The sequence below is a fragment of the Gossypium hirsutum genome, chromosome A10 (genome assembly GCF_007990345.1).
Source record: "Gossypium hirsutum isolate 1008001.06 chromosome A10, Gossypium_hirsutum_v2.1, whole genome shotgun sequence".
NCBI lineage: Eukaryota > Viridiplantae > Streptophyta > Magnoliopsida > Malvales > Malvaceae > Gossypium > Gossypium hirsutum.
The window spans coordinates 111,640,102-111,712,190 of NC_053433.1; the positions used below are offsets into that span (position 1 = coordinate 111,640,102).

Consider the following 72,089-nt stretch of genomic DNA (forward strand, 5'->3'; position numbering starts at 1 on the left):
TATTTGTTGAGGAGATTGAGGTTAGACCGGATTTGAATTTTAAGGTGGAACCGATTTAGATTTTGGATCAAGATATTAAGGTTCTGAGAAAACAGGCTGAAAACGGAGAAAATGGACCCACATGGGAAATCAACACGGCCTGGACTTCCTCACATGGGTAAGCCACACGGCCGTGACCATTTCGCAGGATCGAAGTACGACTTACACGGGTAGACTACACGCCCGTGCCTATTTAACAGCCTTGACCATGGGCTGGAGCAATCGCACACGGGCGTATCCCTATCGAGCCCAAGTATAGCCCTATTCGGAAAAGGCTACTTTTGAGGGCTCTTAGGCATTCTAAAGCCTATTTAAACACCTGAGGAGGCACTTAGAACATACACACAGAGTAGGAGGCAAGGAATTACTCAAGGGAAGCCGGTTGATCCATATCAGAAGCCGGATTCATCATCAAGACTGAAGATCTCCTTTCAATTTCCATTCAGGATTTTTGGGTTTTCTTTATGTTTTGTATTCATTATTCTTCTGAGATGTTTTCTTTTAAAATTATGAACTAAACCCCCTAAATGCCTAAGCGGAATGAAACTTAAGATGGATCTTGTTATTATTATCTGAATTGTATGATAAATATTTGACTTGTTCTTAATTATGTGTTCTTAATTCTTGTTTTAATATTCCAGGATATTGATTCAAGTTAATGCTCTTATTCAGAGGAGGAATAGACCCTGTCTAAGAGTAAATTTGTCATAATTAAGCGGATTCGATTGCATGCTTAGAGATAGGGTGACAAAATTTACCGGATAAGGGTGAAACCTAATAAGGGGATCCATAGATCGAGTTAATGCAACACTAGAGCGTTAAGTAGAAAGAGATTTCAATTAATCAACATAGGGTTAGATGTTATTAGTCTCGAGAGAGATAATAATATAACTTAGGGATTTCTACGGATCAAGTCAAATTAATAAATTGTCTGATTCAGAGTCAAATAACAAGTGAAGTCTAGGTGAATTTTTCCTTGGGTATTGTCTTAATCAATCAAATTTTCCCAAAAGATTTTCCCCAATTTCTCTTTGTGCACTCTTAGTTTAGTTAATTAGTTTAGATAAAAAAAATCTCTTAATTTTTAGGCTAGATAATAAAAAGAAAGTAATTAGTAGTACTCTTGGTTCCTTTGGGTTCGACAATCCGATCTTGCTAAAGCTATACTACTGTTCGATAGGTACACTTGCCTTCATCGTGATAATAGTTAGTTTCAAGAATGATTAATTATAAATTTTTAAAACCTGTCATGAATATCACGTATCAACTGTATGGTTTGAAATTTTGGATTTAAATTTTGTTTTGCTTTCTTTTCTACAACGTTGACAAAAACACTTTATGCAAACAAATGGTTTTAACAAATGGTTTTTTGGAAACACGAGCTTGGTTTCGAAAAAAATGAGTTTCAAACCTCCACTACAAATTCCTGATAACTTAAAATGGCTTCAAATAAGATTATAAACTCAAGTTTTTTCGGATATTAAGACTTCGATTGGTAAACTAATAAAGCGTTACGTTTTAACTTAAAAGATATAATTTAAAACCCTTCTTCGTAACACAGCCAAATTCGGCCATAATGTCTAGGCCAGTTTAGGGGTGTTACACCTATTCATAGGATTGTTGATAATGTAACGCCCCATCCCATCCCCCATCCATGAAAATGATGCAAATTGGTAAGACAAGAATGAAGTAGAGGGAGTAATAGTTTAGTGACAAGTTGTAGACCTTGTTGGAATAATTGGTAGCATAACTTGTACAACAAGTAAAGACATGCCAAAGGGGGAGTGCATTACTATTACTAAGAGGAAATAAATCTCATTATTTTTATTTTTACTATGTAACTTATCTAATTGCATACTGAGACCTTAATATGATATTGCTTGGAAATAACAGAATGTTTATTGCTCTCTTTGCTAGACTAGTTTAATGCATGATAGTTTGATTAAAGCATTACGATAGGAGTATTTATATATTGTAGTAGATAAGGAACTTAAAAGAATTGATGCTACCACAATAACAACCAAATCTGAATAAGGAAATATAGGGAATGTTTTGGTTGTTGAAAATATCATTACTCTAAAGAAAGCCTTCACCTAGTGTATTGCTCCATTTGATTTCTTTTGATAAGGGTGAAAATAGTAGAATAGATGTTCAATGTCTTAAGAGAATATAAATATTATAGTATAATTATGATGGTTAGGGAAATTTTTTGTGGTTCAAAGCTAATTTTTTGTTATTTGAAACTTTGGCATGTAGGGGGTATTATATTATCTTTTAGCCTAAGATAATTGGTTGATTATGCTTCAAGTTAGTTGTTGAGATTTCTTGTTTTTCTTACATGTTCTCTTCGAGGGTAAACTATGGACATTTTAAAATAAGGTTTGTCCTATTTTGGTCATTCTAATTTTTTTCTCAATTTAGTGACTGGGACATATGAACTATAAGTCCCTTAGTCAAATGCGCAAGGCAGGTTTGGTTGAAGAAAAAATCAGTGTTGAAAAGCAAAATGGTATCTATGAAGTCTGTCAACTTGGGAAGCAAGTGAGGTTACCATTCCTAGTGAACAAAGCTTTGCGAGCTCAAGAAAAGCAACAATTGGTGTATTTTGATGTATGTGCACCCATGAAAACACCTTTATTGAATGGGTGTAAATATTTTGTCTTGTTCATTGAAGACTTTAGTAGATATTTCTAGGTTTATTTTTGAAAGTAAAAAAATGATGTAGCTAAAGTGTTTTGGAAATTTAAAGTATAGGTTGCAAACCAGACCAATTGCAAGCTAAAGAAGGTCAGGTCTGATAATGGAATCGAGTACACTTTAGATAAATTCCAAAACTACTGTGAAGCTGTAACACCCCTAACCCATATTTGTCACCAGAATAGGGTTACGAGGCATTACTGAACTTATTCACTAGCATTTATATAAAACCGAGTCATAATTTTTCATTCCAAATCAAAAACTTTTCAAATTGCACCATAAGGTTCCTCATATGGACCTACGGGGCCCATTACATGGTTTAAAAGTGATTTGGAACTAAACCAGTAACTTTAGAAAACTTTAAAAAATTTTCCTTGAAGTTAGGGCACACGCCCGTGTGGCCAGCCCGTGTGGCCAACCCTTGGGCAGTTTTGACTTGCAATTTCTTAAGTATCAGATAGGCACAGGGCCTGGGCACACTCCAATATGACTAGGCCGTGTGGTAAGCTGATTTTTCACCATTTTTAAGCCATTTTCACACGATTTTGACACACGACTGTGCTTGAAACCCATGTCCTTCACACGACCAAGACACATCGCCATTTCTTTTGCCCATGTACTATCCTGACTTCACTTTTAAGGATGTAGGGGACACACGGCCTATCAACATGCCAGTGTGCAAGCCGTGTGTCTCACACGGTTGATCACACGCCCGTGTGACAAGCCGTGTGGACTTAAAATGAACCTTATAGTTCAAGTTTACCAACCCTGCAAACCTTGAATAATAAGTAATTTAAATATAATCTTTAAACCAGTCCAAAACATGATTAAACATATCTAATACACATTTATTATACTAGTATAACAATCCAACATTAGTATATTATCAATCATTAAAAAAAAGCAACTTCAAATTTATACTTAAGAACCATCCAAATTAGTTCAAAATGAACTATGTTATATCATTCACTTTACATCTATGAGCTAGCTATTAACATTCCTCACTAACTTCTCTTATATTCAAAATAACATCAAAGACAACCTAGGCACATGCCATTCCTCAAGATAAGATACATCACCAAGTATTTGAGTTCGAGAGTTGGTTTGGATGCTGAGATGTTAGTCACTTTGTACCTAACCTGCACACAGAAGCAAACCGTACGCTGAGTATACACTCAGTGTTATTTCTATAAACCAATACTTAACATGCATTTAAAACATAACCATAAATTCTAACAATAAGAACTTTATAAATTATCCTTCAATTATCCTTATATCACAGTAACACTTATCAATAAAATCATATTCAATAAGAAAATACAGTAACAACAGTATCTTTCAGTGTTTAGTACAGTAGTTTACCCCTATTAACATAACTCGGACCTGAACGGATACGCAGATCCAACCTACATACCAGGATAGTATACAGTGTTTCATCGGCCGAAGCCGGAATACACCGTAACAGTAACGGTACACAAAGTACCTCATCGGAATGAATCCAGAATAGTAACAGTAGTAGACACTTATAATGCCTCATCGACACAAAGTCAGAATATCCCTGAACACTTCCAATCCTATGGCATGCCAACTATATCCGACTAGCTCGACACTGTTAATAAGGTTTTCATTTCACTTTCCATTTTCATATAACAGTTATTGCATTTCGATATAATAATACTTACCTTTAATTCACTTACCATACATAATAATGTAATACATACAATACTTATTTAAAAGCTCAGTTTATAGAAATACAAACCATAATTCTCGAGTTTATTCGTTATCTTCGCTCACTTTCTCTTTTCTCTTCTTTGATGACGTTTCCTGTGTTACGTTAGCTACGGAAAAATTAACATTTAAAATCATCAATACATATCATTTAATAACACACTCTTCTATTTTTCATATAACTTTTACAAAAATTCCAATTTAGTACTTCCACCATAGCCATTCTTTTTCTTCAAATAAATATCACATTTCCATTTAATACCTACTTTAAACAAGTTTCAGCTCTTCATATTCAATATAAAACATCAATTCTACAATTTAGACAATTTAGTCCCTACTATAACAAAACTTATATCTCTTTTTATAATTCAATCCTTCTCCCACTTCTAACTTGAATTTCAATCAATTTATATCATAATTAATCTATTTATTCACTTAATTAACATCTAAAAATTCACTAACTTCCTAAATTTCAACATAATTTAAGTAGAGCTTGGTTCTAGGATTCCAAAAACATCAAAATTGCAAGAAAATGGACTAAATTGACTTACCAATTAAGCTTCAAACTTTAAAACCCTAATTTTCCCTTTTCTTTTTCTTCCCCTTTCTTTCTTTCCTATTTCGTTTTGTTCTCTGTTATTTTTCTCTATTTTGTTTCTTTGTTTTCTTTTATTTACTTAATATATTATAATATTAATATAAATATAATATAATATTATTTACTTATTATTTAAGTAAATATTTAATAATTATCAATATATGTCTTATACATACTCCACATGTATTTCACTATTACCACACACTTGACACTCATGGTTTAATTACTAATTTAGTCTTTTGACTTTTCTTTATTTTACAATTAAACTTTTGCACTATATTCAATCTAGTCCTTTCACTAAATTAGCTTTAATTCAAGCTAATTTACTTAACCAAAATCTAATTAACCACACTACCAACTTCGTAAATATTTCTAATAAATATTTACGAATTCATTTTACAGAAATTATGACCCGAAAACTTAAATTTTCGATACCTGTAAATTTTGGGTCGTTACAGAAGCAGCTAGGATCCATCATCAGCTCAATAGTATTTACATTCAGTAGCAACATGGAGTATGCGAGAGGAAGAACAAAATAGTGATGGACATGGTGGGGTGTCTATTATTTGCAAACAAGTTGGAAAAAGAGTTTTGGGTCGAAGCTGTAACACCCCCTAACCCTAAATCGTCGCTGAAACAAGGTTACGAGGCATTATCGAATAATTTACGATTAATATTCAAATAATTATCGAACATATTATAATATAATCATAAGTTCATATAAAACTTTTTCTATTTGATTTTTTTAAGGAAAAATTCAATATAACCCCTTTATAAATATTTAACCTTCCTTGCAATTTCAAATTGCAACCAATTCAAAACCAATATCACAATCCATACAATTTCATGTTTAAATACATCTACACATAACTTAACATCAACTTAGTAATTTACTAAGTAAACATTCGCATATAGGGAAAGGATTGTATGAAGCAGTGACGCCACATCATCTGTATCCCTTTCCAATAGTTTTATGCCACATCAGTACTCTTATCCTGAATTTCAGGATTTTATCCTGAAAAAAATCAAATCCAAATTAAAATACTAAAATTCAGGATAAAATCCTGAAATTCAGGATAAGAATACTGATGTGGCATAAAACTATTGGAAAGGGATACAGATGACGTCACTGTTTCATACAATCTTTTCTCTTCGCATATATTGTTTAATTAAATAAACTTCATTCATTCTATTTCAACTTGTTACCAACTAAATCAAATATGTTATGACAATTCTATTTCCATTTCATTAAACCAAGTATCAAAAGATCATGTTAATATTAATTATACCAAATATATCGTATAAATTTTCATACCATTTCATTGTTTAAACACCAAAATATCAAATATCATTCTTTACAACAAAAATCATATAACATTTTAAAGTATTAAAATAACACCTATGTACATACCACTTTTACTAAAAGAAGAATACATCACCGAGTTTGTGCTAGAATCGGTATCGCCTGGATGCTGAACTGAGACTCTGAATACCTATTAACCTGCGCACGGAAACAACCGTACGCTGAGTATTTCATACTCAGTTGCATTACCATAATTCAAATTATAAACATAATAATCATATAAATTAATTCATATAACTTTAATATTTACTAAACCAATTTAAACATAAATTTGTCATTCTCAATATATTCATACAATTTAATTTAGCTATTAGTCAATTAAAATCATATACATTCATGTTAAGCCATTATCTAATTCATGAACCATTGGTTTATGCTTTCCATTCTCATACTCACATTCAAATCACATTTTCAATTCATGTTTCATTTTCACATTTTTTTCAATAGCTCAACCAAATCCTTTTATTCGACTTAACTTTTCTTTTAATTACCCCTTTTAACAGACTTGGACTTAGCGGATACACGGATCTAACCAAACACACCAGTTTGGCACCCAGTGCCTCATCGGATAGTTCAAAGCAAAGTTGACACCCAGTGTCTCATCAGCCTAGCTGAAGTAAAGTGGTACCCACTATCTCATCGAATCTATTCGAAGTAAATTAGTGACACCTAGTGTCTCATCGACTCGAGCTCGAAAAATCCCTGAACTCTTCCAATCCTATGGCATGCCAACTATATCCGACTCAGCCCGACTAGTTAATAGGGTAGTCAATATTATTTTTCAATTTCAATTTCATTCTCAATTTAATTACAACTCAATTCAATATACTTTTCCATTTCAATCCATATACAATTCAATTTCAATACATATTCATCATTCAACTCAATTTCCATTCAATTCAACAATAACACTTACCTTATAATTTACTTACCATATACATAAATAATTTGAATTATAGTAATACAAACCTAGATTTCGCGATTACTCCTCGATAACTTTCTCCTTGCCTTTTTGTGCCAATGCCTAGGGTTATTTGTTAGCTACGAAAATAATAATAATTTACACTATTAATTACAACATTAATTAATAATAATAATTGAATTTCTATCCAATTTATACCCTAATTCTAATTTAATCTTAATTAACTCATTTACTTTTCTAACTTAATTCATACTTTATTTCTATTCAATTTCCTTCCATATTCTACTTAACTATCTAATGTTCATAATAAAACTCTAATTTAAAACTTCTTTCAATTTATTCCATACAACACAAAACTTATAGCCTAATTTACAATTTAATTCTTTAATCAATTCTAACTTAAAATTCATTCAATTAAATCACTAATTCATTATTTTGTTCAACATGAACTACGTTCAAAAACCTAAGAATTTTCAAAACTACAACTTAATTTCAACAAAACTTTGTTCTAAAGCTTCTAAAACATCAAAATTAAGAGAAAATGACTTAATTGACTTACCTTTTAAAGCTTCAAACCTTAAAACTCTAATTTTTCCTTTTTCTTTTCTTTTTCTTTCTTTCCTTCCCCTGTTCGAATGTTTTTTGTTTTGTTTTCTGTTTCTTTTGCGTTGTTTCTTTTTATTTTACTTTTGTTTATTATTTTATTATATTAAATTAATAAATATTATTATTTCTTAAATGATAAGTAAATAAATAAATATATTACAATTGTATGTGTAAGATTTATTACACTTGTATTTTACTATCACCTTACATTTGTCAATTTATTAATTTATTCATTAATATAATAATATAATATCAATTAATTAAATAATAATAAATATAATAAATATCTATTTAATACACAAATACATATATCACAAATGTACACTTATAAATATTTTTACATTTGTGTATATTATCATGACCATCCATTTGTCTTTTTTTTATTTATTTATCATACAAAAATCTTATAATATAATTAATATAAATTATAATTTATTTTAATATCAAGTATAAATACTACAATTGTACACATATATTTTTGTACATTTGTACAATATCAATACCATACAATTGTCATACTTTCAATTTATTTACTAATAAAAATCTCCTAATATAATTATTTAATTAGTAATTATCTTTTACTTAATTTTCAAGTAAATAAATAAATATAATACAAATGTATATATTCACATTATTACAAATGTCACTATCTAATTTGTTCATTACACAAAAAAAAATCTCACAATTTAATTATTTTATCTAATAAATATCTTTTACTTAAATAAAAAGTAATTAAGTATTTAATTTACAATTGTACAAATTATTACACATGTATATTTTATTATCATACAATTGTCTTTATTTTATTTATTTTCTTTAATATAATATCTTAATTTTAATTAATATAATTTATAATGTTTTAATTAAATAATATTTTTATAATATAAATCAAGAAAAATCTAAGATTTTTCCATGTATTACCACTTCATCTTAAGCCATTGCTTATTTACCTATTTAGTCCCTCTTATTTTCTTTTACTTTATAATTAAACTTTTACACATTATTCTATTTAGTCCTTTTTCCTAATTATTCTTAATTAAGTTAATTCACCTAATTTAAACCTAATTAAACACATCACTAGACTCATACATATTTCTAGTAATTATTTTTGAACTCGATTTACTAAGACGGAGGTCGATATTGCACTTTTTCGATACCCGTAAATTTTGGGTCATTACAGAAGTAGTAAACACATCAGTCTATTTACTGAATAGGCACCATCTAAGGCCGTAAAAGAGATGACTCCATTTGAAACATGGTTTTAAAATTAACCCTCTACTTATCACCTAAAAGTTTTTGTCTACGTCTATTTTGTTCATATTCCACAGGTGAAAAGAAGTAAGTTAGAAAGGAGGTCGTAGCTTGGTATCTTTATTGGGTATAGCAACAATAGGAAGGGCTATAGAGCTTATGATCCTTCCTCTAAGAAAATTTTGGCGAACAGAGTTAGAACATGGAATTGGGATGCTACTGAGGCTAAATAAAGGATACATGAATTGCATTCGCAAAATCATTATGATGATGGCGAGGTGGGGTCACAGTTTGGCGATGACAATTACACTCCAGTAAAATGCATGTGATTGATTGGCGAGGTCTATCAGCAAGCTGATGTAGCACTACTTGAACCTACGAGACTTTAAGAAGTTAAAACCATTGAAGGCTGTAAAGAATCCGTGTGAGAGGAGTTGAATATGATTCAAAAGAACCAATCTTAGGAGCTTGTTGACAAAAATGGTTATTGGTGTTAAATGGGTATTCAAAACTAAACTAAATGCTGATGGTTAGTTCAATAACCTGAAGGTGAAGTTTGTTGTGAAAGGGTTTAATCAATAGTGTGGAATTGATTAGTAGGAGACTTTTACACCAGTAGCAAGGTTGGACATGATCAGACTATTATTGGCCTTGGCAGCACAGATAGGTTGCAAAATTCATCAACTGGATGTCAAATTAGCCTTCTTAAATGGCTACTTCCAGGAATAAGTCTATGTGGAGCAACCTACTAGGTTCGCTGTTAAAAGAAAAGAAGAGAAGATATATAGGCTAAAGAACCTTATACGGTTTGAAATAGGCTCCACGAGCTTGGTATGCAATGATAGATTAGCACTTCGCGAGTTTTGGATTTGAAAGGGCACTAGCAAACCTACCTTACATGTAAAAAAGGTTGGCGAAGTCACTTCATTGATCGTTTTTTATATGTTGACGACCTGTTTGTGATTGGGAGTAGCAAAGTCATAGTAAAGGAGTTCAAACAACAAATGGAGAACATGATCGAAATGTTAGACCTCAAAGAAATGAGATACTTCTTTGGGATGGAAATATGACAAGGACAAGAACAGATTTTCAAGAGTCAACAGAGCTACACGCTAAAGATTTTAAAGAGGTTCTGCTATTTTGGGGTGTTGTTTCTATGAAATAAGTGTTCAAACAACATTTTAGGGTCTGATTTTTAGTATAAATATGTTAATCTAGTGAAATATTAGGTAATTTGTGTTTGTTAATCGATGTGTTTTGAATGTTGTATGTAGGATTCGAAGTGTGCTATTGTGTGATTTGTCAGAAAAACCTGACTGGAACTCGGAAAAATCCAAAAACAATGGCTATTTTCAAAATTGGCCAACTTCACACGGTGTGTACACCACACGACCATGTGGAGCACATAGGCGTGTGTGATTACACAGCTTGAACAGGTCCACACGGGTTGGCTTATTGGGCTATGTGGGCCAAACAGGTGTGTTGGCCCTTTTTGGCCAATTTGAAGGCTCGGTTAAGGAACTCTAAATTGACTCTGTGGGAATCTTGTAGGCTTATAAAAGCATAAAATTTGGTATGTTACACATGAAAATGCTTAGAAAGCATGTTAAGTAGGTTTCATTTTTTATAGACTATGTGATATGTTATGCTTTGTAAAAAATATGTGCTTAGGTATGCATGCTATACAAATTATGTGATATGTACGTATGTAATATGATGATGCATGTGCATTGGGGTGGGTTGATATGATGTAGGAAGTGTATTTCTGACAGTTTTACTGCAATTTTGACAGTTAAATGGAAATTTATGTCTGGCAACTTAGCTACACTTATATGAGTGACATATCCCCACATACCGATGTGATTTGATGGATGAACTGCTGTAGCACTAATTGGTGTGATTGGTTGGACGGAGATAGTGTGTGGTGGATGGGGGTAGGATTTGTTTTGATTTGCTATATGTTCTGAAAATATGAAAATTGTAATATGATAATTGCATATGTGAATATTATAAGTGAAAATTTTGTATGTGAGCCAAGTCACACGCTAGGCTTCTAGCTCACTCATTTGTTTTGTTTCATTTCAGGTAATCCTCAGATTTAGTATTGGGAAGGGATTCCAGAGCTCGGTTCAAACATTTTGGTTTTATGTATGTTTTGGGCTTAATTATGGACATTTGGACTTTTAATTTTGTTTTGGGACTTTAATTTTGATTTTGGTATTTACTTTGCAAACGTACTATTCATAATCGGAATTTTTTTATCAGAACGACATAACTGATGAGAGATAATGTTTTTATAAGATAAAAATCTAAAAGGTTTTTCATTGCAAAGTTTTTGGAGATTTGATACGATGTTATACTATACAAGTGGTTAAGCGATTGGGTTTGTTTTAGTAAAATCAATAAAACACGGTTTTCGTCAAGGTGCTCACATAATTTTTAGAATACTTATGTTTTTGATAATTTAATCTATTTTGTTTACCCTTGAATTAAAACGAGTTTTTTTTTACAAAAATTAAGCGACAATGTTTTTATGTAAGTTTCACAATCCGACTGTAATGTTTAGGCTGAGTTTGGGGTGTTACATGCATTTGGAGAAAAATTCAGCGGTAGCAAAGATTTTCAAAAAGTTGATGAGAATAACTATTACAGCCTTGTGGGTTGTTTGTTATACTTAACAACAACATGACCAGATATTATGTTCGTAGTCGGCTTGTTGTCAAGGTTTATGCACTGCTGCAATACCTCTCATCTCAAAGCGGTGAAGAGATGTTGAGATACGTTAAAGGAACTGTTGATTTTGGTGTTTGAGTCACCAAGGCGAACCTGTTGAAGTTAATTGGTTACTCTGACAGTGATTGGCCTGGCTCGGTGGATGATATGCGAAGTACATCTAAATATTTCTTTTCACTTGGATCTGGGGTACTCTCTTGGAGTTCGAAGAAGCAATCGACAGTTGCTCGATCCACAACTAAAGCAGAGTATGTAGCTGCAGCAGCAGCAGTCAACCAAGCAATTTGGCTGAAAAAACTATTGTTTGACTTGAAACTTGTGCAAGTTGAAGCAACACTTTTTTTTTGCGACAACCAGTCCGCCATAATGATTGCAAAGAACCCAGTCTTCCATGTGAAGACAAAGCATTTTGAGATCAAGTGCTACTTTGTGAGAGAAGTCAAACATAGCAAAGAAGTGACTCTGATTCATTGCAATGCTGAAACTCAACTTGTAGACATTTTAACCAAACCACTTGGGAAGATGAGGTTTGAAGAACTGAAAGATAAAACTGGTGTTCGCAGCATGAAGGCCAAGGAAAAGTGTCGTAATATGATCATTCGTGCAATATGCACGATAGGTGAACTCCCCAGACTTGGCATACTCTCTAAATTTGTCGAACTCTTCATGAATAACGAACTAATCAAGATTGGAGAATAGAATATGACAGATAGACCAAATGGCGTACACATCTATAAATCACTTGGCGGATAGTTTTTGGGAGAATTCACAATAATTTGCGAACTCATTATTTTGGCAAATTAGTAGCATCTGGGTTTGAAGAGTTTGCCTACAAGTTATGTCTTATAAGATTGAACATTTATTAGCATAATATATTTGGTATTTATTAATATAAAATCTTTGTTATTTCTTTTTATATTTAGGAGTTTTTCTTCTTATAGATACCCTTAGTACATTTTTCAAATATAGGTGAGTGAAATAAATAAAACTTTAACAGACAATTTTTGTTTCTAAAATTCTCGTTCTTTCTTCTCTGCAATTCTTTCCTTAATATCAAAATTCCAACAGTGCTCTATCGGCCATAGCAACTTTGGTTGTGCAAATAGTATGAAGATTCCATGAAGTCATTAAAGATGAAGATCAACTTATGTGAAGATAAGAGATGGCTCCTTATCGACACTACATTAATCTAGAAGTTATTATTTGCAGCCAATATATGGGGGCTGGTTCATGGGATGTGTACGTGACTAAATTTGCCCGGCCCGTCAAAAAACTCAATAGTGACAACAACCCAAATACAAAACCAAGTCTTGTAGGCCCAAAACTAAAACCTAACACAAAAATACAGCCCAAAACATAAAACAACACAAAAACCCTAATAGCCTAAGGCGCCTCGCCTCCATGTGCGCCCTCGGCACGCACGACTCCCAAGATTCGGCCCCGTTGCACCAAAACGGCCATCTACAATCCTGATGACCCTTGGTGTACCTGCAAAAGAAAGCAAAAAAGGAAACAAAGAAGGACAACAAGAACGAAAGCAGAGAAGCAGAGATAAAAATGCATAAACTTTAATAATAACAGCAAATACACAGTGTTGTAAAGGCTACAAAAGCTAGAATCGACGATGTAAAAGGGACCCTTTTTTTTGTTACACAATTAATCAAAAATTCGAAGCAAAAAGGTGATTTTTCTTTTTCGACTTAACATTTTTGCAACTTTTTCTTGTTTTTTTTCTTTCGCTTTTATTCTTTGGGGACTGTTTACAAAGAAAAAGAAAGGGATAATAGAGAGTGACTCACCTGAGCTTTGAATCGTCGGTATACATCAGAGTTTCTCCTTCGTTAAAACTGAATCTAACAAAAGGGGTGATACTTTCTTTTTGATTCTTTGCGGTTGTAGGTGTTGGATCCTCAAACACAGATCTAAACGGTGTTAAAGAACGAGTAGACCACCCTCCGTCGACCACCGTTTGCTGTGGCTGCATGGCGGCTAGAGTTTGGCTTCTTTAAGGTTCAGATAAATAGGGGGATGGGGCTATGTTTTAGAAACGGAAGCAAAAAATGAAAATAAACAACAGAGATTGGTTTAAATACTGAAACAAAACGGTGCCGTTTTTGCACCAAAGAAATCAGTGTTGAAACCGCGCCGTATTGGACCCGTGACCCGTGACCCGATTCGTCTCCCTTGAGAATCCGCGTGTTTGCGGTGAATGGGATAATTGCGTGATAACCCTTCTGGTCTTGCTGCGCCTCGCAATGTGGCCCTACTTGCTTCTTTTGTTTTTTTTTTTAATTTAGTTGCATATTTTTGCGTTCAGTTCAGATCGGTCCTTTGAAACGATGCGTTTAGAAGGGTGGGAATATTTTCCCAATCCGCCCCTCAATGTGTTAGCGCATTTAAATTGGTCTGCTATTTTGGTTTTATGTCCGAATTTCTCCTTTGATTTTACCTAGATCCCGATTTAGTCCTTTTGTTCTAATTAATAATTAATTAATTAATTTATTTATTTACTTGTTCATATGTTCATTATTCTTTTATCTTATTTGTTTGCTCCTTCGTTTACCTGTTCATATATATATATATATATATATATTATACATTCATATTTTATTATAATCCTTGTGTCCATTTGTTTGTTGTCTTTTCGTTCCTCTTTAAATTTTTGTTTTGTTTTCATTTAATTATTTTATTTATAATTTTGTTATTGTTGCCACTTCAGCATCTATCATTATTACTTCATTGTTATTTATTCCTTTATCCATTTATTATCTTTTTATATATGCATATATATATATATTTAAAAGGAAACTGAATTATTTATACTACCTATTGTTATTATTATTACTCTTATTACAACTATTTATATTTATTTATTTACTTATGTTTTATTACAAATTATACTTTAAATTTCATTTATTGGTTCTTTACTTCCAATATTTTTAAATCATTTCCCTTATATTTATTTATTCATTACCTTATTATTATTCTCCTCACTATTATTTATTTATTCCCTTTTTACTTATTCATATTTATATGTATTATTATTGTTATTTGGTTGTTAATATTACTATGACTATAGTTGTTTTATATTATTGCATTATTATTCCCCATGAACTATGTTTAGATATGATTGCTTATCTTTGTATTATGCTTCAAAATAACTCGTGTCATTTTAAACTTACGTTTGATAAAATTTTTAAGAAACAAAAAAATTTTCGAAGTAAGACAATGTTCTGTATTTAGAAATTCGAGAGATCGTGCCCTAATGTACTGGGTTTCGATTTTCCTTGTTTGATCTAAATGACCGAATAACCTTTTAAAATTAAAATATGTGAGTTTTGAAAATCAAAGGACCAACTTATTCTCGAGGGTCTGAAATGTTGCATTCTAACGTACTGGTTGTGGCATTTTATTACTTCGAGACAAGAAGGTTTTTGGAATCTATTTTGATTTACTCAAGCAAATTTTTCGCATAGATCAACATAAAAAAGGGATCGTATTCTAAATTTTTTTCGAATTTTTAATTTTCAACATTAAGACATTAATTAATCAATTAGGTACCAATTTTGGGTGTTACAAGGATGCTAATCCTTCCTCGTACGTAACCGACTTCCGAACCCATTTTTCTCAAATTTCGTAGACCAAAATCGTTGTTTTAGTAAATCAAAATTTTTTATTAAAATGACCAAATTTCTAGGTGATCCAATAACACCCAAACAAAAGGATTGGTGGCGACTCCCAAAAAAATAGTTTCGACAGGATGCAAACACTGTACTAAGAGCACCCTGTTTAAAGTGAAGAACTTTGTTGAGCACATTTTGTAATTCACCTTTTGAGTGATTTTGTTATTTACGTATGCATTTAATAATGATTTTCTTCTTATTTGGGAGTTCGTTTGATCCATAAACGAATCACCAATAATACGTTATATTATTTAGTTGATGAGATGAGGCGGAAACTTTCAGGATGGAAAGCGAAGACATAGTCGTTGGCTGTTCGTATCACTCTTGCAATGCAGTCGAACTATATTCGTTAAGGGGTTTGTTTTTAAGTAGAAAAAAATAGGCAACTTCATATGGGATCTTCCAATGAGAATAGATGTCTAATCAAATGGGATGAGATCTGTCGAAATCAAGCTAATGATGGTCTAGGCATCAAAAGTTTGGATAAGCAAATAAGGCGTTTTTGATGAAGATTGCTTTTAATCGTCTTCCAGAAAAATCATCTATGCTCGGATACTTCGCACAAAATACAAATGGGTCGGAAATCTTCCTTTGGTTGCTACTAGGTTTTAGAGAGGTGTTTGTGAGGTATGGGAGGAGGTAAGGCAGAATATCATATGGAATGTTGGGGACGGGATGCAAGTAGATTTCTGGAGGGATCAATGGGTGCCAGGCTGCGGTCCCCTATTAAATTACGTCCAGGTCCCTGTACTTTTTCATGAGATGCATGGCACCGTACGTTGCATGGTTAGGAATAGTGGGGAATGGGATTGGGGATTATTCACACATTTAATCCGTTATAACATTGTGCCTCGCGTTGCAGCTATAAAGCCTCCATCGAGTATGGACCAAGATCTGGGGGTTCTTGATGGTCTTGAAGTGGCTTGGTCGATGGGATGCAGGCAACTAGTGTTGGAGGTGGATAACTTAACTGTCGTTAAAGTTCTCAATGCAGAACTGGGGAAGGTGCAACTACTAGTCTTGGAAGAGCTATTCTAAACGTTCTCAGATGTGCATGGAGAGTGGAGGTAGCACATATTTACCGAGAAGCTAACATGGTGGGAGATCTACTGGCGAAGCTAGCAGCTGAGCATGGAGTGGGAGTCCAGATTTTTTCAGAAGCACAGAATGAAACACTGCATCTTCTGCATGAGGACAAGAATGGCAGATCTATAAGCAGGAGTGTTCGTTTGTGATTTTTGGTTGTTCGTTTTTTATCGCATTTAAAAAAAAAAAAACTTCTATGAATAAGGCCTCATAAAAAATAATAATGATTTTTGGTAGTACATATTTCGTCGTACGTGAATTTTATCCCCTTTTTTCTTTTATTTGCGCTTGATATTAATTTAAACTTATTTTCTGGCTGTTTATTCGAATATGTATTTGTGCTGTGATCTCTTAAAATATTTACTATATATTTACAGTTTTAGTTGACAGGATAAATGGATTAATCCCAAAGCAAGTAGAACCATAATTAAACAATAAAGCATCACAAAAGAGAGAATACCTTAATCAACGCGATTTGATTATTATTGTGAAGAATTACAATTACATCAACAATTAGACCATTAAAACACTTAAAACTCAAAACCCAACAAAAACATACAATTTTCTCTAATATCTTACCTGATAAACACTTTTACTATGTATGTAATTCAGGATCAGAATTACAAACTACATATGATGTATGTAAAGTTCTTGCTTTTATTTAGCAGTGGAGGTTAAGGATGGTTTTTAAGGAGCTTTGCAGTAACCAGGAGGAATGGTTCCCGGTGGAACATCACAGCCAAAAGGAGCAGCTTGAGAAGGAGGATCTGGAACAGCTCCAGCAGGCCAAATTTGCATAAAAATCAGGAGTAAAACTACAGTGACGACTTTGCCAATGAGGAACAAATCTTTCATTCTTAAGGATTGTTTAGTGAATTAGTGACAATATATACTTCGCTATACTAGAGCTGATATAAATCTACCAAGGTTGGGGTTTTTGTAGGGTTCTGATATTGTAAAAACTCGCACCATGGCTATGGTTATATAGAAGATGAAGCGGAGTTGATGGCGAATTTACCATGATTTCTTCTTCTTCTTTTTCTTTTTCATTTTATTTAGACCATGTTTACAATTTAGACCGACTATTGCTATGGTTCTAATATCTGGAAATCATAGACTTTGTCAATACCTTATTATAAGAGTAAAATAAAATTTAAAAATTTTTAGAACATAAATTATTTAAAAACTAAGCATATTTTTTAACCATTAATTTTTAACTACAAAATCTTTTTTGAGTTTACTTCCACTTTGTTTCAGTGACTTAAGAAATTTTTGCGAGAATTCTCAGTTTGCGATAGTAAAGCTGATTATGGCAGATTTAAACACAATGAATCAACTAAGATTATATGGTTTTCTAGACGAAAGTTCTAATCCCATGACACCAGAATATAGATAAAAGAGATATAATTTATAGAATAATTGGTGAAACTTTAAGTTTCTATGAACTAATTTATTTATCATGTAAGTGCAGTCTCATTCATCATATTATACTTATAATTTGTTCTTCAACGTGATTGTGAAGTAACGGGTCATGTATGTATATGGATTTTTATGAATGCGCTAGAGATTTTGTTATAAATTTCACAGAAGCAGTGACGAATTTAGGGGTTGGCAAGGGCTCCGACCTCCAAATTTTGTCCAGCCCCTTAAATTTTGTAAAAACATTATTAAGTTCCTTTTAAGTTCTAAATTTTTTATTTATTTTAATATTATAAGTAGTGTTTAAAAAAGACCAATTTTATGTTTGGTCCCAAAATTTTTTTAATTTAATTTCTTTTATAGAATTTATAGTTTTTTATAATAAATTTAATAACATTTTTAGTTTAATTGGATAAACTAATCAAAGTAGTATCTAAGTATTAATTTGGCAAAAGTAAAATTTAATAATTACAACATCTAAGTATAAATTATATCTAAATATTAATTAAGTAAAAATATAAAGTTAAATAATTATAATATCTAATGCAAATTGAACATTTAATGCATTTTATTTTTCGAACCTACTTTAAACTTATATATTTTATAAAAATATCCCGACCTCCTTTATCAACAATTCTAACTTCGTCCCTACATTGAATCAGCCTTACTTCACACTATATAAAAAAATACGTTATTTTAAGAAAAATTAATTATGAAATCGCATTCATGATTAAATATTCTGATATTATATTCAATTATTTATAAAATCGAGATAGAAAACATAAAATATAATATCCGTACACAAATTATTATATCTTCCCCTAAAATTTCTTCATTTGAAAAATCCAAGTCTAAGTAAAAAATGATATTATAAACCGCTGGTTTTGAAATTTCATATAAAATATGTTTCATTATCTAGACCTCTACGAGAGGAAAGGGACAAGATCATTTGTTTATAGTAAGTTCAAGCTTATTTGAACAAATATTAAAGGGGAAACCTAGTAATTTTACGGTAATTTTATTTTATTACTAAGTCCTTATATCATATTCAATAGGCCTATTCAAACATCCACTATACAATAAAAAAATTATAATTTGGATAGTATATATCATCTGTATATATTAATTTTAACTCTAAATTAACTTTTAAAAATGATTAATTAAAATATTTTCTTTTATTTTTTTTTTTGAAAAACTTCACACTAGGCTTTGTATTAAAAAATAAATAAACATACATAGTATAAACCCAAATAGAAACAGAATACCCAATAAACAGCTAAAAAAAGGGCCCAAATCTAAAGTGGCCCAAAAACTAAGTAGAAAAAATAATCAATTTGCCTAATTAATGCTCAGTCAGAAAATACTAAAAATCGTCTTGTCATCTGAATATCATTTCAAATTTTTTCTTTTGACGGTTCAGTTTTTTGGGAAAGTTTGTTCTTTCAAAAAACCGATTCTTCTGCTTTTCTTTACTTTCCTCTCATTTCTCTTCTTCCCCTTCCATTCTCAATCCGGTTCTCGTCTCCAATCCTTCGTTGATTTTCAGCATACCCTGGGACCCTTATTTCCAGGTACATCTCTTCCTTTCTTTTTAGAGTTTTTATTGCCAATATATGCGCAAGGGCGTTTGCAGATCTTAGTATATGTTTGAATATGAAACTTCTAGATCTATTTAATTTCTGTTGAATATCGTATATATATGCTCCAATATGTGAACGATCTTGACTTTTTGTTACACATTTCTTGATTATTCTGAGAGAGCCTCCTTTTATTATAACCTTCGGCCATTCCTATTCCACTCCTACTTGGACCGCTTTCCTACATGTGATTGCTTCAGCTGCAAATGCGAAAGTTACCCCATGATGGATCTCTAAGCAGAAAGTAAGACAACCCATTCTTCGTTTCTGACAACAATCCCTGAGGCAGATTGGTGGTGATTCGCATCATACGCACCATCAAAATTAATTTTTACGAATTCATTAGGTGGATAACTCCATCTTCTTATCTCCTTCCCCTTTACTGGATTTCTCATTTCTAAACCATTTAATTCAGCCATATAGTTGTTGATGAAATCTGCTATTTCCTGACCTGTACTATTTTTCTGCTCATGTATTCTTCTGTTTCTCTCTCCCCAGATAGCCCAAAATTCATAACAGAAGAGGCGGCTCTGGTATGAAGTAAGCTGATCAAAGATCCAGGTAATCCATTGTAAAAAAATCCATGTTAGGATCTAGAATAAAATTTTGAATTTTTAATAGTGTCCAAACTTATATTTGTGACAGGACATTCGCGAAAAATATGGTCGATTGTTTCAGCCATTTCTCCACATCGGGGGCAGCTTGTACTACTAACAAGTTTTCGGTGCTGCATATTAACCCTGTCGGCAAATAGTTCCATGAAATTCTCCATACTGTAACTTTGATTTTATTTGGAAGATTTAGGAGTTAAAGTTTTTTGTAAAAATTCCTGTAATCAATTTGTAAAGCGTAAGCTCTAGGAATTTCATCAAAAGTTTGTAATAGTTTATAGGCACTGCAGACCGAAAACTCGCCTGAATACGCGCCTCTTCAGACAAGTAGATCATTGTGAGGTGTGTATGCTAAAGGTATCCGGAGGATTTTTCCAGCATCTTCCTTTGAAAAGGTATTCTTTATAAGTTCTCTTTTCCATGTTCTCTCATTACTGTTGATCAACTCACTAACCTTGACATCACACATACAATTAACAACTGAAGATAATTTAACATTAACAGCATCTGGAATCCAAGCATTAGCATTGATAGAAATACTTGTACCTGTACCAACCCTCCAACATATTCTTTTTTTCCAAAATACCCTTCACTGCCCATATGCTTTTCCATATATAAGAACTGGTTTTCCCCAATCGAGAATTTAAAAAATATTCATTTGGGAAATATTTTGTTTTAAAAACTCACATAACCAAAGAATCCTGATTAGTAATAATCCTCCACCCTTGCTTAGCTAGTAATGAAATATTGAATTGAGCCAGATTTCTAAAGTCCATTCTCCCTCCTCTTTTGATCGACATATAAATTTCCATTAACACTAGTGTATCCCTTTCCTTCCTTATCCTTTTTGCCACCAGAATTTAGCGAAAATATTTTCTAACTCCTCACATAATAATTTTGGTAGGAGGAAACATATCATAGCATAAGTTGGAATTGCTTGAAGAACAGATTTTATAAAAACCTCATTTTCCCCTTGTGATAGTAACCTTGTACTCCAGCTTTCAATTCTCGACTTAACTTTATCTTTGAGATTCTAAAAAGCTTTCTTCTTTTGTTTGCCTACAACATTAGGGAGTCCTAGATATTTTTCCAAATTTGTGGAGCATCTCATACCTAGTAAACTCAAGATTTCTTCTTTGTCTCTTTCTGCTGTATTTGAGCTATAGAAAATTGTCGATTTGCTAAAATTCACGCATCGACCTGATTGTTCATATTCTTTCAAAATGTCTTTTAAAATTCTTGCCCTTCTATTTGTCGCTTCACCAAATAGTATATAGTCATCTGTAAACAGCAAGTGCGATATTTCTGGTCATTTTCTACTAACCCTCACTCACTTCATCAATCCCTCAGCTATTGCTAATCTTATCAAAGATGAGATTCCCTTACTGCATATTAAAAAAAAAGGGGCTAAGCGGGTCACCCTGACGAAGCCCTCTAGTCGGCTTAAAAACATTTCCTCTTCTCCCATTGATATTCACTGTATAAGAGACTGTAGAGATACATTTCATGATTAATGTCGCCCATTCCATTGTAAATCCCATTTGAAGCATAACTTCCTTTAGAAAAGCCCACTTAACTTATCATAAGCCTTGCTCATATCTAGTTTTACTGCCATAAGCCCTTTTTTCCCAGTCAGTTTTGACGTAGCATATGTAATAGTTTATATGCTATAAGCACATTGTTAGTAATTAATCTTTCGGGAACGAAAGCACTTTGAGCTTTGTCAATACATTTTCCAATGACTTCCTAAAGATGATTTGTAAATGTTTTTGCCATAATTTTGTATAAAACTGTGCATAAGCTGATAGGTCTAAAATTAACAAGACTTGTGGGGTTTGGTACTTTTGGGATAAGTACAATATCTGTAAGGTTTAGAGAGTCAAAATCCCTTCCATCATTCAGAAGTCCCAAGCAAAAAACTTTCAAGAGCTTTACCTACAATGTGCCAAAATCTTTGAAAAAATAAAGCAGGAAATCCATCATAACCTGGTGCTTTAGTGGGCCCTATTCCTTTCAAAGCTGAAAATACCTTTTCTGCCGTAAATGGTACTAGTAAATCTGTATAGATATCAGATGAAATATTAGTATTAATGCCCTTTAGAAGGTGGGATAAATTCCCAATTCCCTTTGACAAAAATAAATTCTAAAAGTAATTTGAAGCGGCCTCATTAATCGCTGATTCATCATAAATTTCCTTCCCTTCATCAGATTCCAGCCTAGTAATAGTGTTAATTTGTCTACGAGCTAAGGCATATTTGTGAAAAAAGGCAAAATTTTTATCTCCTAATTGAAGCCAATTGGCTCGTGCCCTCTATTCCCAAGACATTTCGTCTTTAGCAATCTCCATATTAAGTTGAATTCTAGTATCAATCAGCTTTGCCATTGTGTCATCATCCCTATCGCTTGCCAGTAGATCTTCAAGTTCCTTTGTGAACTTAGTCTTTAACCTATCTCAACCCTGCTTTATTGAGCTTGCCCACCTTATCAAGCTTATCTGCAGCCTTCTAAACTTTTCAATAATAGATTCATTTGATGACTCCCATGATTTTATAATCTCTCGTTCAATAGATGCCTTCATGGTCCACCATGCCTTTAATTTGAATCTTGGAATCCCCTTATAGTTCTTCTCATTATTAGTACTGATAAGTAGGGGATAATGATCTGAAATCGAGTGTGTTAAATGATGAATAATTCCTTTTGGGAAAAGATGCATCCACTTTTCATTCGCCACTCCCCTATCCAGTCGCTCTTTAATATTTATTTTCGGTAGATTCCTCCCTCCCGTGTAAACCAAACCCCTGAATACCCCATGTCCATTAATTAACATTCTTCTAAAACCTCACTTAAAGTTTTCATTCTTTTCTCCTCCTTCGATTAACGTCCACTTTTTTTCAAAAGAATACATTATTTCATTAAAATCACCACATACCAACCATGGGTGGTTTTGATCCTGACCTAACTTCCTTAACAAATTCCACGAGACACTCTTATTATTAACATAAAGTGAATCGTAAAACCCTGTAAAGCTCCACTCTTCATTGAAATTGTCCTCTTTTATCATCACATCAATATGGCTTTTTGAGAAATTGTTTGGACAAACCGTAATACCTGCTTTCTATGCCATACAAATTTCATCTCTAAAACCTTCAACTCCTACATCAATCCCATTTTCAAAACCATATCTCCTAATTTTTTCCATGCGCTTTTCGTCTATTTTGGTCTCCATAAGGAAGACTATTTGGGGTTTATGTTGCTTCAGCAAATACTGAAGCCTTCTCACTGCCCGTGAACTCCCCAATCCACGAACGTTCTAGCAAATGGTTTTCATTGTGCCCGGTCGACTTGCCATTTGGCAGTTGACGATCTATTTTGGTTGGTAATACACCTTTGCTTGAGAATTTTTACCAACAAAATTATGCCTCCTTCGATATGAAAGTCTTGGCCGTCGTACTTCATTCTTTTTGCTTCCTCTTTACAGGATTTTCCTTTGCCATTGTCTTTAATTTCTATATCCTCTGATTTTCTTTTTCTCAATATACTCTCTCCGTTACAAATATCCACCTCTCTTACTACCTCAATTCTCTTCCAACTCGATTTCTTGGTTGGTTTCAAAATTCCTGCGTAATTATTATTTTCCCGATTTGCTTTTTCTTCCACAACTATCTCTTCCTCTTGTATCATCATCCCTTACTCTGTTTCTGTAAATTGTAAACTATCTTGGATTTTTTGGGCCATGTCACTTTTATCCTTCTCTTGAAAATTTAACTCAGGAATCTTCTCTATATCACCTGTATATGAACATTGAGGCTGCACCTTCTTTGAAAAGACATTAAAATTTAAACTCTCCCTTTCAATAAAATTTACTTCTGCTTTTAATGCTAAAGAATAAAGAGGATCATCTCTGATTTTATTTTTTTTACAGGTGTAAAACTGAGGCATTCGATGAGCCCATGCTCCACATTCCATAGTCAAACCAGAATGTTGGTAATTTTTCATATTTAAAAGGGATTCAGGACTTACTTTGATTTTCAGTTGAGACGAAAATACCCCTGCGCAAGGGTTTTTGCACATCTAACTGAACTCTAAGCTGACAGAATTCACCATTAATTGTAGATCTCAGAACGCCTCCAAAAGTAACCCCAATAGCATGCATTAAATCTTTTTTTATCAAATTCTGGTAAACATGGTCCAATTTTAATCCAAAACGGGGATGAATTAAGCCTAATATGACTTATTTCCATCGGTTTATTCAACTGATCAAAGAGCATTAAATTTTTCCGAAACAACCATGATTGCCCCTCCATAACTATCTCCAAATCTTCTTCACTTTCAAACACTATCAAGAATAGATTCTGACCTGCCAGTTGGATTTCAAATTTTTTCCTCACTTTCCATATACTTTTCATCTGTGCCCTAAAACTATCCGGATTATAGGATTTCTTTGTCCATATAGTATAGAGCAGGGTTGGCTTTTCACTTGGTACCACCATTGAGCTTTTAACCAATAATTGAATGAGTTCCTCTGCCAGAAGGGTGATCTCCTCTCCTAAAAAACCGTCGCCACCACCACTTTCCTTCATCCCAAGCCTCAGAAAAAACTGTTTTCGCTAGGATGCTAAGCAAAGCACTCTTGGCTAAAAATCTTTTATACTTAATATTACTAGATTTATATTTTCTTTTAAATTTTAAAATTAGTCTTAACTCAATTGGTATGGGCATTATTGTCAATGCAGGAGAACGTGAATTTGAGTGCACTGAAATGCATTATCTTCTTATTTATGGGTTGGGAAGAGGCTATGGGTAGTTCTAGGTATCGTGTCAAAAAAAAATGAATACGATCCGAATTTATAATAAAATTATTAAAAAAATTAAAATTAGCAGCCTTATTGCATTTAAATATGTAATTTTTATTAATTATTTAAATTTTAAAATTAATTAAACATATTTATTTAAATTTAAATCAACAAAACATATAAAATAAAGTTCATTACTTTAAAACATAATAGATTTTCTTACAACTAAGTGATTAATTTTTTGAACTTTTATATTGATTTTTGTCTTAAATAAAATGAGTTTGTTAAAAATAGTTATGGGACATTTACTATATTTTTATCCCTAACTTATGACAAATGATAGAATAATTATATATCAACTTGAGTTTGAAATTATAGCTTACAAATATTATATCATTAAATTATTTCTACAATTGCAAACCAAATAAAATTATTTGTTCAATTTTTACAATTAAAGATTAGTACAAAATATAATGACAGATATTTATAGTGGTTTTGCAATTAAAGTAGTGAAAATTTTGATCACTTAGTAGCCACTAACAATTAGATGACTTGACAATATAACATCTTATTATATGTTACATGACATTGTCAATATAACAATTAAAGTTATGTCATATGTTACATTATGATTTTTTAAAATTGATTTTTCTAAAAAATAAATTATTTTATTTATCAGAAAAGTTTGCAATTTGTCTTCAGACATTTATGAATTATTAATATTTTGTGTTCACAAACTTATATATTTCAGTTAAAATATCTTAATTAATTAATGTAGTCTGGAATAAGTATTTAAACGATGAATATCATATGCTTCAAGTAATTAGTTTTCATAATTTTGGAAATTTAATGTATTCATCAAATTTTTACATTTATTGTAGTGAATTTTAAAAAAGTTGACAAATGTAATTTTAATCATCAAAGTTTAATAATTAAAATAAAACTTTTTAACATGTCTACAAGGAAGATAATAAAGATGCAGATGTGTTGGTTAAACAGACTTTTGGTTGAGAGATAAGTTTCTACAATTTCTTGCAACCACCTAATCAGATCTTGAATCTTATTCATGATGATTTAGAGAGACTGAATAGACTAATATGATTTTGATGTAATCATTTCTTTTATTTTTATTTACCAAAAAAATAAAATTTTTTAAAAAATTAAGTCATCAAAACTATAATTTATCTTATTTTAATTTGAAAATTGTAATAACAAATGGGAAGCTATGGTTATACCTAGTATCATGTAAGACGTATTGAAAAGTCACTCAGTTCGCTATTTGTTCCAATTAGTTGTCCTAACTATTGTTTCAACATTGATTGAAACTTGACAGTTTAACAAATATATTATAAGAAAATAAAAGCAAAAAAAAAAAAAAGGCACGCAAGGTTTGTTTGGAATAGTTTGTATAATAATCTCATTCGGTGGAATCTTGGGTGAATGATTTTAAAATTCAATTGGCTAAAATTTATCTACCCTTATAATATGGGATAATTGTAACCGAACAAAAAATCTTAACTTTCCAAAAAATACCTAGATACGAAAGAGCAAATAGGTTTGAAAGCTACGAAAAAAGCCTCACACAAGCACTCGAAAACGAATGCCCCGAAGAGCATCAAAGTAGCCTATTTTTAAGCTAGAGTCAATCAACATTTAAACATGATAGAACATAATTTAAAATCAAGCCTTTATCCACAATTTGAATTTTGAAAGCTAGCCTCCAACCCTAAAAAAAAAAGAAATGAAGTCAAATGCTTTAAAAACGATGATAAAGTTTGTTGCCAGTCAAAATTTTCTTACCTTCGTACTCAAAAATAAAATTTTCACTAAAAATCAAATTGATTTAAATTTGAGTCAAAGATAATTTGTTGATAGAAAATTAATCAAAATTAAACATGTCTCAAATGTTAACAAAGTTTACTGCATTTTAACTATCTCAACTTGTTGTCCCAAGTGATGGTCGAACATGTCAAGCAATAATTAAAACAAAAATAGTTAAAGTCCCAACAATCTCATCATTAGCATTATGAAAAAAACTCCTCATTTCAATGTGCAACAAATTATAAACAAAGATTGAGACAGATAAAAATATTATATATGTATATCTATATATACTCTGAAATTAAAGCTTTCATATATATGAAAAAGATCTTCAAAAATTACAAATAGAAGTAAAAATTTAGAAAAAGGTGCATCATAAGCGCAACAAAAATGCAAAGTTTGACCCTTTTTTGCAGCCACAGCAGATGGATCTGGCGCAGCTTTTGTCCCAACATCAGTAGTAATAGAGGCAGAGTGAACAAGATCATTCACCCTGTGAGTTGTAAACAACTTGCTAGAGATCTTGAAAGATTTGGGGGCAGCAAAGAACTTCTTTTTAGAAAACCGCACATTATATTGGTCGGTCAAAATATGATAAACGAAAGAGAAATGGTAAAACTTCTCTAAGTTTCTCTAGATTTAGCATTGTCTACAATTATTTTGTTTAAAGATCATTTTGCCAATATGGAAAGGAATCTTTTTTACCAACCTTGTAAACAAGCTTACCAAACTCCTTGTTAATAGATAATTTGTGCTCAAATGGAAGCCAATTGCGAAGAGCAATCTTTTGAAGGGCACAACACTTCACTAGCAAATGTGCAAGAGAAATAGTTCTACTTCCAGGCCAACAAAATTTCCATACACCATCGATCAACATTGTACAAGCCCATTTTGGCCCGGGCTGAATTACCCAACCCAAAATTAATTCTTTTATAAAAACAATGATCCGTATTTGGAATTTTGAGAAAATCGTGCCCTAACTTATTGAGTTTCGATTTTTCTCGTTTAACCTAAATAACGACATATTCTTTTTAAATCGCAACACGAGTTTTGAATAAAATACTTATTCTCGAAGATAAGAGGTGCTGTGTCCTAACTTACTGGATATGACATATTGTTACTTCGAGATGAGATCTTTGCAAACAAAGGCAATATTCGGTATTTGGAAGTTCGAGATATCGTGCCCTAACTTACCGAGTCTCGATTTTTCTCGTTTACTCTAAATAATCGAATACCGTTTAAAAAAAGAGAGTTAAAATACACAAATTTTAAGTAAAAGGCAAGCTCATTCTCAAAAAGTTTGAGATGTTGTGTCCTAACTTACTGGATGTGACATTTTATCACTTCGAGACGAAAATGTCTTTAACATTCGAGTTTTTTTACAAAAAGGAGGATCGTATTTCAAAGTCTTTTAAGTTTTCAATATTCGACGCTAAGACACTAATTAATCAACTAGGTACCAATTTTTGGGCGTATCGAGGGTGCTAATCATTCCTCGTGCGTAACCGACTCCTAAACTCATTTTCTGATTTTTGTAGACCAAAAATTATCATTTTAGTAAATCTTAACTTTTATTAAAATGATTAATTTGGGGTGACCCGATCCCACCTCCTCAAAAAGGATGGCGACTCCACTGTTCGTTTCCCGTTTTCAAAATCTAAGTCGATTCCCGTTTGTAAAAAAAATGGTTTCGACAGCTTGGCGACTCCACTAGGTACTCCAAATAGGAGAGTCAAGCCACAAGTTGATTAACTTTTGTTTTTTTGTCAAAAATTGAAAATTTGGTTTCGATATACGATCCTTTCATCGCCTTTTATCTGTTTTGTGTTGCGATCTTCATGGTTTATAATTGTTGCATTGGTTTAAATTTTGGTATCTTTTTGCACATTGCATTGCATGATTGGTTGATCTTACCCTTTTAAGTAGGAGTGAAAAACTATTCCTTCGTGAGGTTTTCACCTCCGTGCAGGATAGTGGATCGCTTTCGGGATACATCTGTACCTATGTCTTCGTGAGATTTTCATCCCCGTATAGCCATAGGGAAATGTATTCCCCTGAACTGAACTTGGTCTGTATGAACCTATAATGGGTGAAGATTGAGGAATCTGCTGGTTCAGGTACATTTACTCTAGAACCGAACCCCATATAGCGAGCCTTAAGAGCCCACCCTAGGTAGAGCTACTCTGAAACCCAAGTGGTTACCTGAGCAAGTGTTATGTTTGTTATTCCTTGTTTGCTTTAAACTGCGTATGAAATACTGACTTGATTTGTTTTACTTTGATTGTATTTGCATGGCATTTTCATCACAAAAGGTGTTAATTTACATTCGGTTGCTAAGTAGATAACTTATCATGGAAAAGGGGTTTTTTGATAAAGTAGAGGACAATGCGGCTGTCTGGATATGGGCTGAGACAACACAGCAAGAGAAAGGTGATAGTCTTACCGAGGGGTACGTGTCAGAGTTGTGGGATTTTACTCGGATCAGCGTAACTCAGAATAATCTCCAAGAGGTGAAAGAAATTTGGGGTCAGTGGGATGATGAGATCAAACAACTATTCTATTGTCATTATGGCGATTTACCTTATCTGCTCAATGTCAAGGTAGACAAACACCTGTTTCGAGCCCTCGCCCAATATTTGAATTTTGCTTACAGTTGCTTCACTTTCAAGAAGGTAGATTTGGTACCTACTATAGAAGAGTACACGGCCTTGCTCCATTGCCCAAAAATTCAGGTTGACAGAATTTAGTCCAAAGCTGCCAACGTCCCAGCATTCTCAAAAAGGCTGATGAGCATCACAGGGATGAGCGAACAGTGGGTTACAACCCGGATCAAACAAAAAGGAGATTGTAAGTGCATTCCTTGAAGGAACCTGAGGGATCTCATCTTAGCGCATCCCGATGTGAAGAAGATGGTAGATGTGTTTGCTTTGAGCATTTATGGACTGGTTATCTTCCCCAAAACTTTGGGGCATATAGACGAGGCGGTTTTCGATCTCTTTGACAGGCTTAGTAAAGGAGCCACACCTGTACCTACGATCTTGGCTGAAACTTTCAGATCATTGAATGCTTGTCGAAGAACGAGTGAAGGGAGATTTATTAGGTATGTACAGCTCTTGCTACCTTGGTTCCACAGCTATTTTTGGAAAGTGGAAAAGGTCTCGTATCGCATCTTCTCTGAAAACTACTCTCCACTGAAAGAATTAGTGGCTACGCCGAGACGAGATGATATTACAGAAGAAAATTGGATGACGGTTCTTCAAAATTTACAAGAGGAAGACGTTGAATGGAGAGCCCCTTGGATGGTTCCTGATGAAATATTATATCGATGCAGAGATTTCGATTGGGTTCTCTTGTTAGGAATATAGGGAGCCGTCGGGTATGCTCCTCTGCTTGCATTAAGACAGTACAGATCCAGACAATTTACACCACCAACATACGGGTTAGCTCAGTATCAGTTCGTATTCACGGGAATAATTACGAAAAGAAAGTTCTTGAGATATCAAATGCTTGAAACCAGGCTCGTAGAATGAAAAAGTCGGCTACCAATCCCATGACTACCTCTGAGTATGACCGGTGGTGGGATCAGAGCATTAACGACAGCATCCCTACGTCAAATCAAAGAAACCCTCGATCAATGGAAAAACACTTGAAAGTAATCCCATCTGAGCTAGAAATCATCAGGCAAGATTTCGAGAGAAAGAGTCTGGAACTAGAAAAAAAGGATAAAGTAATTGGAGGAAGAAAAAATGCAGCTGGGGTTAGATGTCGATGTCCAGAAACTAGAAGCTGAAAGACTCAGAAAAGGAAAAAACAAGGCTGAAGAGGATTTAGACAGTTTGAAAACAGACTACAAGAAGTTGTGTAGGTCAATGAGAACCGCTGGGTTAGGAAAAACATCTGAACAGTGGCGACAAGAAGTTAAAGAAGAGAAAAGCAAAGCCAACCAATGGGAAGAAAAATTCTGGAATGCTCAAGCTCAAAAAGGTGCTTTGAAAAGAAGTTTGGTAGAAAGCCAAAAGGAGAAGGAGGGATTAAAGATTCGAGTGTCAGAGTTAGAGAAGTCATTGTATCAGTATCGTACGCGTAACTCTGTAATCGAGTTGAAAGCTAGTCAGAGCAGAATCGAAGAATTAAAAGAGAAGATAGAAGAATTTAAAACAGCCCTACAAAATCGTGAACTTCAGATTGAACTCATTGAGGTAAATAACGAGTAATTGAAGGAGCAACTTCATCAATCTCAAGACCAGGTAAGGAACAGGGATTACATCATAGGCGAAGCTTTGGCTCAAGTGCGAGAAGTGGCTGATCACTTACAAACGTTAGCAATACAGTCCGATATGCTGAATTTAAAATATGAGTCAGAATCGGACCGAGGCCGAGAGCTAGCTTAGCTTCTTAGGCAGGTCAAGGCCTTAAGTATCAGGGCCAAGCCTTATATGTAATCTGTTTTATGTAAAGAAACTTGTTTTCTAGAAAAGTTACTCTAATGAAATCGAATTAGAATCAACGCCTTTTTTTCGCATTTATTGCATTCATGCATCAGCTAAAACTCACAAAAAAAACCCTAAAAATCATGGCAGTTACCTTGGAACATCGTTATGGTACAAGAAGAAAAACAAAAGCAATGGACCAAAGGTTAGAGAGATTGGAACAAATGCAAAAAGAGATGCAGGATCAACTACAAATACGTATGCAAGAACAGCTGGCCAAAATCCAGCAAGATGTGAAGGACCAAATGCTGGAGTTCCAAAAAAGTATAATGGATCAATTAACGCATCTATTGGCTGACGGATTAGAAAAAGGGAAAAGCCCCATGATAAATGCGGGAGATGATAATGAAGATCCTATCTACCCCCTGGGTTTTGCCCCAAAGAACGTTCAGACACAACCTGATATGTACCCAAGAAGGCCATCGGTCACAATTAGGCCCCAACCATTTCAGGCCAGTGTTTCGGTGCCGGTGAACTATCAGGCTGGCTCGGGCTCTAATCCGAGGGATAACTCGACTAACCCTGTTGTCCCCGATCTCGATGAAGTGACAGAAACAAAAAAGACAATGGTAGAACTCTCGAAAGAACTCGAAGAAAAGTGTAGATGGTTAAAAGAAAAATTTAAAGAAATAGAAAGCATCGACTATCGTGGTGGAATCGATGCTAAGGAATTAAGTTTGGTTCCGGACTTGGTACTCCCTCCCAAGTTCAAAACTCCGGAATTTGAGAAGTACAATGGGACTAGCTGTCCCGAAGCTCACATCACTATGTTCTGCAGACGAATGGCAGGCTATGTCAATAATGACTAACTATTGATTCACTGCTTCCAAGAAAGTCTGGTTGGGGCCGCTTTTAGGTGGTACAACCAACTGAGTCGCACGCAGATTAGTTCATGGAAAGATCTAGCACAAGCTTTCATGAAGCAGTAAGGTCATGTGGCGGACATAGCCCCTAATAGAATCACTTTACAGAATATGGAGAAAAAGCATAATTAAAGCTTTAGGCAATATGCCCAATGATGGAGAGAGGTGGCCACACAAGTCCAACCCCCTCTGTTGGAAAAGGAAACCACTATACTCTTCATTAATACCCTGAAGGCACCTTTCATTAACCACATACTGGGTAGCGCAACCAAGAGTTTTTCAGACATAGTAATGTCTGGAGAAATGATAGAACATGCGATAAGGTGTGGGAAAATAAAGGTTGGAGAAAATGCCAAAAGGTCAGCACCGAGAAAGAAAGAGCACGAGGTAAATAATGTGAGCACATATTCGAAATCGATCACCGTAAGCCAACCAAGGTCGACAACCACTGGTCAGCAGGGCTCACCCAGACAAGAGCCCAAAACAAAGCAAAATAGGGAGAAACTCCAATTTACACCCATTCCAATGACGTACAAGGAGTTATACCAACGTTTATTTGATACATATGTCATGTCTCCCTTCTATCTAAAGCCAATGCAACCCCCATACCCTAAATGGTATGACGCAAATGCCTAATACGAATACCATGCGGGAGCCACAAGACACTCGATAGAAAACTGCACCACTTTCAAGAAATTGGTTGAAAGACTCATCAACATGGACATCGTGAAATTTGATGATACATCTAATGCCGAGAATCTATTACCTAACCATGGGGATAAAGGGATAAATGGGATAATCGAGTGTTCAGGGAAAGAAATTAAGATGAATATTGCAGAAGTGAATACCCTGCTGAAAGAAGTATGAAAGAAAATGGCGGAAAGAAGGTTGATAACATAGATTTCAAGGGTCAGACCCCGAGAAGCAAAGAATTATTGCGAGTTCCATAATCAAGAGGATCATGAGATTTAGAAATGCAGCGAATTCAGAGCTTTAGTACAAGGATTGATGGATAATAAGGAGCTAGAATTCTTTGAATATGTCGGGAGTCCAGAAGAAACAGATATGTGTGCCTCAGAAGAGGGGTCGACGAAGGATGTTTACAAAGTCAACCACCCAATGGTTATTATATCACGTCCGAGAATTAATGAAGTCGGGGCACAAGTTGCGCCAAAGGTCATATTCCAGAAGCCCATTACTTTTCCTTATAAAGATAGCAAAAGGGTACCGTGGAACTATAGCTGCAATGTGACGATCCCAGGAGAGGAGATCCCGATTAATGCATCAGAGAAAGGTCAAGATGAGGGTTTTTATACGAGCAGTAGAAGGCGTTATGATACCCCAAATACAAAATTCGAGCATGTTAAAAGAAAATCATTGGCAATTGAACAAAAGAAAGAGAAGCCGGCGGGACTTGAACCGACTGTTAATGAATCAGTGACAGAAAAAGAAGTCAAGGAATTCTTAAAATTTCTAAAGCACAGCGAATATAGTGTCATGGAACAATTGCACAAACAGCCAGCTCGTATATCGATACTGGCCTTACTCTTAAGTTCAGAAACCCATCCCAGTGCATTGATGAAGGTGCTAAATGAAACTTATGTTGCTAACGATATTTCTGTAAACAAACTGAACCTCTTAGTCAACAACATAAGTGTCGACAACTTCATATTCTTCAATGATGATGAAGTATCGCCAGGAGGCAGAGGATCAACTAAGTCTTTGCACATCACGACTCGCTGTAAATGGTATACATTACCGGGGGTATTGATTGACAATGGATCAGCCTTAAATGTTCTACCGTTATCTACGCTGAACAGACTGACTGTAGATAGTTCTCACATGAAGGTCTCCCAAAACATAGTGAGGGCATTCGATGGAACAGAAAGAAAGGTAATGGGCAGAATCGAAATACCCCTTCTAATCGGGCCAAGCACGTACGAGGTAGATTTCCTAGTCATGGACATTAAGCCTTCGTATAATTGCCTACTGGGGAGGCCATGGATACACTTAGTAGGGGCAGTCCCTTCATCGCTACACCAAAATTTGAAATTGGTAACCGAAGGTCGGTTGGTAACGATCAATGCTGAAGAGGACATCATCGCAGCAGTAACCAGTGATGCCCCATATCTAGAGGCAAATGATGAAACAATCGAATGCTCTTTTCAGTCTTTAGAGTTTGTGAATGCGACATTCATTACCGAAGGAAATAGGATTCCAATACCCAGGTTATCTAATACTACAAGAGTGAGATTACGGCTAATTATTGGGAAAGAGGCTCTACCCGGAAGAGGACTCGGGAGATACCTCCACGGAAGGATTAATGCACCAATGATGAAGGACGAACAAGACCGTTTTGGGTTAGGATTTAAGCCAGACACGAAACAAAAAAAGAATGAACTGGAAAAGAAGCAAGAGAGAAGGAGAGCGCGATTAAGCGGGGGTGAAATCGAATGGGAACCAATGATCTTTCCCCATATATCGAAGACTTTTGTGTCTGGAGGAGTCATTCACCCTGAGCGGAGGACGTCGGGAAAGAAAATCGTGGAAAAAATGTTGGAAAATTTGGACATCAACGCCACATAAAAAGAAAGAACTAGAGTAGAGAATTTGTCGGGCATTCGCTTTTATGAGCCGGGAAGTGTTCTAAATAATTGGACTGCTGAAGAGATTCCTGTAGTCTTTAAAACTAACACAGAGTAATGTTCAAAACACATTTATTGCTCTAGGCCTAGGAGTAATAAGAGTCCCTTTTGTGAAATAGGCTTATGTTCAAAATCATTATTTCAATGAAATGCATCCTTTTGTCTTATTCCATGTAAATATTCTTTTATTCTTTCATTCATGATCATACTATACATATCATTTTTTTTAGATTTTCTTGTTCTTTGTATCTTCCTTCGCACCTACAACAAGTCTCCAGATATCAACGATATGAGCGACGTTGCTACTAAATCAGAGTCTCCTTTTGAGCGGGATATGTGTCTAGAGGGATCTCAGGACTTTGAGGATGACAGAGACTGTAACTTATCCCCTGATTTGTTAAGGATGGTAGAACAAGAGGAGAAACAGATTCTACCCTACAAAGAGACAGTAGAAGTCATGAACTTGGGAGATGAACTAGAAAAGAAAGAAGTAAAGATCGAGGCTTGCATTACCACAGAGACAAAACGGGACCTTATTGAGTTAATCCAAGAGTTCAACAATGTCTTTGCATGGTCATATCAAGATATGCCAGGGCTAAGTACTAATATCGTGGTACACCAGCTCCCCATAAAAGAAGAGTGTAAGCCGGTTCAACAAAAGCTCCGAAGGATGAGGCCCGATGTTTTGTTAAAAATAAAAGAGGAGGTCAGGAAGCAGTTCAATGCTGGTTTCTTGCAAGTAGTTAAGTACTCAAAATAGGTAGCCAATATCGTCCCTATCCCTAAAAAAGATGGAAAAGTACGGATGTGTGTAGACTACAGGGATTTGAACAGAGCCAGCCCAAAGATAATTTCCCGTTGCCTCATATTGACACCTTAGTGGACAAGACGGCAGGTTACTCACTGTTCTCCTTCATGGATGGTTTCTCAAGGTACAATCAAATAAAGATACATCCTGAAGACATGAAGAAGACCACATTTGTAACCATGTGGGAACATTTTGCTATAAGGTGATGCCGTTTGGACTGAAAAATGCGGGAGCAACATATCAGAGAGCCATGGTAACCTTGTTCCATGATATGATGCACAAAGAAATTGAAGTCTATGTCGACGACATTATCGCCAAATCCCAGACAGAAGAGGAGCATGTGCAAGTCTGGAGGAAATTATTTTTGAGGTTGAGGAAATTCCAGCTGAAACTCAATCCAGCAAAGTGTACCTTCGGAGCCAGGTCAGGAAAACTGCTAGAATTCGTAGTCAGCGAAAAAGGGATTGAGATTGACCCAGATAAAGTCAAAGCCATACAAGAGTTACCTCCACCGCGTACTCAAAAGGAAGTTCAGGGATTTCTAGGAAGACTAAATTACATCGCTCGGTTCATTTCACAACTAACTGAGAAATGTGACCCCATATTCCGTCTCCTTAAGAAACACAACCCTGGTGTTGGGGACGAGGAATGCCAGAAAAATTTTGACAAAGTTAAGCAATATTTGTCAAATACCCCAGTGTTGACACCACCTAGTCCAGATAAGCCACTGATATTGTATTTAGCAGTATTTGAAAATTCTATGGGTGTGTGCTTGGCCAACATGATGAGTCAGGAAGGAAAGAATAGCGATATATTACCTCAGTAAGAAGTTCACTAAGTGTGAAACAAGATACTCGCCAATTAAAAGTTGTGTTGTGCCCTAATCTGGACAACCTGAAGACTGAGACAATACATGTTGTACCACACAACTTGGTTAATTTCTAAAATGGGTCCTCTAAAATCTTGATGGAGTCGACTGCTTTAAATGGAAGAATGGCCCGATGGCAAATTCTACTTTCTGAATTCGATATAGTCTACATGAACCAAAAAGCTGTAAAAGGGAGTGCAATAGCAGATTTTCTAGCCAGTAGAGCTCTAAAAGACTATGAGCCTCTGAACTTTGATTTCCTAAATGAAGATCTAATGTACGTAGCAACCATTGAAGAAGACCCTCAAGAAGGTCATCCTTGGAAACTAAACTTTGACGGAGCACCAAATGTTGTGGGTAACAGAATCGGGGCAGTCCTGGTATCCCTGAACGGAGATCATTATCCCTTCACTAGTAAATTGGATTTTGACTGTACGAACAATATGGCAGAATACGAAGCATGCATCATGGGAATACGCGCGGCCATAAAACGTAAAATTAAGGTGTTAGAAGTATATGGAGATTCTGCCTTAGTGATTTATTAACTCAAAGGTGAATGGCAGACGAGAGACCCCAAGTTCATCAATTATCGAAGTCTGATCCTTAAATTAATTAAAGAGTTTGATGATATTGTCTTCTGCTACCTCCCGCGAGAAGAAAATCAGATGGCTGACGCCTTAGCAACTTTAGCTTCTATGATCAAGGTGAACAAGCAAGAGGATGTGAAACCAATCCAAATGAGTATTTATGAGGCTCCGGCTCATTGTTACAACCTCGAATAAGAAGAAGAAAATGATGATCACCCTTGGTACGATATCCTGCGGTATGTGAAGAATCGTGAGTACCCCGACCAAGCTACTGAAAATGACAAAAGAACATTGAGAAGACTAGCCAATGACTATATCTTGGACAGGGAGATCCTATACAAAAGAAGGAAGGATCAAGTACTGTTAAGATGTGTAGATGCTATAGAGGCTAAGAAAATCTTAGAAAAAGTCCATGAGGGCGTCTGTGGGACACACGCTAATGACTTTACAATGACCAGGCAAATTATGAGGTTTGGTTATTATTGGTCCACTATGGAAGGAGATTGTATTAACTACACCAAAAGATGTCATAAGTGCCAAATCTATAGAGACAAGATTCATGTGCTTCCTTCACCTTTGCATGTTATGACTTCTCCATGGCCTTTCTCGATGTGGGGCATGGATGTGATTGGGCCAATTTCGCCAAAAGCTTCAAATGGGCATCGATTCATCTTTGTGGTCATTGACTATTTCACCAAGTGGGTAGAAGCCGCTTCATATGCCAATGTTACTAAATCGGCAGTTAGCAAGTTCTTAAAAAAGGAAATCATTTGTCGAAATAAAGGATCATATCTGACAATACATTGAATTTGAACAACAGCATGATAGCGGATGTCTACAGTCAGTTCAAGATCAGACACCACAACTCGTCATCCTATCGCCCAAAGATGAACGGTACAGTTGAGGCAGCTAATAAAAACATTAAGAATATTGTGGGGAAAATGACTGAGACTTATAAAGACTGGAATGAGAAGTTACCATTTGCCTTCTATGCTTATCGAACGTCTGTCAAGACTTCCACCAGGGCAACGCCTTTCTCATTGGTCTATGGAATGGAGGTGGTTTTACCTATCGAGGTCGAGATTCCTTCCCTCAGAGTTTTGTCAGAAGTAAAGTTAGATGAAGCAGAATGGATCCAGTCACGATACTATCAGTTGAATTTGATTGAAGAAAAGAGGCTAAGGGCTATCAATCATGGTCAGATGTACCAAAAGCGAATGATGCGAGCTTACAACAAAAAAGTTCGTCCTAGAGAATTCCACGAGGGAGACCTAGTATTGAAAAAGATCTTGCCCATACAAAAGGATTTTAGAGGAAAATGGATGTCAAATTGGGAAGGATCTTATGTGGTAAAGAAGGTCTTTTTTGGAGGAGCATTAATATTGGCCGAAATGGATGGCAAGACTTTACCCAATCCTGTGAATTCAGATTCAGTTAAGAAACACTTCGCCTAAAAAAAAAGGGAGAGGCCAAGGTGAAAACTCGCAAAGGGCAGCTTGAAACCAAAGGGATTTTAAATTGAAAACCCGTAAAGGGTGATTCAAATTTTGATCAAAGGTGGGGCATGCGGTAGTCTTACGATACCTAAATTAACAAGGAGGAGAGATGTTACATCTTGGGGCATCTACAAGGGTACTCTAGATCCTCTAAACACATATTAGGCCCAAAAAGGGAGTCCTCAAGAAGTTCGTATAGAGAAGCTCACGCTGCGATATCTGGGACACCTATTTTCTTTTTATTCATTTTGTACTCCAGCAATGTTTGTTGCCTGTGATTAATCTATTCCCTTCAAATTTTATTTCTGACAAATTTCAATTCTGTCATTGTTACGATCTTTCTCAAGCATTTTGCATTGAAATAATGATTAATGGACTAATGACACTTTCGTAAAAGGAGTTCTGCATATTACTCTGAAAGTTTCTAAATAGTACAGGAACCTGAAATAGGACTGTTATTTAGAACTAACCAAACTTAAGGATTGGAAACATTCGAGAAAGAAGAGTTTAAATTGGGACTAGCACTTCGAATTTTCTGTCCAAGATCTAAGCTGAACAAGAAGACATGATATTGTTTCAGTGATAGAACCTTGATAAACAAAGAGCAATGGCAACCCAAACATTAAAAAGGGATCATTCGCATAACATGTTGCACTCATGCATTTATAGATTATTTATATCACATCTAGTCAAGAGCATTTGATTCATTTCGATCATAGCATCCTAATCATTTGACATAAGCATAGATATATGGAATCGATTTTACAGGTCAGGTCCCTAGAATCGATAAATTCACAAGCATTAACCCCCTAAGCAGTAGGGTAACAGGTTGAATTTATAGATCTTAACCCCCTAAGTAGTAGGGAAACAGATCGAAGGTGATGGGCCTTAAACCCCTAAGCAGTAGGGTAACAGGCTGGAAATTACAGATCTTGTCTCCCTAAGCAGTAGCGGAGTAGATCGAAGAGGGTGAGCCTTGACCCCCTAAGCAATAGGGTAACAGGCTAAAAATTACAGATCTTGTCTCCCTAAGCAATAGTGGAGCAGATCGAAGACGAAGGGCCTTAACCCCCTAAACAGTAGGGTAACAAGTTGAAAATTACAAATCTTGTCTCCCTAAGCAGTTGTGGAGCAGATCGAAGACGAAGGGCCTTAACCCACTAAGTAGTAGGGTAACAGGCTGAAAATTACAAATCTTATCTCCCTGAAGTTGCAGTGGAGCGGATTAAAGCAACAAGATGCAGTGGGCTGAACGAGGCTACCTAAAGAAGAGGAGCACCAAAGAAGTCAAGACTCGACGCGGCCGGGCCAAACTGGTCTTTCTTGAAAGTCTTTACTCTGTTCTCGTTACACGACAACAAGCAAAGAGGGGCAGCTGTACAAGCCCATTTTGGCCCGGGCTGAACTACCCAACCCAAAATTAATTCTTTTATAAAGACAATGATCCGTATTTGGAATTTCAAGAAAATCGTGCCCTAACTTATTGGGTTCCAATTTTTCTCGTTTAACCTAAATAACGAAATATTCTTTTTAAATCGCAACACGAGTTTTGAATAAAATACTTATTCTCGGAGATACGAGGTGCAGTGTCCTAACTTACTGGATATGACATCTTGTTACTTGGAGATGAGATCTTTGCAAACAAAGGCAATATTCAGTATTTGGAAGTTCGAGATATCGTGCCCTAACTTACTGGGTCTTGATTTTTCTCGTTTACTCTAAATAAGCGAATACCCTTAAAAGAGAGAGTTAAAATACACAAATTTTAAGTAAAAGGCAAGCTCATTCTTAAAAAGTTCAAGATGTCGTGTCTTAACTTACTGGATGTGACATTTTATCACTTCGAGACGAGAATCTCTTTAACATTCGATTTTTTTTACAAAAAGGGGATCGTATTTTAAAGTCTTTTAAGTTTTCAATTTTCGACACTAAGACACTAATTAATCAACTAGGTACTAATTTTTGGGCGTATCGAGGGTGCTAATCATTCCTCGTGTGTAACCTACTCCCGAACTCATTTTCTGATTTTTGTAGACCAAAAATTATCGTTTTGGTAAATCTTAACTTTTATTAAAATGATTAATTTGAGGTGACCCGATCACACCTCCTCAAAAATGATTGGTGGCGACTCCATTGTTCATTTCCCGTTTTCAAAATCTAAGTCGATTCCCGTTTTTAAAAAAAATGGTTTCGACAAACATAAAGGTAATCTTGTTAAAGTTCTTTGTACACTAACCTCGAATACTAGGATTCTCCAATAAGACATTGATAACATGTAGGTTTAAATTAAAATATAACCCCTCACATAGATTTGCCTGTAATTACTTGACTCGTTCACATCAATATCTTGTTGAATATGACAAAATAATAATTAATAGTCTATATAGAGGCCCATTTTTATCCGGCCCAAAAATAACCCCAAAAAATAAATAAACAAAAATAAGTCTAAAAGTCCAATCCATTACAAGTCCAAACTCAGAACTTAAAAAATATCAGGAACCCTAAAGGTCCCTAAGCCTCCATCCGCCACCCTTGCCACGTCAGCAAGCATGCTACCAGAGACCTGACACCTCCTTGTCCTTGCTGTCACCACTTGCAAAAAACAGAGAAATAGAAGCAGAAAGATAAAAAGGAAAAAAGACAAAAAAAATATGTTGTATTTTTTGCTATAAAAGCTAAGGAACCATTTGTATTACAAAGAAATTTAAGAGAGAATACAAAGAAAAAAAACACATTATAAAAATGTTTTTTTAAAACTTCTATTTTGATTCTTATTCTTCTTCTTTTTTTCTTTCGTAAAGAGTATAAAATAAAACAAGGTTTAAAAAAAACTAAAAAAAATAAAGGTTTGAACTTTAACTGTTTTGCACCGCTGAAAGGTCCTCTTTCGATCTGTGAGGATCTCTAAATCCCTCGGGGTTCATCAATGGCTTCGTCGAAGAAGAGAGAGTTGAGAGATTTTTTTTTAAAAAAAAAAGGTCTACAAATGATTTTTTTTAAAAGATTTTTTACTTGTATAAGCCCTTTAAAATAACATCGTTTCAGGCCAACCCGACCCCTCCCTGGATCCGCGTGTTTTTAAATGGAGGGGCTAATTGTCATTTTGGCCCTTCCGTTTTTTTGTCTTTTTTTTAATTTTATCCTGTTTCTTTTTTTATTTAATTTTTTATTTAATTTCATCCTTTGACCCACTTTTGAACCAAGGAAATGATGTGGGGTTGAGATAATTTCCTTTTGGGGCCCTGTATTTTTTTATTTTATTTTAATTCGATTATTTATATTCTTTTTTTTATTTTTATGATTTATGCTTTAAATTTTGTTACATATTTAATTCAGTCCCCAGACTATTGACCCTTTGGGAACGACGTATACTGGGTTTGGGATTATTTACCCTTTTGGCCCCTATATTTTTTTATTTAACACTTTTATTTACTATTTTTATTTATACTTGAGGTTTTTCCATAGTTTCAATTTAGTCCCTTGTTCATTTAATTGAGTCCCTGTACTTGCTTTTTTTTAATTTTTTTCCCTCGAATTTCCTAATTATTTTATTTCGATAATTTATTTTTAACTATTCATACTATTAATACTATTAAATGATAACTATTGTTAATTAATTTTTTTTTGTTAAAATTCGCTCAAAAATTATTATTTTATGAACGTAATTATATTATTAACATACATTTTTATATTATTCACCATTATTATTGTTATTATATAGTATTATTAATAGAATAATTTTTTATTTATTATTATTTCTTATATTGTATTCATCATACTATTGTCATTTCATTTTATTATATATGTTGTTATTTTATCAATGTCATAATTTTGCCATCATCGTGTATTGTAAATATTATTGCATACGTTTATCTATTTTTCTGCGCAAACGCATAAGAAATGATTTAAGACTGAGGCAATATTCTTTATTTGGGGAATCTGAGGGGTGGTGCTCCTAACTTACGGAGTATGACTTTCTCCTTGAACCAAAGTAATCGAATCTCCTATTTAAAATGAAAGCATAGGATTTAAGTAATAATCAAATAACGATTATTCTTGTTTTCAGGGATTCCAAACATCGTGCCCTAATTTATGGGGCATGATCTTTTCTTCTCGATTAACTCGAAATAAGGCCTTCTCCATAAAATTTAATTTAGTTAGTGATATTTTAATCAAGTCATGCAAGAAGGGGATCGTTTTTTAAATTTTCATTGATTTCTCAACTCTCGAAAATAGACATCAAGTAATCAACTAGGTACCAATTTTGGGCGTTATAAAGGTGCTAATCATTCCTCATATGTAACTGACTCCCAAATTTATTTCCTAGATTTTGTAGAACAAAAATCATCATTTTAGTAAATCTAACATTTTATTAAAATGACCAAGTTGAGGTAATCCGATCACACTTAATTAAAAAAGATTGGTAGAAACTCTATTTTCGTTTTCGAATAACTTAATTCGATTAACTTAAAATTTAAATTGTTTTTTTTTAAATCAAATCAAATTTTACTTCCTTCTACTTACAAGTCAAAGTGCAAGGAAAAAATATCAATTAAATTCCATGACCCACTTAGTATAGAGTCCATGGCAAACAAATTTGCCTAAAATAGGGCTATTGAACTTTAATTAAGTACAGTGAAAGACAAATTTATATGTAGTAAAGTTGTCAAAATTAAGAAATTTTTGCTCAATTTTGCTCAATATATCAAATTTTATTACACTCAATAAGTAATATTCCTTTAATATTATAATATAATTGAACATTTTCCTCAATTTTTCTTAATCCATTTGTTTTATTACACTCTAAGCAATATTCATTTGTCGTCAATTTAGTATTATATATATCACACACTTGAAATTTCTAAACTAAGTTTACATGAGGAAAAAGGAGTTTATAAATATAAACAAGGTGTAATAATAAATCTAGTCCCTAACATATATCATTTTTGTCATTTAATTTTGCTTTTTCTTATTTTAGTCCTTAAATTTTAATCAAAATCCTTTTTTTAATGAAAAAGCTAACTAGACCATTAAAATTCTAATAATACTGATGTGATAACCCACATGACATTTTAGTTTGCTTCATAAAGATTCAAAAGACTTTTTTTTTTAGAAAAGAATTCATATTATTTTTTAAATATCTATGCCTACAATAAAATACATATGAATTGTGACATGAGCAACCACATCAATGAATTGTGAAACAATCTCATTCTAGGTTCTGATCATGTCTGTTTTTTTTACACAATATCTAGAACTACCCATAACCCCTCTAACCCATAAATAGGAGGATAATGCGCTTCAACGCAGTCGAACCTACATCCTCTTACATTGTCAACAATGTCTATACTAATCGAGTTAGTACTCAATCCGTTTATTTTTTTTAATTTTTATTTTCTCAAAAAGTATTTATATTTAGATTCGTATAATCCAACACGGATACAAAATGTATAATCTTTCAAATACTCACACATATATGAAAAACATTACAAACATAGAGTATACTGTATCGGACATTCACTTCGAATCCACTTCACGATGGACTATAAAGGCATTGTATAAGGAGAAACAGCCATTGTTGAACCTTAGAGAAAGCAAATGGGCTTCGTTAAAGCATGAGATAATCAAAATGTTAGCCATGAAGGTGACAAATTATATGATCTTTTTTTTTCACAGTATGAATTAATATTTATAATTGAAGATGAAGATGAACTACGTACGTTAATTATATTCTTCAAAGGGAGTACCCAATTAGCAGGACTTGAAAGTTTGAGGATTCAGGATGCACAAAATTGAATCCGGGCACTGATGTAGCCAACAACGAGTTGTGAGATATTGAAGGACTGTAAAGAAAACAGAAAACATCAAGGAAGAAGAAGAATATGGTAGTGATGGGTACCATTTTCAAACTTTTAAAAATGTTTTGGACAATTACTACTTCTTTCTTCTTTCAATGATATATATATATATATAAAGGATGTATAAATTCATCTATTATTAGTCAATCATCTCGTTAAAAATAAAGAAGAAGTGATATAGTTCTTAATAGGTTAAATTTCATTTTTAGTCCCTTGTACTATGCTTAAGTTGTGGATTTAGTATTTATATTTTAATTTCATAAAATTTAGTTTTTGTACATTTTGAATTGGTTAACTTTAGTCCCTATTCTTTTCAAATTTTGAAATTTCAATCCTAGTCCTGACCTAAATATTAGCATTTAAATCAGATTGGTAAAATTCTACTATGTGTAAAGTTTGTAGTTTAGTCTGTGTCCTCCAATTGGATCATTCATAGTCCCTATATTTTTCGAATTTTGAAATTTTGATCTTGATACAAATAGCAGAAATATCCATTAACTGATTTTTTATGAGTAATATATAGAAATAGCAAGCTAGCATGACATTACACATGTGGTACTGCATCAAATTTTAAAAGTAGTTGAATTTAATGAATATAAGAAGTACCGTTTGGCATTTGGTAAGGACTGCAAATATAAAATCCAAAAATTACAAAAACTAAAATGACCAAATTAAAATATAAAGATTAAATCCATGACTTACGTAACAAAATTTAACCTACTTAGTATATAAAGAGTGTAGATAGATTTAAGTTTATATTTTTCATAATTTCCATACTATTTATATTTGTTTAAATTGGTTTTTGTATTCCATGTTGATTATGTATATATTGTACAAATAAAATAAAATAAAAAATTAATTCTTCATTAATTTAATCCTTTCCTTTTCTTCTTTTACTTTGTTGCTTGAAGTGTTTAGTTTTTAGGTATGATGAAAGCTTTTGACAAAATGACAAAAGTAATTGATTGCATTTGCATGGCTTCCTTATTTCTTTGGGAAAATGATGTTAATTAATTCCTTTTATGTTGGATTCTTGTCTACACTACATTTTAATGTGTTTGAATAAATATGTATTTTTCAATTAAATTTAAAGAGTTTTTTTATATTTTTTATATTTGTTTTCTTTTTTTTACACAATATTTAAAATTCTCCATAGTCCTTTTTCAACCCATAAATAGAAGAGGATAATGCGCTTTAGCACACTCGAACCCATATTCTCTTGTATTAGTGATAATGCCTATAGTAATCGAGTTAAGACTTAATTGATATCTCACTTTTTTTTATGAGCCATGAAAAATTTATAGAATAATTATAGTAAATATAAGGGAATTTCTTAACTAATGAAAATGTAAAAGATCTCCCCTATGGATAGAAACTTCAATATCAAGAAAGGTGGATGACTTGGTAGGCTAAACATAGCAAATAAAACTATATTTAGAAATTGTAGGGTCATGAAGGGGATTATTATTCAATTCAAACCCATTTAGAACTCCTAATTGTCTATTTCTAGGCCTATGTTAATTTGTCTCTCTTTTTTTTTTCTTGAATAAAATGGGCTCAATTTTCAAGCCCATTGTATGTGATTATTGAAAGTACACATTTTCAATATATCTTAAGCAAATGTTGAAATAAGGAAACCATAACTCTTTCTAGAATGATGGGTACACATGAACTACTAATTTTTCACTTATAATTTGTCTAATTTGGTTGTAATAAAAATATAGAAATACTTTTTCTTTTTTATATTTTTTATATTCAGGGTTTAGTATTTTTGATTAAAAAAGCTATAGGCTGATAGTATGCATACTCACCCACATTTATCAGCCATTAAGATTTTGATTAAATTAATATATATATTTAAAGGTTTTATGTTTTGGGTTTAGGGTTTAGGGTTTATAAGGCTTATGACAATGATGTTTGAATTGAATTAGATTGATTGTTCAAATCAAAAATTATTGGAGTATTAATTTGGAGAAAGACATAAGATTGATTAATTTAGGAATTGGTATGGATCCATTGAACCAGGAAAAAAATGATCGAATCGGATTTTTTATTTTTAATAATTTTTTATTTTAAAATATTTTAATGATTTATTTAATCAAATCGATTAGACCGATTGAACTAAAGAATTGGTAGTCTGACCAATTCGACTACTAGTCTAATTCTAAAAACCTTAATTTAGAGTTTGAAATTATAAAAAATTTTAGGGTTTCGGAATTTTCTAAAAATATTAAATTAATTTTTAAATAATTATTATTATGATGGATGACTCAAATTTGTCTGTACACATTTGAATTGTGAGTTAAGTCTGCCCTTTTGATTTTAAAGGTCTAATGATTAGGATTTAAAATTTTAGAGGTTTAGATATAAATTTTAAATTTTAGTTTAGGGTTTTAGTCTTTAAACATATATAATTTATTCAATTTTACAAGTCATTAAATTGTTATATGAAAATGTGTGGTTTATATTACGATTAGAGTTTAGGGTTTAATAAGATTTATGTAGCAGACCAATTTAGGCCAGGGCAATAGGAGCCCAAATTGACCAATCTATTACCAATAATAATAGACCAAAATAATTAGTGGACTAAAGGAAGTAATTTAAAAAAAAAACTGTTAGTCAAGTGTTCAAAGAAATGTTATAACTTATAAACACGAATATTTCAAAGATTTTTCGTGAAAGAGTTAAGTTTACTCAATCAATTTAGTAGTGAGAGTTTTAGTAGTACTTTAACAAATTTATGAATTTGTTGATAATATATAAGGCTTAAAAGCAACGGCCAAGTGCAGTTCATGCGATTTTGTCAAGAGTTATTAAAGGAGGATTCAAGGAGGACTTGAGAGATGAAGGGGAGTTTGAATGGTGAAGAAGGGCTAGACTCTTCTTAGAGGAGGAAGTAGTTTATATAGAAGAAGAGTCAGGAGTGGGCTCGTGTACAAGTGATCTAACCCTAAGGTTGATCGTAGAGCTAAGGAAAGCCTTGTTAGGCCATATCTTAATAGTATCATATGGAGTTCGTAGTAAAATTATGAAAGGTTTTATTGAAAGTGATAGAAGGAATCTTTGAGTGAGCCTTGATGGAACTTGACATCGAGACTTCATTTTTCGATGGTACATGTGAGGGGTGCATGGTAATCTTAAGTTGAACAAGTTGTTCCATGGGCAAATCCTTCTTGGTTAAAGCAATTGAATCAACGAAGCTCTTTAAATGAGATGATTAAATATAACTAGAGCTATAAATAAATACAACGTTCGATAAACAATTTGAGTTTATTTGTGTATGTTCATTTGTCAAGTTAAATGAATAAATATGAATAAGATTTTTAAGCTCGTTTTTTAAACGAACCGAACACAAACAAAGTACGCTTAGTTCATTTATATTCATGAACAATTTTATTTATGTTCAATTAAAGCTCATTTAATAAATCAAACTTGTTTTTATTGTTCGATTATTTTAAGTAATACTATTATAGTTTTTTGTGCTTATTTAATTTACTTATAGTATTTTTTTATTCATTAATATTGTTTATGAATATTAATGTTCACAAACAAATTCATCTATCTTAAATATATATATATATACAAACACCCATAATTAAAAAAAACGAAGAAAGGATGAACACAATTTTAAAATTATTAACAAATATGAGTCAAAACACGAACAACAGATCTGGGTTTTGTATATAACATGGAATCAAACCATGTTTCAATTGTGAATATAACCTATTAGATTCAATAGTGGTGGTTCCTTAAAGTCAATATTAGCATGCCATTCTTCATCATTAACATTAAGCTTAACACCAATACTAAAGCTCTGGAAATTGATGATAATAACAAAAGGATAAGAACACTGATTTTGTTGCGTGAAGGAAAGCAAAATGTGGAACTTGCCTTTTTCCTCCTTTTTTTTTCTTTATTATTAATTTTGGTTTATTCTTTTTTCCCTTTTTTAAAAAAATGATATTCATTATTTGATTATATATATAAAAAAAACATGTTGAGCATGAGTAGTTGCGTTAATCAAATTTAGAATTATAAAATTGAGAATACAAGTGTTGATGGATAAGATTAAATTAAGTTGGTTTGATTTTTTTTCTAAAATTTATACCTACACCTCAATTATATCATATTTATTATTAAATATTTTTTAAAATAATATAATTAAATTATTCATAATAAATTTGGACTTAATTGTTGTTCAGGCACACCCAGAATATATAAGTGTTGTTCAGACAAACAGATGCACATGAATGCAATCAAATAAAGAATCCCACCCATTTAGTCAACACACCTCTCCGTCCCCCAATCACACCCAATAAGAGTTGTTTAAGCTCATCCAACCAGAATACACAACATAAAACCTCGAAGGCCCATCCAACCCTACACACCCATATATGTGGACTAAGCCACTTAGATATTATTACGCAGCAGAGCCGACGTATATGCAGTACAGTGCAATGTGGTAATCCGCTGTACAGATAGGTTGTAGTCTAAACTGCCAGAACAGATAATAGTACGCAGCAAAACTGACGCACATGCAGTACAGTGCAATAAATCGCTGTACGAGTAAACTTCAATAGAACTGTTAGATCAGATCAGAATCAGACTCCTTTCTCTTCGCAAACCCACCCAAAACATTACTTTATGCAAGTCCATGTACTTGTAGAATATAACAGAAAATAATGAGCTCATCCACAGATAGTCGAACAGAAACATGTATGCACACACACCTAACCAACCAGGTTCAGAGTCATACATCTCACACAACAAATTCAAATATCATATAAGTCATAGCCCAAAACAAAGTCCTACCATCCTTACCAAGGCTTAGCCAAGGGTTAAAGCACACAGACAAATTTTCAGATTAGAAACACATACACAGAACCAAAACAAGTGCCTTAGGACCACACGCCGGTGTGCTCTGGTTGTGTGAAAATGCCTAGGCCGTATGGGAGGTCAAAAGCCCGTGTGAAGAGTGGAACACAATCATTTGGCTAAGGCACAAGCCCGTGTGAAAGGAGGCACACGGCCGTGTGACTGAGGCACACGCCTGTGTGGACCAGGGACATGGCTGTGGGAATAGGCCGTGTAACTCACTGTCCAATTGCACTAAAATTAAGTACAGGGCTAACACGGTCGTGTGAGGGTCTCACATGCCCGTGTGCCCACCAGCCATAGTCGTGTGTCCAAACACATGCCCGTAGGGAATCTCTAAATCCCCAAATTAGCCACACAGCCATGTGGCCAGGTCGTGTGTCACCAAATCACTCAAACCCTAATTCCAAAACACATACGCTCGTGTGCCCGAGGGACCCGGCCGTGTAAAAAATGACTAATTTCCCCAAATCGGCCACACGACCTTGTGGCACCAAACCTGCCCGAAAACCCTAATTCCTAATTCCACACGACTGTGTGAACAGGCACACGCCCGTGTGGCCGCCCATGTGGTCACGAAACCCCATCGAAATAGGCCAAAATCTTCGTTTCAATCGTCAAAACAATCCCCAACCTTTGCAAAAATAATAGTGTAACGGAATACACTGTATTCCTCGCACTTCCTCCACAACTAAAACCCAAAACAACTGAACAAAGCATACTCGAGAAATGGCGACACAATAAATCGTAAAGTAAAATAGTTAAGGTTCAAATCCCACACCTGTTTCACGAACGAAAACGTTCAAATGCCGACCCAATGACCAAGTAAATCAAGTCTCTTGAAAACCACCACTTTTCCAAAAAAGAAAAAAGAGGAAACAAAGAGAAACCAAAAGAAAAAGGCAAAAAACCAAAAAGATAACGTCCAGCCACCACAAAATAGAAAATAGAAGAAAAAATAAAATAAAAAAATAATTATAAATATTAACTTAAAACTAAACAAAATAAAATATCTCTTCAAAAAGCGCACACAAAGACTCAAACCCAAATCCTCAAGGTAAAGTATCTCTAACTCAACCACCAGACTAACAGGCCCATTCTGACACTTAAACACGTGACTAAACACAATAACACATCCTTCTCTATGACCCTAACCACAAAACTCCAAAACTTCTAACCCAAAATTTAGGGTGTTACATCAAGCGTTTTTCTCAATATAGCTTGCTATTTGTCAAGTTTTATTACGATTTCTTTTATTTGTATCCTTTATGCTTTATTTCTTATATATCGAAACTTTATGCTATTGTCCTTGTAATAGTTTTACAAGGTTAAAATATATTGTAATTCCTGTAGTCTTTACAAAATTGAAATTTATCCCCTAAACTCTATAGATTTCAAATTTCAAATTCAATTGTTAACATTGTTTTTTTGTTAAATTTTTTGGGGTGACATTTTGAAATGAAAAAAGATACTCACTTAATAACAATGTAACTGGAAAAAAATGTTGTTGTAGTGAACTTGGATTTAACAAAATAACATTAATAGTTATTAATGGGCCAAAATTGCCCGGACCCATCAGAAACCAAAATCAAAATAAAAAATAATAATAATGGTCCATTTCACTACAAGGCCCAAACAAAATACAGGCCCAAACCAAAGAACCTAGCCTAGAAAAATAGCCCAAAATATAAAACAAAAAAAAACCTAGCAGCTTAGGGTGTTGCGCCTCCATGTGCGCCCTCGGCATGCACGGCGCCCAAGGTTCAACCTCCGTTTCATCGAAATGGCCGTCTACAGCCTCGTTGACCCCTTGTATGCCTGCAAAAGAAAGCAAAAAAGAGCATAAAAAGGAAACAAAGCAAGGCCGTAGAGCAAAAGGAAAAAAGACAGAGCAGAGACAAAGCAAGAAAACAAGCAAAAGCATAGACGATAGCAATAATATTAAATCGATATATTTATCGGCTATATAAGCCTAAAAACGAGATATTGTAAAGGCTACACAGAGCATAATCGAGCAATAAAAAAAACAAAAGGTTGAATGTTCATTTTCTTTCTTTACTTTTTGGTTTCATTTCGTTTATTACTATTATTTTTCTTTTGTTTCTATTACGAATCTATTTTTAAAAAAATAAGTGAAGGAATCTCACCGAAATCCCGTGTCACCTCGACGGATCTATTCTCCATCGTCAGAATCTGACTTAAAGGGAAAAGAGAGAGACCTTTTCTTTCGCATTTTCTGAGTTTGTAAGGCGCTTTGCTTTCGGCTCTATTGAAAAGGGCTGAAAATCTGGTCTTCGCGTGGCTGGAGCCACCCCCCTCGGTGGCTTTGTGCGATGATGGGTTTCTTTTGAAACCCTAGCAGAGCACAAATGAAAATGGGGAAGAGGGGGCTACTCTCCTTCTGTTTGTTTTGCAGAAAAAAAAATGGAAGAAATAAAAGAGTAAAAAAAATTAATTTAAACAGCAGTACAAACGGACACATTCTCCTATTAATATACAAAACCCAGTCCCTCCACGTTCTCATTTGTCTTTATTTAATCCGCATGCTTATTTTCCTTTTATTTTCAAATTTGGCCCCACGGATCTTGTGACATCTCGAAATAGAGCCTAAATGGAATAGTGGTTGCGAAACCACAAATCTAAGATAGAAAAGTTTATTTCGATTAATTTTTATGATTTACCGAGTGATTAGATGCATGTGTTAGAGTATTGATAAGAAATTTTATAGATTGCATGTTTAATTTGCCTATTAGGGCTTATTTGTAGAAGTTGTTGTAACAGCCCGATTTAGGGCCTAAACGGAACGATGGTTTTAGAACCACGAATTCGAAGTCAAAAAATTTATTTCGATTAAGTTTTAAGGTTTATTTATTTATTAAAATGTTGTGTAAAAATATCGTTAAGTAATTTTACTAATAAAGTGCTTAATTGGACTTTTAGGACTAAATTGCAAAAGCTGCAAAATATGTGTTCTAATTCATAAGTACTTGATTGAAATGGGGGTTTAAAGAGGAGGTCCTTAAATGGTAATTAGACCATTATATTTCGTTTGGACAAAAATGGGCATGAATAGGACAAAATTTTAAAGAAATGCCTTAAGGGCATTTTAGTCATTTGGTAATTAAAAGAAATAAAAAGGGAAAATAAAGCCAAAATTTACTCATCTTTTTCATGGAGGCCGAAATTAGCATGGGGGAAGCCATGGCTAGGGTTTTCAAGCTTTCCAAGCTCAATAGTAAGTCCGTTCTAGCCCCGTTTTTCAAGTTCTTTACGATTTTGGAATCCCGGTAACTTGATTAAGCTTATTCTAGCAATAATTTAAGCTAGGGTTCATATTTGGAAAAATACCCATAGGTGAAATGTGTTTATTTTGATGTTTTATGGTAGAATATGAAGGCTGAAATTATGTTAAACAACTTTTGCTAAGCAATTTTAAGCAAAACTGAGTAAAACGACTTAATCGGTAAAAGTTGTTATTGTTCATAACTATGTGTTAGAGTGAGAATTTGATGTTGCCATAGAAGGGAAAAATGATCAGAATGTCATAAAACATAAGAATAAGGGATGAAGTTTAATTCCCGAGCCTAGGGGCAAAAGTGTAAATATGCAAATGTTTAGGGGCAAAATTGTAATTTTCCCAAAGTTTGAGTTAAGGACTGTTTTGAATATTAAATTAATTAAATAAGTAAAATGTGATGTTTTAGATCCTGGAAAACGAGATTTGAATCTAGAATAGGAGAAAAATCGAAAATCGAGAAAGTTAGTAAAATGGCCGTTTTTGTATCGAGGTAAGTTCATATGTATAATAAGCATTAATTTATGCATGTTTCAATGTAAAATTGATATATTTACTATGTTTTCCGAGGTGTTGAAAGTAAGTATAATTATGATGATTTAAATGTTCAATATTAATTCGACATGGAAATGAGAAAGTATGTAAGTTTGTATGTAAATAATACATTATCTTTATTATGTTTTTGTATTTCAGCATATTTTATGTATTGTAGCTGATTTTTGAATCATAATTGACTATTGGAAGTATGGAATCAAGTATTAGAAAGAGAGAGAAATCCTGGTTAAACCTTCAGAAAGATTGGATGATACAGATGGTATGTAGCTAGGTCACATGTATGGTGCTGAGTGCACATCATGTGTACAAGAGAGCTACGGGATATATGTAGCTGGGTCGCATGCGTGGTTCCAGGTGAAGGACACCATGTAGACAAGAGAGCTACGAGATAAACTGGCTAGGTCACATGGATGGTACTAAGTGTTCACCATGTGTACAAGAGAGCCAAAATTATGTGTACAATCGAGCTAGGTCACATGAGTGGTGCTAAGTGAAGGCCACTATGTGTACAAGAGAGCTTCGATTTTAAAGGTGGGCTGTGTGCGATACCATCTCGTATCTGTTATTATTCCGAAGCGTTCAACTGGGAAATTGATTAAATGAAATTGTGTATGACTTTGTGATGATAAGTGTAAGTATATACGTGTGTAACTTAGGAGCAATATGTTCGATATGTGATTGGAAATTGGAAAGATTGTTATGGGAAAGTGATGAATACAATTGAAGTGTGAAAGATCAAAATTGACAATAAAACTGTTCTGGATAGTTGCAGTGACGTGAATCTAAAAATTTACCAAAAATAGTAAAAATTGAATCAGAGACTGAATGAGATATCAAATTAGAGCTTAATGAGTCTATTTTTATATAACAGAAACAGAGCAAGAAAAGGAATTATATATTATGAGATATTTAAGTTTTTGAGAGACTGGTTCAGAATGACTACGTGATCCCCTATTCTAACTTAGAAAAATCATTTAAAATTTTAAAAAAATAATTATGGAATATAATTTATATGCTTGAAATCCTCAATGAGTCTAGTTTCAAATGAAATAAATTAGAACATCCTTTGAATTCTGTACGAGGAGAAAATTGATTCGTAGTAAAGAGTGGTCAGAACAGTTGAGTAGTGAAACAGGGGTAACTTCAATGAATAAACTGTACTAATTGGCTAGACCAAAAATTCTGAAAATTTTATGGTAAGAATATATGTGAATCTAATTTCAATTAAAATTAACGGTTTGTAATTTAGAGTTCTGTAGCTCCAGAAATAAATAATTTAGTTGCAGACACTCTGCTAGACAATTTATTTTGAACCTGTTTATGATTGTAATAGTGAAAGTATGTGTGTTTGTGATGGTAATATTCCGGGAACATATTGTGACTTTGTTTAAAGTATGATAATGTATTTTTTATTAATATTTACATACTTACTTACTAAGCTATAATGCTTACTCCCTTCCTTTCATTTTTCCTATAGTGTCGAAGATGTTAGCTCGAGTTAGAGGTCACCGGAGGTTAAATCATACTATCAAACTATTGATCGACATATAAAAGTTTTAAAGTATTTTAAGTCTTTGGCATGTATGGAGACTCGTTTAATTGTTATTAAGTTGCTAGGAATTGGCTTAAAATACTGATTTATGTTATTTGAAGGTCTCTATTGTATAAAGTAATTTAATGTAGATAGTCTTGATTATGTTATTAATTAAATGATGCAATTTATGAATGTACATGCTTGCCTATGTGTGTGGTTGAATTAAAGCATGATATGGGCCTTGTAAGCTCTTTTTAAGGGACAAATTATATATGTTTGAAAAATTTTAAACTTCGATGAAATTTTATGTCTCGCTTTCAAATGATTACAAGTACTCAAGTGCGGTAATACCTCGTACCCTGTTCCGGCGTCAGATACGGGTAAGGGGTGTTATAGATCTGCTCGATTATCATTTTGGTCCCAAACGCGTGGACGCAATGGATAACGGACACGTGTCCAGAAGCTGGATTTTTGCCCATCTAGTCCTCAAATCTTGCGTTTTTTTTTTATTTCGACCCCGTGCTCCTATTTTATCATTATTTTTGCTTTTAATTTTATTTTATTTCCAGTTTGATTTTCTTTGTTATTTCTTCCATCGTTTATTTATTTTGGATTTACGTGTTAATTCTTTAGATTTGTTTTATGAACCGTGTTCTAAATTTGCTTTACCAATTTTATTAAATTCACTTGTTTTATTTATTTTAAATCTTGTTGTATATTGACTATTAACTGCTATGTATTATCTACCTTAGATATTGTTTTTTATATAAGTCATTTGTTTTAAATCATTTTTACATGTTATGTATTTTTAAATCTTTACGTATAATATTTAGTTTAAACTACTTTATATAGTATTCATTCTTAAACTTTTATTTAGTATTCTTCTCAAATTGTTTTAACATATGTCACTTTGAATATTTTTATATATATTAATTACTTTACATTGTTTTATTTATTTATTTTAAACTCTTTCACATATTATTATTATTATTACCATTATTTTTTTTTATTTTTTTGGACTATTTATTATCATAAATTTATATATACTTTATTCTTATACTCTTTTTATGGATTGTCTATTTCCGAATTTTCATATATAATTCATCCTAAATTCTTTATACATTATTTATTTTATATATATATTATTTATACTAAACCTTTTATCGTATATATACTGCTTATATTAAGATTCCCTTTTACATGTTTTAAACCTTTTGCATGTAATTTCAAAGTATTATATATTATATATTATATATTGTAAGTTGCCTTATTTTATTTAAAATCTTTTTGTATATTAATTACTTCGAATTGCTAACTTTAAATTGTTTTCATAGCTTCTATGTTAAGCCTTATATACGTGGTATTTGTTTAAAATTATCTTATTATATCTTTTAAGTTATTTTATATTTAATTTTTTATATATTTGTTTTTCTTTATGCTTATTAATGTTGCCATTACATGTTCTAGAAATCATTATTTATATCTCCATATTGTCAACGTTCATCAACATTGTATCTAATTTACGTTTTACTACTCCGTGCTTTATCATATATTTCGTTTTATCTAGTTCAAATCATACCATATATCACGCTCCAACATATTTGTTTTGCTTCAAACAAAATAAATGCACATTGCTAAATGTCGCACTCGTTTTTACTCAAATAAAGGCAATATTCTATTTTTTGGAGTTTCGAAAGATCGTGCCCTACGTGTTGGGTTTCGATTTATTTCGTTTGACCCAAATGACCGAATATCCTTTTTAAATTTTCAATACATAAATTTTGGAAATTACGAGACGATTTCGGTATCGAAGGTTTGAAATATCGTGTCCTACGTGTTGGACAAGAGAATCTTAATTGTTTCATACTATTGCATTCTTTTTGAGATTTTTAGACAAGGCAATATTTGGCGTTTGGAAATTTCGAGAAATTGTGCCCTACGTGTTGGGTTTCAATTCATTGTTTGACTAAACGATCAAATATCCTTTTTAAATTTTCAATACATAAATTTTGGAAATTACGAGACGATTTTGGTGTCGAAGGTTGAAATATCGTGTCCTACGTGTTGGATGTGACATCGTATTTCTTCGAAACAAGAGAATCTTATTATCCAATTCAAGTTTTTCAAACATTCATATCAAGGGATCGTATTTTAAAATTGATTGCAAGACCTTTTCAAATTTTCAACATCAAGATATTAATTAATCAATTAAGTGCCAATTTAAGGCGTTACGAGGGTGCTAATCCTTCCTCGTACGTAACCGACTCCCAAACCCGTTTTCTCAAACTTCGTAGACCAAAATCATTGTTTTAATAAATCGAAATGTTTTATTAAAACGACCAAATTTTTAGGTGATCCAATTGCATCTAAACCAAAAAGATTGGTGGCGACTCCCAATTTTCGTTTTCTTTTCAAAACCAAAGTCGATCCCCGTTTTTCCCAAAAAATGGTTTCGACAAGTTAGACCTAATTTTGAAAAATGGAGGGACTAAATTTCTAAAAATAAAAGTAGACTAAATTCTAAATTTAAGAAGAGTATAGAGAATTATGGTATAATTTAACATTTTTACAAATATTAAAGTTTGTTGAATTGTTGTAGAAAAATAAAAGGCGTAATAATTTATTTGGCCCTCCAACTTTATGAAAAAGTTATTTTAGACATCCATTTAAATTTTTTATTTTTTTAGCCCTTAAACTTGTATTTTTTGTCAAATCACCCCAAAATGAATGAAAAGTTAATGTTTTTAAACTTCACTGATGTGGATTGCTAAGTGGATGACATGTCAGCATTTAATTCCTTTTTTAAACTTAAAAAAATTTAAAAAATATTTTTAGAAGTTTTAAATTATTAAAATATATCATATATATTTTTTAATATTTTTGAATTTTTAAAAAATTAATTAAATGTTGACATGTCATCCACGCAACAATCCACGTGTATGTCACATCAGGAAAGTTAACGACTTTCCCATCATTTTGGGGATGATTTGACAAAAATGCAAGTTTAAGGGTTAAAACAGATGAAAAATTAAATTAAGGGCCAAAATGAATTTTTTTTAAGTTGGAGGGCCAAGGAAAACATTATACCAAAATAAAATATAACTATTACTAGTATTTAAGTCTAACACTCCCCCCATTCCCTGGCTTAATAAATGCCATTAACACTCCCACCCACACGTGCACACATCACCACAGCTGTTTTTGTACCTGGCTTTTTAATTAGTAAAATAACTCTTAGTTTTATTAAAGAATAAAAAAAATTACTTAGTAAAAAATCGAAAATTTAATTAAGTTTTTATGAAAAATGTATAACGATATTTTTAATTAATGAATATGAAATAAAAAATAATATAGGTAATTTTAAATAAGTTTGAGTTAAGATGAGTTTAAATAAATTCTGATGCTTATATAGGGACTAAGCTTGGAAAACTAAGTATGGTATCGATACCATATATAAACTCAACTCAATTTCGATTTTATCCAATTTATGAAGACCTTTTCTTCAATGTGATTATCGTTATTTATTTATTTACAAAGGCAGATTTTTAATATATCTTTAAATTTTTTTAAAAATTTTAATTAGCCTCCTCAAAATTTTTAAAAATTTTAATTAGCCTCCTCAAAATTTTTAAAATTTACTATTAAATGGTAGAATTTTTAAAAAAAAAATCAATTGGAGTCTTTTTTTTTTAATTTTCATAAAATCTCTAAAATTTTTAATTAGACTTATCAAAATTTTTAGAAATTCTCACTAAAACCCTCAAAACTTTTAAAAATTTTAATTAAACCTCCCAAAACTTAATGCTAAACATGTACAATAAAAAAATATTATAAACAATAAAATTAGAATCAGATTTTTTGGATATCATATTTTAAAAATAGTGAAAAAAACAACTAAAATAATTTTATGTTGAATTGAAAATTTTGACATGCTTTAAATTGAATTTGCAACAATCTCCCTTCACTTAATTGTTTTTTAGAAAAAATATATTTGGGGTTTTATATGAATTGTAATAGAGATTATTGTAACCCATTGAATTAAATTGAAGGACACAATGATTCCATTGTGTTACGACTATAGCAAAAAGAAAAATTGTTGAATTTGGAGGTTAGTTGGTGTCAACTAAAATATTCCAATACAAGGTTAGTTTTCCTAATAAAAAGCTTGTGATTTTGATAAATTCCACTTCATTCTAATCATGCTTATAGAGACCATCTACCGTAATTAGTGGACTAAATGCCTTTTGTCTTACAAGTTATTAATCATCAAAGACCATATCCAAGTAGTTAGTGGACTAAAGGAAGTAATTTTAAAAAAAAAAATCTGTTAGTCAAGTGTTTAAAGAAAGGTTATAACTTATAAACATGAATATTTCAAAGATTTCTTGTGAAAGAGTTAAGTTTACTCAATCAATTTAGTAGTGAGAGTTTTAGTAGTACTTTAACAAATTTATGAATTTGTTGATAATATATAGGGCTTAAAAGCAACGGCCAAGTGTAGTTCATGCGATTTTGTTAAGAGTTATTAGAAGAGGATTCCAGGAAGACTTGAGAGATGAAGGGGAATTTGAATGGTGAAGAAGGGCTAGACTCTTCTTAGAGGAGGAAGTAGTTTATATAGAAGAAGAGTCAAGAGTGGGCTCGTGTACAAGTGATCTAACCCTAAAGTTGATCGTAGAGCTAAGGAAAGCCTTGTTAGGCCATGACTTAATAGTATCATATGGAGTTCGTAGTAAAATTATGAAAGGTTTTATTGAAAGTGATAGACGGAATCTTTGAGTGAGCCTTGATGAGACTTGACATCGAGACTTCATTTTTCGGTGGTACATGTGAGGGGTGCATGGTAATCTTAAGTTGAACAAGTTTTTCCATGGGCAAATCCTTCTTGGTTAAAGCAACTGAATCAACGAAGCTCTTTAAATGAGATGATTAAATATAATTAGAGCTATAAATAAATACAACGTTCGATAAACAATTTGAGTTTATTTGTGTATGTTCATTTGTCAAGTTAAATGAATAAATATGAATAAGATTTTTAAGCTCGTTTTTTAAACGAACCGAACACAAACAAAGTACGCTTAGTTCATTTATATTCATGAACAATTTTATTTATGTTCAATTAAAGCTCATTTAATAAATCAAACTTGTTTTTATTGTTCGATTATTTTAAGTAATACTATTATAGTTTTTTGTGCTTATTTAATTTACTTATAGTATTTTTTTATTCATTAATATTGTTTATGAATATTAATGTTCACAAACAAATTCATCTATCTTAAATATATATATATATATATACAAACACCCATAATTAAAAAAAACGAAGAAAGGATGAACACAATTTTAAAATTATTAACAAATATGAGTCAAAACACGGACAACAGATCTGGGTTTTGTATATAACATGGAATCAAACCATGTTTCAATTGTGAATATAACCTATTAGATTCAATAGTGGTGGTTCCTTAAAGTCAATATTAGCATGCCATTCTTCATCATTAACATTAAGCTTAACACCAATACTAAAGCTCTGGAAATTGATGATAATAACAAAAGGATAAGAACACTGATTTTGTTGCGTGAAGGAAAGCAAAATGTGGAACTTGCCTTTTTCCTCCTTTTTTTTCTTTATTATTAATTTTGGATTATTCTTTTTTCCCTTTTTAAAAAAAATGATATTCATTATTTGATTATATATATAAAAAAAACATGTTGAGCATGAGTAGTTGCGTTAATCAAATTTAGAATTATAAAATTGAGAATACAAGTGTTGATGGATAAGATTAAATTAAGTTGGTTTGATTTTTTTTTCCAAAATTTATACCTACACCTCAATTATATCATATTTATTTTTTTAAAATAATATAATTAAATTATTCATAATAAATTTGGACTTAATTGGATGGCTAAACATGGACCATAAAAGGTCCTTTCAGATTAAAATTGAAATTTGAAAGAAAAATGACATTCATGTTTTATATATATATATATATAACAAATTTTGTTGAATAAAACTTCTTGCAAATTATGCTGTTGTATTATGTTGAAGGAGTCCTATGGTGAACACCCTTTTCAGTGCCTTTTCCATTATATATATATATATTAAAAGTAGGGTCTAAAGTATTTTTCTCATGCTGTTACATGTCACATATTTGATTTTCCTTTTAACATTTTATAAAAGTGGTTAATTTTTAATTTTAATCTTTTTAATATGTTTAAATTGGGATTTAATCTTTATACATTAATTTCTAAACATCTTATAATGTTTTAAATTAGTTAAAAATTTTATAATTAATTAATTAGTTCATATAGTTAATATCGTTAACTTTTCAATTAAAATATTACATGGTTATAAATAATTTGAAAGTAGATTTATAAATCTAAAACATATAGAGATTAAATTATTGAAAATAAAAATAGTAAGATTAAATTTCAAATATTTGAAATGTAGAGCCTTAAAGTCATGATATCAGACCAGTTGACATGCAAACCAATAAGACTGGTTGAAGAAAGCTAAAAACTGATTGAACTGTGTTTTTTTTTAAATATTTTTTTCTTTTTTAATAGTCTATTCAATTGAACCATACAAACTAGTGATCTAATCAATTTGATCACATGTTTAGTTTTGAAAATCTTGCTTGAAGTATATTTTAGTTTTCAAAATTTTACTTTATAAACAAATAATCAAATCAATGTAAAGCATAAATAGAAAATATTAATTATTTATAAAAATAGTATTTAAAAGTTTTTAATAAAATGATGCAATAACATATGCTTTAAAAATATTTAAAGTAAATTATATATATATATTTAATTTTTATACAAAAGCTAATTGAAATTACAAGAAGATAATGGACTTTTTTTTTTAAATCTAATCTTCATGTGATATTATTATTGATTACCTAAAAAATCTTAGAAGGAGCCTCTCACAACTTTCCCTTTATTTATTAAACTTTATTTAATTGATTGAAAATGTCAAAAAAACAAAATAAATAGAGAAAAAATAAAAATAGGAAGGGTGGAATTGATTGAAGAGGACTTCACGTCATGAACAGTCTCTCTCAAATCATTTGCCTTCCTCTTAAAATTACTTTGTTGCTACAATTACTCATTTTAAAAAGGTCAATTTTGCTATTGGTAAAATATTATTTGGAGGAGGAGAAATAAATTTTTGAAAATTTTAATTTTTATGGAAAATAATATTTTAATTTGTTCAAAAATATTATTCATACTTGTATTATGTATACAGGGTAACACGAGATGGGCAAGGCCTAAGCCTCACTAAAATAGAAATTGTTATTTTTAATATTTTCAAATTTATAAAAATTTTAAGTGGTAAAATTGCACTTTATTTCTCAAAAATGATAAAATTTTGATTTAGTTTTTTAAAAATTAAAAAGATAAAAAATTGTATTTTAGCTTTCATAAAAATATATAATTTAATTTCGGCCTCCAGAAATATTTTTAGCTTTGCCCTTACATGCATAAATTGTAGATTTAGTCTATAGTCAATTGTAGTCATTGTGCTTTTCGAATTGTTCAATGCTAGTCCATATACTTTTTTAAATTTTAAAATTTCAATTCTGACCTAAACCGTAGCCGTTAACTTCATTAAAGTTATGTCAAATTATACTGTTGGTCCCATAAATTGTGAGTTTAGTCCCTATTCTTCAATTTAATCAATTTTAGTTTTTATACTTTTTTCGAATTTTAAAATTTTAATCTCAACTCAAATGATAATTATTAAATCCATTAACTAAAATAACATGACTTTTTCTATGAATATGATGTGAAAATAGCAACTTGGCATGTCATTACACATTTAATAATATGTTTGTTACATAATATTTTAGAAATAGTAAAATTTAAAACTTAACAAATTTAACAACTATTATTTAGTCATGACAAAATAAATTAAAATTAGAAAAATATAAAAATTAAAAATAATTAAATTAAAATACAATAATTAAATCCAAGATTTACCTTCTAATAACAAATGGTATTATTTATGGAATTTAGAATTTTTATCAATAAAATAAAAAAAAGTCTCTTTAGCTTAACAAGTTATACAATCATATGTCACGCATGGCTAAAATTTATAAAATATCCATGCATTATCTTTTGGGTTATAAAAGCAAGTATATAATTTTTTTTAAAAAAAAATTTGGGAATAATTTAACTGTAAGTTTGGACAAACGATACGGTACGGTATGGTGTGTTTAGTTTATTTTTTGTTACGCCACAATATCGCTATAGTATCTAATCTATTTTTACATTAATCATAAGTAAACGTACCTTAAATTATTTTATAAATAATCCTAATAATTGTTTATTTCATATAAAATAATTTTTTTAGCAATAAAAACTTTTGACAATTTCAAACAAAATAAATAAAATTTTGTTTCTAACAAAAATGTGATGTATTTTTGTGATTGATGAAGAAGCAATAGCAAAATAACAATGTCAGCAAATATACTTTATTATGTCCATATAGGTAACTTGAGTTACTAAATTACTTCAATTTTAAAACTAACTTAAAAGTATCTTTATCCTACCACTGTGTTTTATTCAACAATAAATTTGATATGAGATTATGACATAAGCATAGGAGGGCTAATTCTTTTGCGACAAGATTTTTAAGTGTCGTATATTTAAAATCCGTTGACTATTCAATAAATTTGGTATTGTCGTATGACTCTGTTGAAAGTTCGAGTTGAAGGTGGATTTTATATAGGGAAAGTGCTTCGTCGGACAAACGCATAATCACATACAAAAGAAATGGTAGTCATTTGCCAATGGTAATAGTTTGAATCCAAGCCTCAAATGATATTAATGGGGTGACAGACGCAGGAGCGAAACTAGGGGAGATTCGCAAGGGCCCGGCCCTTCCTAAAATGAAAAAATTTTCATTTAGAACTTTTAAAATTTTAAAATTTAAATTAATAAATATAAAATTACACTTTGACCCTTTAAAAGTATAAAAATTTGATTTAATCCTTTAAAAATTATAAAAATATGAATTATTAAAATAATAAAATTACATTTTTACCATCATAAAATTTATAATTTTTGCTCAATCCAACAAAAAGTTTTGGCTCGATAAACCCTTATCTCCAACTTGAAAAAAAATCCCAACTCAATCTAGAATAATATTGACCATTGACTCTCATAAACAACAATAAGGTTAAAATATTAAAAGAAGTTTCACTTTTTTTTTTTAAATAACTACCTATAATAACTGATTATTTAGATAGAAATTAGAAGTTCCTTATTTTGGTCTAACAAAATTTAAAATATATACATATATAATAGTAGATCCATTTTAAATATATATATATATAATAAATTTAATATATTATTTGGTAGTAGAGTTTGACATTTTTTTAGTGTGCTACTTATATGTTGGTATCTAAAGGTAAACAATGTTAATTTTTTAGTGTATAATTTTTATTTTAGGGTTAATTCGATGAAAATTAATTGCTAACACAATTAAGATTGAATTTTTCATAATTTTGTTAATAGAATAAATTTAGTGTTAATTGTGAATTTGTTTAATTTTATCTTTAATTTGTAATATACAATCTGATGAATATGATTTAATTCGAGTTATAAGGTTGATTTATTGAAAGTTAATTGCTAATATTATTAGCTAATTATGTATTTCCATCTAATTAACTTTAAAACTCGAATTATACACTAAAAAGTTAACATTATTACCTTTAGAAACCAAAATATATAACTTTTATTAAATATATGTACCAAATTGGAAAAAAATTCAAACTCATAACAAATTATGTCTTAAGTGAATATAATATCAACACAACAAATTAAAAAAAATGGCTTAATATAACATTTAATACTTGAACTTGACATTTTTTTCCTAGTTTAGTACCTAAACTTGACACTTTTTCTTAAGTTAGTACATAATCTTTTTGAGGTCCAATTTGGTACCTGAACTTAACTCTTTTTCTTAATTTGATACCTAATCTTTTTTTTGTTCGGTTTGGTACTTGTCAAATGGTTTACAAACTACTCAAATATGCTAAAAATGTTATTTTTTATGAGATAGCAAAAATAATCAATGTATGCCAGACATGTGACAGATATGATGTTTTATTGTATTTTATATGTTCAATTACTTTTAGTTTTAATTAATTAATTATTTTATTAACCAAAAATAATGAATTTCTTTTAATTTGGGGTTTTAATTTTTTTCTTATCTAATATTAATTTGTTAATCATAGCTCGATACTTATTTTTTAAACAAGAATTTCCTCTAATAATGACACTATTTTTGTAGCATAAATTTTTTTTAACACCGTTAGTATTTTACGTAATTTGTATAACATTTAATAAATTTAAGTACCAAATTGAACCTAAAAAAAGCTTAGGTACCAAATTAAGAAGACAAAAAGCCAAGTTCAACTACCAAATTGAGCCCAAAAAAGTTTAAGTACCAAATTAGGAAAAAATTGTCAAGTTTAGATACCAAATTGGGCAAAAAAAAGGTTAGGTATCAAATTAGGAAAAAGTATAAAATTTAGGTACTAAATGTTATATTAAGCCAAAAAAATGTATAAAAGTTTTGTTATAGGGTGAGCCATTGAGTATTAATTAAGTAGGCATGTTTTTAATTTATTTTCCATGGATTTGTGCATGCTTAGAATTTGTACAATAATTACTCATAAATAAAGACTTCTAAAAATGGGAATAAAAATTTGTCAATTCAATTCAATTAATTAAATTAAAGAATTTAAATATTATATTTTAAAGGTTTGTAACGTACACCCTTTGGAATTCAACCCTACAATAAAACGGCCAAATTGTAAATAAATATTAATTTATTTAATCACAACTTTAGTCAAATTGTTGACCACCTTGTCCCCCCAAAACAATAATTTTCACTGCTTTACTCCATTAGTTTTCACCGCACAGTAAAAGAGTTTAAAAAGGAAAACACTTTTTCCTCCCACTCTTCAAATATTTGACCCCACAAGCTCTTTTTTATCGAAAATGGAAACCCACTTTTTGACACAAAGGGTAAATTTGTCCATCAAAAGTTCATATGTTTTTGGCCATAATTAGTGGTGCTCCTCCATTCTTTTGCCGACGGTGGTGGCGCCTTGGCCCCACGCGGTTAACGACAAGCGTGCGAGATTAAAAAAATAAAATTATCTATAGCTATATATTTTAACTTATTTTGACCGTTGATCACGGACCAATAGTATCGAAACATGTCGACCGTTAGATCAAAAACCAACGAACAATTACTTCCGTTGGTTTACCCATTTTTTTAATTCACGAAATGGTAAAAAAATGAGCTTATATTTAAATACATAACTTACAAGGCTAAAATGGAACAGACATCCTCTGAAAGCAAACTGCTGCTATTGTTCTTGCCTTTGCCTCCTTCCCTTTCTTATTTCTGGGTTCTTTTCTTTGTCTTGTTTTGGGGTTTTGGCTTTCTTTTTCGACGGCTACTTTTGTTGTCTTTGATGCTCACTTAACGAAATAGAAAATTTTGTGATCTCTCGAAGGGCAAAAGCTTGAATTTGAAGAAGAATTCGATTTTTTTTAATTTTTTTTGCTTTTTATTATGAAGATAACGATTTAGAAGCTGGTAAATGTTGGTTGAACCTTCTTTTCAAATAAGGTGATACTTACTTCGGGGAATTTTTTTTTCATTTTTATACTACTGATTTTATTATTATTCGCTGTTAATTTTGTTATTGTTTTGAAGCTAAACTCACCAAAAAAAAAATTCCATTTTGGCAGACGAAAATTTTCAGGTGAGAAAGTGGCGTTAATCTCAAGGTTGTCGAAAAAAGAAATAGCAATTAATCGGAGTATGCAAAAAAAATAGTTTGACTTCATATAAAAAAGGGTTTTTTTTTCTTTTTTCTTTTTGGTGTTTGGATTTTGGGTTTTTTTGAGTCTTTTGATAATGTCGTCGACTACTTCGTCGGAGATGCAAGAACCGAGCATCGACACTGATAAATTAAGTTACGAAATCTTTTCGATTCTTGAAAGTAAGTTTTTGTTTGGCTACGATGATCAGCAGAAGCTATGGATTCCGAAACCGATCTCGCCGGCATCTGAATCGCTGCCGTTGGTTCAACCGGGCGATGAGAATCCGATGTCGGCGATCAAGAACCAGAGGGGTAAAATATGTATTTTGAGTATCGACAGCGGCGGCATGCGGGGAATTCTGAGCGGTAAAGCTTTGGCTTATCTCGAACACGCGTTGAAATCCAAGTCGGGTAATCCAAATGCTCGAATCGCCGATTTTTTCGACGTGGCCGCCGGTTCTGGCGTCGGTGGTATCTTCACCGCCATGCTTTTCGCCACCAAAGATAACAGCCGCCCGATTTTTACCGCCGAGGAGACGTGGCGGTTCCTTGCTGAGAATGGGAAGCGGATGTACAGGTCCGGGAAAAGTAAAAACGGCGGTATTTTAAACAAGTTTTTTAAAATCGGTTCGACCGGGCCAAGTTCGACCGGTTTGGAAAAGGCGGTGAAGGAGACGTTCACGGCGGACGGAAGGAGTTTGACGTTGAAGGATACACTGAAACCGGTTTTGATCCCGTGTTACGATCTTTCCAGTACGGCGCCGTTCCTGTTCTCGAGGGCGGACGCCTTGGAGACGGACAGTTTCGATTTCCCATTATGGGAGGTTTGTCGTGCCACGTCGGCAGAACCGGGATTATTCGAACCGGTCAAGATGCGGTCTGTAGATGGTCAAACTAGTTGCGTGGCGGTTGATGGTGGGTTGGCAATGAGCAACCCGACCGCCGCCGCAATTACGCACGTGTTGCATAATAAACAGGAGTTTCCTTTTGTTAGAGGGGTCGAGGATATATTAGTGTTGTCCCTGGGGACCGGTTCGCTACTCGAGATAAGCTACGAATATGAAAAAGTCAAGAATTGGAAGGTCAAGGATTGGGCTAAACCGATGGCTCGAATATCCGGTGACGGCTCAGCCGACTCGGTGGACCAAGCAGTTGCCATGGCTTTCGGACACTGCAGAAGCAGCAATTACGTAAGAATTCAGGTATTCTATCTCAGTCTCACAACTCACAACTTTTATCTTTTTTATTCCCATACATGAATGTTGAGAAAATAGACAGTTAAAACTTCGGTCTTTGGTCCTTTCCAAGACAATGGAAACCAGGCTGGTAATAGGAGTCTTTGTCTTTTACACTTTGGAATTCTTGAAGTAGGGGTTCAATGGGGGCCATTCATGCTTTCTGATTTCCCATTTTTTCCTTATTGTTGTTTACTGCTAAGCTAAGTAATTCTGGATTTTATAGATACCAATTGACATTTCTTTGAAAATGGGGACCTAAAGCAGCCGTTGAATTGTCTAAGAATTTCTTTTTTCTTGTAATAGAAAAGTTTTGTTTAGTCCTCCAAGTTATTGAATAATATAGGAATGTTTTCAACACTTGAGAAAAAAAAGGACCTGCGATTGAGGGGGGTTGTTTGTAAGAAGTAAAAGCTTGTATGGGGACATCATTTGAGTAAAGCTAAAAATATGCCGTTTATGATTTCACGTCCCTATATCTAGTATAGCGTGGCAAACATGCAATTCTATAATTAAATTTGGTCCTGGGTTCAATTCGATACACCATGATATTTGGATTCGGATTCGGGTGTGAGTGTTGGTTTTTATGATTTTTAACCTACCCATAAAGGTGTTGAGGAAAATAAATATTAAGTGGTGGAGTCCCTTAATAATTTGGTCCCTTCATTTATTTATTTCTCTTCCCCCGTCCTTCTGTTCAGTTTTGTTGAAAACAGGCTCTTTTTTTTTTTTAGTATTTAATTTACTTTTTGTACAAACCTTAATTGTTTGCTTGCGAACCTAGAAAGATTGGAGTTTTCATTTATTTCTTCCCTAAAATATTTAAAATTGATATAGAAACCCTAAACCTGATAGATGAAAATCAACATTGCATCTTCATTATAATTTTCTGAAATGAAATATTTGGTGCGACAGGCAAATGGGACCAGTTTAGGACAGTGTGGCCCAAACGTAGACACAGACCCCAGCCCCAGCAACGTAAAGATGCTGATCGCCATAGCCGAGGAAATGCTGAAGCAGAAGAACGTAGAGTCCGTGTTGTTCGGAGGCAAAAGGCTGGCCGACCAAACCAACTTCGAGAAACTCGATGGTTTCGCCGCTCAACTCGTGCTTGAACATCAGAGGCGGAGTTGTAGGATTGCTCCCACTGTCGCTTTCAAGCAACCTAATAACCCTAAACCCACCACCCCTTAAGAAAATTTTCATAATTTTCTCGAGAAAATTTGTACCAAATATAATTTATATAAATATATAAAAAAAAGGTATGCTTTTCTTTTCATTCCATGCATTACTATAGTAGTGTTATATACATATATATATTTATTTATTTTAATGTTTTTTCAAAGAAAGCATCTTAAAGAGTGGACCCTTTTAATTAATAGAAATGATCAAATGGGGACATTTGGTTTTATTAGGGAAGATGCTGACATTTTTATTATGTTATAAAGTTATGGAATGAGTTTTGATGATTTTGTCAAACGTAATTATTATTATTTTTGTATACATGTCATAATTCAATGTGACCCATTGTATCAAGGTTTAACTCACTTTATTTATCCAATCTACTACTTTTTTTTTTATGTAATATATGACCATTTTGACGTTTTTTACGCAAAATCCAAACTTACTTTTTCAACTCTTCAAATGTCTTTTTCAAGTGGAAGGCAGACCAATTCCATACCAATACAATTTCTCAAAAGGGTGGCTAACATATATCACTTTGTTGTACTCAATTTAAAAGAAGTTTTTAAAGTGTGGAGAATTTTTTAACAGTAGTTAATATTGTTTTGAGCACCATGCTCACCAAAAAAAATGTGAAGATTTACTTTTGATGGGATTTAAACTCATGCTCTTATATGATATTTGTGGATAAGATAAATATCACCCGAGGATAAAATCAAGCATAAATATTTCTTATATTATTAACTTCTTACGGATCCATCTTTCCTCAACAAACCTTAATATTATTTATTACATAGTGTTTTGCAAGGCTTGAATTGCCATTTCATGTATATGATTCAAAGAAAAAAAAAAAGAACAGAGAGGGAAACAGTGATGTGGGGAAGACAGCTCCCAGTGCTGTCTGTCTACCGACACTTGTGGCTTTGAAAGAATGAAATGGTAATTTAGTCATTTTATGGGGACAAATCTCTCATTGAATATATATCTAATAAATGAAGAAAAAAAAATGAGAAAAGGTCTGTCCGATTCCGTAGTCCTGATAAAAGGGTTTGCCTCTTTGAGTCTTGTGATCATGTTATTCTCGAAAAGCTTCAAATTCTTTTTCCTCAATTAAATTTTTTATTTTATATTTAATATGATCTATATAGCTGATAAAAGATATGCTAATATATAATTTTTTTATTTTTTAATTATATAAAAAAGTTTCAATTTTTTATTTATGAAAATTTTATTTTAGTTTAATTATATATTTTTTAAAAGTAAATGTCTAAGTCAATTTATTTAATCGTTAAACTTTAAAAAATTACAAAATAATTCTTAAATTATTTGAAAGTTTTCATTTAAGTCATTAAATTACTAAGTTTTTTTTTTGAAAAGTTTGACTAACAAACTTCAATTGACAATCAGACGATTGATACAGTAAATTAATATCCATCGATGAGTAAAAAAATATATATCTCAAATCTAAATCGATCTGACAGTAAGTATCAAAGATCGGAAAAAAATAGATGTTTGTATATTAATTCGCAGATTTGTGATGTTCAAAGATATTTTATACAAAAAAGATTGATCTATAAAAGAGAATGGAAAAGATAGCTTTAGATTGGTTCATATGCAAATAGAAAAAATCATATATCAACGATTTTAACGGTCTAATAACTTAAAATTAAGTAACTTTTAAAAATTAAGTTATCAAAACATAAATTTATTAACCATAGGAGTTAGGTCAAATAACACATGTCTCTCTTATTTTAATCAATGGTTAAAAATTTGATCATCACTTTAGGTACGAAGTAATTTTAAAACTTATAACTAACATTTACTTCCTTAATGTTCCTCCAAAATACATAAGATTAATTATTCAACTCACTTTAATGAACATATTTGAAAAAAAAATCAATAATTTAGTGATGGTTGGAGTAATGTTGATCCAAAAAGAAAGTGAGATATTAAGGTACTGTAAACAAAAAGGTTTGGGGGAGAGATCTCAGTGGGATACTTTGCCTGCTACACGACACGCATCATTTATCTACTCCACCTTTCTAACATCGAGTGGTCGGTCATAATTTTTTTTAAATAAAACGAATATATATATATGTATGTGATATTGCATCAATGAAAAAAATTAATTTATGTAGTCTTAATAAATTTAAATTTAAATTATTATCTTTTTACTTTTTAGAATTTAATTTTTATATTTTTTAGATTTTAAAATTTAAATTTAATTATTAATATTAATAATTTTTTCTGATTAAATTTATTGAGGTGATATTTTTAAAAATACTTATAATAATTATATAATTAAAAAATAGAGTTTTAATAAATTTGAATTTAAATAAATCTTAAAATTTAAAATTAAAATGTAAAAAAATTAATTTCTGAAAATATAAATACATAGATTAAATTCTATATTTATATATTTTAACGATATAAAAATTGAACCAAAGGTGTGAAATCTAATTTTTTTTTATGTATAAAATCAAATTAATGAAAAGAATAACATAGAAAAAGAAAGACCTTTTCCCATCTTATATTCCCTACCCAAATTGTTTTCCTTAAATTATTCCTTCAATTTCTCTACCAATTCTTATATAATATGTACACCAAAATTATTTGCTTCATTATAAACTTTGGGTATCAAACTTTCTTTTACTATTTATAAAAATTAATCTTTCAGAGTTTGTAACTAACATGCTACTAGGGCGAATTTGAGATGATTCTATATTTTTATCGGGCTCGGGTAAAGATCAAAAGTTTTAAGTGACTGATCCGGCAAAACAATTCAAAAGATAAAAAAGTATCATTAATTTCTTCATACTCGTTACAAGTTCAAAGTACCGTTTGTACAAATAAGAATCCCTTCGTTATATGATTTCTTCTTCATATAGATAAAAATAGGATCTAATGGGCAATTACTTAGAAGTACATCTTGTACAGCAGCCCTTCCTATATGATAGAAAAG

General features: G+C 32.3%; 3 protein-coding genes and 3 long non-coding RNA genes across 7 annotated transcripts; 3 read left to right on the forward strand and 3 right to left on the reverse strand.

Annotated features, from left to right (window-relative positions):
- Positions 1 to 13,071: 13,071 nt before the first annotated feature.
- On the reverse strand, positions 13,072 to 14,289 carry LOC107942963 (uncharacterized). Its single transcript, XM_016876696.2, has 2 exons — positions 13,737 to 14,289; positions 13,072 to 13,425 (listed from the first exon to the last, which is right to left on the reverse strand). The coding sequence occupies exons 1-2, from the start codon at positions 13,919 to 13,921 to the stop codon at positions 13,269 to 13,271; spliced, it is 342 nt and encodes a 113-aa protein (XP_016732185.1). The 5' UTR covers positions 13,922 to 14,289; the 3' UTR covers positions 13,072 to 13,268.
- A 5,186-nt stretch (positions 14,290 to 19,475) lies between these two features.
- Positions 19,476 to 24,448, forward strand: LOC107942962 (uncharacterized). 2 transcript variants are annotated; one of them, XR_001695945.1, is made up of 5 exons: positions 19,503 to 19,696; positions 19,883 to 20,108; positions 20,261 to 20,323; positions 20,408 to 20,768; positions 24,296 to 24,448. It is a non-coding gene; the product is annotated as an uncharacterized lncRNA (long non-coding RNA). The 2 variants fall into 2 exon arrangements; XR_001695944.2 differs by having other exon boundaries at positions 19,476 to 20,108.
- Positions 24,449 to 33,057: 8,609 nt separating this feature from the next.
- LOC121208107 (uncharacterized) lies at positions 33,058 to 34,926 on the forward strand. Its single transcript, XM_041078607.1, has 2 exons — positions 33,058 to 33,201; positions 33,313 to 34,926. Exons 1-2 carry the CDS (start codon positions 33,058 to 33,060, stop codon positions 34,924 to 34,926), a joined length of 1,758 nt encoding a protein of 585 aa, XP_040934541.1.
- Positions 34,927 to 44,195: 9,269 nt separating this feature from the next.
- On the reverse strand, positions 44,196 to 44,665 carry LOC121207730 (uncharacterized). The gene is made up of 2 exons (XR_005902845.1): positions 44,465 to 44,665; positions 44,196 to 44,347 (listed from the first exon to the last, which is right to left on the reverse strand). It is a non-coding gene; the product is annotated as an uncharacterized lncRNA (long non-coding RNA).
- Positions 44,666 to 50,969: 6,304 nt separating this feature from the next.
- Positions 50,970 to 51,984, reverse strand: LOC121207731 (uncharacterized). Its single transcript, XR_005902846.1, has 2 exons — positions 51,625 to 51,984; positions 50,970 to 51,295 (listed from the first exon to the last, which is right to left on the reverse strand). It is a non-coding gene; the product is annotated as an uncharacterized lncRNA (long non-coding RNA).
- A 14,223-nt stretch (positions 51,985 to 66,207) lies between these two features.
- On the forward strand, positions 66,208 to 69,224 carry LOC107944626 (patatin-like protein 6). Its single transcript, XM_016878438.2, has 3 exons — positions 66,208 to 66,514; positions 66,637 to 67,912; positions 68,861 to 69,224. Exons 2-3 carry the CDS (start codon positions 66,806 to 66,808, stop codon positions 69,137 to 69,139), a joined length of 1,386 nt encoding a protein of 461 aa, XP_016733927.2. The 5' UTR covers positions 66,208 to 66,514; positions 66,637 to 66,805; the 3' UTR covers positions 69,140 to 69,224.
- The last annotated feature ends 2,865 nt before the right edge of the window (positions 69,225 to 72,089 follow it).

Bases quoted from the DNA above. Each gene is read 5' to 3' on its own strand.
- LOC107942963 (XM_016876696.2), bottom strand. From the start codon at position 13,921: ATGCAGCCACAGCAAACGGTGGTCGACGGAGGGTGGTCTACTCGTTCT. The intron at 13,426-13,736 runs GTGAGTCACTCT...TTTCTTTTGCAG, and splicing joins ACCGACGATTCAAAGCTCAG to GTACACCAAGGGTCATCAGG.
- LOC121208107 (XM_041078607.1), top strand. From the start codon at position 33,058: ATGGACATCGTGAAATTTGATGATACATCTAATGCCGAGAATCTATTA. The intron at 33,202-33,312 runs GTATGAAAGAAA...CATGAGATTTAG, and splicing joins TGAATACCCTGCTGAAAGAA to AAATGCAGCGAATTCAGAGC.
- LOC107944626 (XM_016878438.2), top strand. From the start codon at position 66,806: ATGTCGTCGACTACTTCGTCGGAGATGCAAGAACCGAGCATCGACACT. The intron at 67,913-68,860 runs GTATTCTATCTC...TTGGTGCGACAG, and splicing joins GCAATTACGTAAGAATTCAG to GCAAATGGGACCAGTTTAGG.